Source organism: Vicia villosa, linkage group LG3 (genome assembly GCF_029867415.1).
Source record: "Vicia villosa cultivar HV-30 ecotype Madison, WI linkage group LG3, Vvil1.0, whole genome shotgun sequence".
NCBI classification, from domain to species: domain Eukaryota; kingdom Viridiplantae; phylum Streptophyta; class Magnoliopsida; order Fabales; family Fabaceae; genus Vicia; species Vicia villosa.
The window spans coordinates 142366229-142438317 of record NC_081182.1 but is presented as its reverse complement, the minus strand read 5'-3'; the positions used below and the strand labels follow the sequence as shown (position 1 = coordinate 142438317).

At 36.3% G+C, this 72089-nt stretch overlaps 3 protein-coding genes across 3 annotated transcripts; 1 reads left to right on the top strand and 2 right to left on the bottom strand.

Moving 5' to 3' along the window:
* Positions 1–38499: 38499 nt before the first annotated feature.
* On the bottom strand, positions 38500–39356 carry LOC131659091 (uncharacterized). The gene is made up of 2 exons (XM_058928330.1): positions 39227–39356; positions 38500–39149 (listed from the first exon to the last, which is right to left on the bottom strand). Exons 1-2 carry the CDS (start codon positions 39354–39356, stop codon positions 38500–38502), a joined length of 780 nt encoding a protein of 259 aa, XP_058784313.1.
* Positions 39357–42848: 3492 nt separating this feature from the next.
* LOC131659088 (uncharacterized) lies at positions 42849–46779 on the bottom strand. Its single transcript, XM_058928329.1, has 6 exons — positions 46471–46779; positions 45870–46103; positions 45494–45697; positions 45099–45291; positions 43603–44950; positions 42849–43413 (listed from the first exon to the last, which is right to left on the bottom strand). The coding sequence occupies exons 1-6, from the start codon at positions 46777–46779 to the stop codon at positions 42849–42851; spliced, it is 2853 nt and encodes a 950-aa protein (XP_058784312.1).
* A 2216-nt stretch (positions 46780–48995) lies between these two features.
* On the top strand, positions 48996–50766 carry LOC131656747 (xyloglucan endotransglucosylase protein 1-like). Its single transcript, XM_058926371.1, has 3 exons — positions 48996–49488; positions 49577–49770; positions 50166–50766. Exons 1-3 carry the CDS (start codon positions 49168–49170, stop codon positions 50557–50559), a joined length of 909 nt encoding a protein of 302 aa, XP_058782354.1. The 5' UTR covers positions 48996–49167; the 3' UTR covers positions 50560–50766.
* The last annotated feature ends 21323 nt before the right edge of the window (positions 50767–72089 follow it).

Here is a 72089-nt window from a genome sequence, read left to right as displayed (position 1 = left end):
GGATGTCTTTACCGAGGGGATATCAAAAACTGACTCCACTGGGGAAAAGAGATTGGGAAGGATGTCTCAATCCGTTTTAGGAAGAGAATCCGTTTTGTCTTTTCGGGAAAGCAAGTGTATGCTTCACCGGGGAATGATAGCTTTGTAAGAAAAGCTTACCTATCGACATTACCGACTATCAGCACAGGGATAGACTTGTTTAATAATGCGAAGGTGAGAGGTATGAAACTAGATTACCGACTACCAGCATGGTGATAGACTTGACAAGGTAAAAAGAGTTTCAAAGGTTCGGTTAATATTACCGACTATCAACATGGTGATAGACATGTTTAATAATATAACCAGAACAAAAGGTTACCGACTACCAGCCTTGTGATAGTGGTTTTGAAGACATGATCAATTATCAGCCAAGTGATAAAATGATTCTGGAGACTTTGCTTGGGAAATTACTGGTTGTTCAGCCTTGTGAACAGTAATAAAGCCCTGATTTGTCAAATGATCTTCATGATTGATTTCCTTGAGAGGAAATTTTTGAAAGAAACATAAACTGCTCAGATGACGAGGCGATTGTTTATGGTTCAATTTTTTTCTTGACTCTATTTGGAGAATCGGAATTTGAATCTTTGGTAAAGACAAGGTTCTAACCAAGAATGAATTGGAAAGAGACAGTCAAACAAGACTTTGTACCCATGAGGAATGAACTCGAATGGGTATTTTCTCCTTTGTTTTGAGAGGAGAAACTAAAGCAACCTTCTTCCACGAGGAATGATCTCAGTGGGGAACTGGAGAAAGAAAGGATGTTATTTCTGCTTATGGGTGACAGCCTACTGGAGAGATGACACGCCCATACTTGTTTCTTTTTCTTCTTTTTTTTCTTTTTTTTTTTGAGGATAGATATATCCTAAACAAGTAATTTTAAGCAGACATTTGAAAAATGCAATGATGCATAAATGATGCAAATATGTATGAATGATGAATGTCATGAATGTAGCATGCATGCTGACAATACTGACAGACAAAGAAGTATACTGGAGAGGGACCGACGTCACAATACAACCAGATACTTGGCAAATGTTCTTCAACACGGTGTAGATAACACAGGTGATGAATGATGCTGCGTGCTTTAGACTTCGCTGGGGAAGGTAAGCATCTTTTCTTATTGAGATGGAAGAACCTCCTCACTGGAGATGTAAAATCTTCGTCACTGGGGATAGAAGACCTTCTTCACTGGGGATAGAAGAGCTTCTTCACTGGGGATAGAAGAGCTTCTTTACTGGGGATAGAAGAGCTTCTTTACCTCGAGGGATAATTGCTTCAAGAATTCTTTTCTGGGACAAGAATACCGTTGTCTCAACAATTTTTCAGGGAGAATCCTTTTGTTCATCCTGTGGAGACGACTGCTGATGTTCCTTCCGTTGTTCACAACTCAAAGGAAAATTTCGCTTTTATTTTGAAAAAGAAAAGTGAAGTAAATTCATTTAAAACTTATTTTTTTCTTTTTTTGTTTCAAAAGTGAATAACACAATTAAAGCGTCATTTTGCAAGCTGAAAGAAATTAAAGATTGCAAACAAATGGGCACAAGGCTCAAATTTATTTAATAGGACGGTAATCAGCTAAAGGCATGATTCCACGGAGTATTTACAAAAGTTGGAAATGGTAATTATGCGGAAAAGGCTACATTGAAAGCAATAACCACTATTCCCCCTAACAACTTTGAGTTCCAACTGTGCTTGTTGCTTCAGATTGGCGATGATTTGATCGAAGATCCTTTGATGAAAAAGACTCCTCAGGTGACGAAGTATGGACTGATGCAGTTACTTTGTCATGAATCCCTAATTTTTGCCTAGATTGCCTTTTCAGGTTTTCAATCTACCAGGATGAATTTTTTCTGTTTATTGTCTCTAATTTTTGCCTGGACCGCCCTTTCGGGTTTTCAATCCACCGAGACGCTCATTTTTGCCTAAGTCGCCCTTTGCGGGTTTTCGACTTACCGAGCTGTTCTTTTGTATTTTTTTAGACAAAGTATTTCTTGACTGCGTCAGCCTTCACGGGATGTGGGAGTTCATCACCATCCATGGTTGCAAGAATCATGGCGCCGCCAGAAAATGTTCTTTTGACAACATACGGGCCTTCGTAATTAGGAGACCATTTGCCCCTAGAATCTGGTTGAAAAGACAAGATCTTTTTAAGCACGAGGTCGCCTTCTTGAAATTCACGAGGTCGAACCTTTTTGTTGAAAGCTTGTTTCATCCTTGCTTGGTATAATTGTCCATGGCATAGAGCATTCATACGTTTTTCTTCGATTAAGTTCAACTGATCGTATCTGCTTTGACACCATTCAGCCTCTGATAACTTAGTCTCCATGAGGACTCTCATTGATGGGATTTCAACTTCTACGGGGAGCACAGCTTCCATGCCGTATACTAGAGAAAAGGGAGTTGCCCCTGTTGAAGTACGCACTGAAGTACGGTACCCGTGTAAAGCAAATGGCAGCATCTCATGCCAGTCTTTGTAAGTGACGACCATTCTCTGGACGATCTTCTTAATGTTCTTGTTGGCGGCTTCGACGGCGCCGTTCATTTTTGGTCTGTAAGGAGAAGAGTTATGATGCTCAATCTTGAATTCCTCACATAATTCTTTCATCATCTTGTTGTTCAAGTTTGAACCATTGTCAGTAATGATCTTACTGGGAACACCATATCGGCAAATGATGTTATTCTTGATAAACCTCACAACCACTTGTCTTGTAACATTGGCGTAAGATGCTGCTTCGACCCTTTTGGTGAAGTAATCAATTGCTACCAAGATGAAACGATGACCATTTGAAGCTTTCGGTTCGATCATTCCAATCATATCGATACCCCACATGGAGAAAGGCCATGGAGATGATAGAACGTTGAGTAGAGTCGGTGGCACATGGATCTTATCTGCGTAGATCTGGCACTTGTGACATCTCTTCACATGTTTGTAACAGTCAGATTCCATTGTCAACCAATAGTATCCTGCTCTTAAGATCTTTTTGGACATTGCATGCCCATTTGAATGAGTTCCAAAGGACCCTTCATGCACTTCATGCATTAACATGTCTGCTTCGTGTCTGTCCACGCATCTGAGCAAAACCATGTCGAAGTTTCTTTTGTATAGCACATCTCCGTTCAGGAAGAAACTGCCAGAAAGTCTCCTTAGAGTTTTCTTATCTTTGTTTGATGCCCCAAGTGGGTACTCTTGAGTTTGAAGGAAGCGTTTGATGTCGTGGAACCACGGTTTATCATCGATGACTGCTTCAGTTGCAAACACATAGGCGGGCCTTTCAAGGCGCGTGATTCTGACTTTAGGCACATCATTCCAGTGACTGACTTTGAACATGGAAGATAGAGTAGCCAAGGCGTCTGCCATTCGATTCTGATCTCGAGGTATATGATGCAATTCAACCTTGTTGAAGAAAGTCAACAGACGTCTTGCATAATCTCTGTAGGGAATCAAGCCAGGGTGGTAAGTTTCCCATTTGTCTTTGATGTGGTTGATCACGAGGGCTGAATCTCCATATATGTCGAGGATCTTGATCCTTAAGTCAATGGCTTCTTCGAGACCCATGATACAAGCTTCATATTCTGCGATGTTGTTGGTGCAATCAAATAGCAATCTGGCAGAGAATGGGATATGAGTACCCTTAGGAGTGATGATAATTGCCCCAATTCCATTGCCAAAAGCGTTAACAGCTCCATCAAAAATTAGGCCCCATCTTGATCCAGGATCAGGACCTTCTTCAGGTAATGGTTCGTTACAATCTTTCATCTTCAAGTACAAGACATCTTCATCAGGAAAGTCAAACTTGAGAGATTGATATTCATTAATTGGTTGATGCGCCAAATGATCGGCGAGAATGCTTCCTTTAACCGCTTTTTGAGCACGGTATTCAATGTCATATTCGGATAACAGCATTTGCCATCGGGCAATCCTTCCTGTTAAGGCAGGCTTTTCAAAGACATACTTGATCGGATCCATTTTGGAGATTAACCAAGTAGTATTGTTGATCATGTATTGGCGGAGACGTTTTGAAGCCCAAGCCAAAGCACAACATGCTTTTTCGAGCATGGAGTAACGAGACTCACAATCTGTGAATTTCTTACTCAGGTAATAGATGGCATGCTCCTTCTTACCGGTTTCATCTTGCTGTCCAAGCATACAACCCATGGATTCTTCTAACACAGTAAGGTACATGATTAATGGTCTTCCTTCAACTGGAGGAATCAATATTGGTGGTTCTAACAGGTACTCTTTGATACTGTCAAACGCTTTCTGGCAATCTTCAGTCCATACAACCCCTTGATCTTTGCGGAGAAGCTTGAAAATTGGCCCACAAGTAGCAGTCATTTGAGAGATAAATCTGGAGATATAGTTCAATCGTCCGAGAAATCCTCTTACTTGCTTTTCTGTTTTTGGTGCAGGCATCTCTTGAATAGCTCTGACTTTGTCGGGATCTACTTCGATACCTCTTTGGCTGACAATGAAACCCAAGAGTTTTCCAGATCTAACCCTAAAAGTACATTTGTTAGGATTCAAGCGAAGCTGATATTTCCTTAACCGTTGAAACAACTTCAAAAGGTATTCGATATGTTCTTCTTCTGTGCTGGACTTGGCTATCATGTCGTCCACATAAACTTCAATTTCTTTATGCATCATGTCATGAAAGAGAGTAGTCATTGCCCTTTGGTAAGTTGCGCCTGCATTCTTCAATCCAAACGGCATTACTTTGTAGCAAAAGGTACCCCATGGGGTGATGAAAGATGTCTTCTCCATGTCTTCAGGAGCCATCTTGATCTGATTATAACTGGAGAACCCGTCCATGAAGGAAAAGACGTTGAACTTAGCGGTGTTATCGACCAGCATGTCGATATGTGGTAGTGGAAAGTCATCTTTTGGACTGGCCTTGTTCAAGTCACGGTAGTCAACACACATTCTAACTTTACCATCTTTCTTCGGAACTGGCACTATGTTAGCCAACCATTGAGGATACTCTGAGGTGACTAGAGAACCTGCGTCGAGCTGTTTTTGAACTTCCGCTTTGATCTTGTTAGCCATATCAGGGTGAGTCCTTCGTAATTTCTGCTTAACTGGCGGACATTCTGGCTTCAATGGCAAGTAATGCTGAACAATATTGGTATCCAACCCAGGCATGTCTTGGTAGGACCAGGCAAACACGTCAACATATTCTTTGAGAAGGTCTGTCAACTTACTCTTGATATCAGTATCAAGCAGCGATCCAATGGTCACTTCTTTTTTGTCTTCTTCAGAACCCAAGTTGATCTTTTCTAAAGGCTCTTTGTGAGGCAGAATGGCTCTTTCCTCGTGCTTAAGTAATCGAGAGATCTCGTCCGGGATCTCCTCTTCTTCCTCTTCTTCGGCTTCGAACACAGGAAACTCAAAGTTGGGAGAGGGCATAGGGTTATTGCATTCAATGGGTTTATCAATAGTAAATCTGCACATGTGATTTATATTTATTTCAGAAAATTTATGAATGCAGGAGTGTATGCAGATTTTTTTTGGAAAGTTTTTTTTTTTTTTTTTCTTGGTTTTTTAGGATTACCATTTCCAGAAAAAGCAAAAATAAAACATATAATGTAGGGAATTCAAAATGACACTTTATTTATGATTCATTTTTGAAACAAAGCCCTAAACACAAACTCATTTGCCTTGGGCAGGACAAAGAGGGAAACTTTTAAAACAAAGCCCTATACACAAAGTTATTTGGGCGGAATATTTAAAAGCAAAGCCCTATAAAACATCTCTCTGCTTTGGGCAAGGCAGGAGGTCAAAATAACAACGAGGTGATTACTTTGAGCGGCGAACAACATTCGGAACGTCAACAGCCTTCCAGTAGCAACGAACTCCTCTGTGCATTATGTATTCAGGAAAATTCTCCCCAGAATTATCTTCAGTAATGACATTGACCGCTGGTCGAGCAGGATTTGAAGGTCCTGGTTTGTCAACCTTGTTCTTTGTAGAGTTGAAACGGTCTTCTTCTACTTTTTGAAGAGCATAAGACGAGTCACAATCTTCAAAATTTTCAGGGTGTTCTTCCCAGTCTTCAGGATGAAGAGACTCATTGTCAACGACACTTTCTGAGTCAACTGCGGGGCCATCTTCCCCTTCATCTTCAAAAATGGCATTTATGTGATAATAACCATCTTCAGGATTATAAACCTTGGCAGATGCATTGAAGCTGAAACCTTCAGTAATTTCAAGCTGCTGAGGAAATTGACAGGGCTGATAAGCCTCTTCTGGTTGACTATTATATTCGAAGGAATCTCCCCATCCAGTTGGTTGGATGTCTTCAATCGCAATCTTTGAACTTTCAGGTGCAGTGTATTTCACCATATAATCAAATTTGCCACTTGGTTGTCCCAAGGTGTCCCAGATCTCTGCAGGAATAGGCGGAATTTCTTTAGCACTTGTTTTCTCTGAAGGAGGATAGGGTTCTTCCTGAGATATGTATCCCGAGTCATTGAGATAACATTTCCATTCTTCTTCAGGATCAGGTAGACCTTCTTCGATGCATTCTTCGATAAGGACATTAACCTCTTGAGGAATTGGGTTAAGGAATCCTCCACTAATGAAAGTTTCTTTGATCGGACGAAGGGTTTCATCCTTCTTGGTGCAGTTTGAGAATGTTGGTGAACATCCGAGACCTGCTCTGGTTTCATTCTTGGTAGGGATAACAACTTGCCCCCAGCCAGTGGTAGTTCCATCTTTCACTACTTTCACCGCCTCTTTGTAAGAAGAGATTGATGCTTTCTTTTTGGAAGATTCGTCTTCTAAAGAGAGACCTTGGAACTGAGTTCCTTCCACATCATCAGCACTGATGAAAGAGAAATTGGATAAATGACTCACCATTAAGGCTTGTTCTCCACTTATTGTTACCAATTTTCCATTTGTTACAAATTTTAGCTTTTGATGGAGCGTCGAAGTTACTGCCCCTGCTTCATGGATCCATGGTCGCCCTAACAGACAGCTATAAGCAGCTTGAATGTCCATGACCTGGAAAGTGATTTGAAATGTATGTGGACCAATTGTCATGGGAAGGTTGACTTCGCCGATAACAGATTTTCGCGATCCATCAAATGCTTTGACTACTACACCACTGAATTTCATAGGAATCCCTTGGTAAGACAAGCGAGCAAGAGTCGTCTTTGGCATCACATTCAAGGAAGATCCGGTGTCTACCAACACATTGGACAAAGAGTCTGACTGACAGTTCATAGAAATGTGCAAAGCAAGATTGTGATTTTTACCCTCCTCGGGGAGTTCTTCATCACAGAAGCTTAAATTGTTACAAGCTGTTATGTTGGCTATTATCCCATCAAAGTGATCAACAGTCACATCATGATCTACAAAAGCCTGATCCAAGACCTTCATCAGGGCTTCCCTGTGGGCTTCTGAGTTTAACAGCAATGAAAGTATTGAGATTTTTGAAGGAGTCTGCATAAGCTGATCCACAATCTTATATTCACTTCTTTTGATAAGCTTCAAAATTTCATCAAAATCAGGATTCACATTGGTTCCACTGGATTGACCAACATCAGTGTTTGTATTACTGACAGGAGTTTCCATAGGATTCCCCACTGGTGTATTAACAGGATTTTGCCCAGTTATAGGAGTACTAGGCTGCTTTGAAGGTAGTGGAGTATACATACGTCCACTTCTTGTTACTCGACTCACATCAGCGATGTTTTCGACAGAGGAGAGAGTTGGTAAAGGAACTTCTTGTCCATCCTTTATCATTGTTGCATTGTAGTTGTATGGAACTACCTTGTCAGAGTCATAAGGAACAGGTCCAGGTAGACAAATGATCAAAGGAGCAATTGGAACCTTCGGCTTGTTGTAAGTAACTTCCATGCGCTCAGGCATGTTGAAATGAGGAACGATGACGTTAACTGTAGGCATTTCCGAGTTGATATATGAGACTAAAAGCTCATGCGGATAACATCCTATCATGTTAACTTCATTTTCATCCCTATTTCTGTAGATCTCAATAGTACCATTATCTAGCAAAACTTGGAGATCTCTTCTCACAATTGAACACCCGTGAGGATCCACACAACATATTCTACAGGAACCGTATTGATGCTGGCGAAAATTCTGCCCCCGACAAAGAGTAGCGTGCATTTGTACCAAATCTGCTCTTGAGAAGTTGATATTATAGACTCGGTATTGGCCAGGACATCCATATACCATGTTTACAACATGCCCTCCATGATTGGGCAGCGGATTTGCTTGCACATTAGGGTTCAAATTTCTGAAAGAGAGAAGATTAGATCTAACCAACCTCTGAACTTCATATTTCAAAGCTATGCAATGCTCAAGATCATGGCCAGGTGCTCCTTGATGATAAGGGCATGAGACCTCTGCTTTGTACCACCATGGGAGTCTCTCAGGTACTGGTGGTGGTGCTCTAGTTTGAACGAGACCTTTTTCAATCAAAGCAGGGTACAATTCTGTATAGGTCATTGGAATCGGATCAAACTGTGGAGCTCTTTGCACACGATTCTGATTGTTGTTAAGTTGTTGAGCCTGTTGTCGAGGCTGTTGTTGATACTGCGGGGTAAATCCCGGATTTGGCGCTGTATTAACGACTGGTGTGATAGCAGCAACCTGTCGTTGACGACTGACATTTCCTCTTGGCCTCCCTTGGGATACCATGTCAACACTTTGTTCTTTCTTCTTTGGGAAACCACTTCCGAACTTTTTGGTTCCGCTTGAAGATCCACCTTCTTTAGTTAGACGTCCGGTTCGGACTCCTTCTTCTAGACGCATCCCCATGTTTACCATTTCGGTGAAATCACTTGGAGCACTAGCAATCATGCGTTCATAATAAAACGGACTGAGAGTATTCAAGAAGATCTTTGTCATCTCTTTCTCTTTTAACGGTGGATTAATCTGAGCAGCAGTTTCTCTCCATCGTTGGGCATACTCTTTGAAAGCTTCATGATCTTTCTGAGCCATGGACCGAAGCTGATCTCTGTCTGGAGCCATATCCGAGTTGTATTTGTATTGTCGGACAAAGGCCTCACCTAGATCGTTGAAAGTTCGAATATTGGTGCTATCCAAACCTGTGTACCACTTCAGTGCGGCACCAGTCAAACTGTCTTGAAAGTAATGGATAAGCAACTGATGATTATCTGCATAAGTAGACATCTTTCTGGCATACATCACAAGATGAATTTGTGGACAAGAACTACCTTTGTACTTCTCAAAGTCAGGGACCTTGAACTTAGCCGGTATTTGTACACTGGGAACCAAACATAGCTCCTGGGCATTCTTTCCAAACAAATCTTTCCCACGGATAGCTTTGACTTCCAACTGCATCTTGTTAAACTGCTCTTGGAGATCTCCCACAAGATTACGCTGATTTGTGCTATCACCTTGATTATGATAAATCTCATTGCCATCATAAGGAACAGTGTGAACCGTAGGGGTCGGAACTGTCATAGTGGGTTGAGAAAGTGCCATAGTGATTTGGGAAAAAGTTACCCCTGAATGCTGAATAAACGCCGAACCTTGCGCAGCAGGCGCTTCAGTTGTAGCTGTTTGAACCCCAGAGAAATTATGGCGGAAACCTGTACCAAAGCTGAAAGGCGGGCCCCAACCTTCTGGCATGGAGAAAGATGGAATACCGAATGCAACTGTAGAAACTGGAGTAGTGACTTCAGATGTTACCGTTGCTTGACTGTTGGGTGGCGGCGGCTGATTCTGTGCGGCCATCAAGGAGTCAACCAGAGTAGTGAGATTTTCCAACTTTTCCTGAAGGATGGTCACTGTACCACGAAGCTCAATATTCTCTTGTTCAGAGTGTTCCATTACTCTTCTTCTGCTTGAACGAGTATTGTATCTGTGATCTGATTGCGAGCGCGGTCGAGAAACTTTGAGACGCGACAGCTTGACGATCTAATGGAGAAAGATCCAAAAGATGAGACTCTATACAACAGACTCGATATGCAGAATGATGAATGCAAAGAGAAAATTTATGATTTTTCCAAACATTTTAAAGATTATTTTCTTTGCAAATATTTGAACACAAACAATTCTTTTATTGAAATAATGGGAAATGTTACAACATTGGAGCGTAGCTCCTTACAGAATCAAATGATACATGAAAATCTAAACAAATCCTAAACATCTTCATCAGACGAAGAACCAAATGCATTGTGCAGCTTGAGCTTCATGATTTCTTTCCCATAGTAAGCTTTCAACTCGGCCTTTTCAGCTCTCAGCTTGTCAACCACATTCTTCCAATTGTCAGGAGTTGGAGCGTTGCTTGTTGAGCCTTCAAGCTTTTTCTTGCTTTCTTTGATGTATCTTCTGATTGCGGCATCTTTTCGACGGATCTTCTCATCTTTGTTCATGAGCCATCCATCCTGATAATAGAGAGTTTCTTCATGTTCTTTCACTTGTTTCTTCAACTTTCTGTTTTCCACATCAGTTTTTCGAAATTTTTCTTCCCAAGCGTCTTTTTCTATCCTCATCTTGGTCAGAGTGTCTTGGTATTCCTCCATAGCAGGAATGTTGGGTCGTTGAGGTACCACAGGGAACATGGTTTTTCATAATCATAAGGCATTTGAAACTCCCTTGCTCTTTTCTTCACCCAACAGGTATAGGCGTTCGTAGCAATACAGTTCTTTATCTCACCTTTTTCTTTCCATCGGATGTCGTACCAGGCTTTCACCATTTTTGTCTTCAACCCTTGAGGATCATTTCCTTCCTGATAGAAGTAGCTTTCCACTGTAGGGCCAATGGGTTTAGTTGAATTTGCATATCCGAGTTGTCGTCGGGCTAGGACCGGATTGTAGTTAATTCCTCCTTGTGTACCAATGAGGGGTACGTTGGCGAATTCTCCACAACTTTCAATGGTTTCTGTACCGCAGCGAGCCAAGGTATACCACTGAATATCATTATTAGTAAGAGACATAAGTCTTTGAGACCAACGTAAACCTTCCCGGTTTTCCGTGAAAATGGGAGACTTAGGTAAGTGTGAAACAATCCATTTAAACAACAGAGGTGCACAACATACAATAATTCCACCACCTTGGTGATTCCTATGATGGACAGAGAAATACATGTCACCAAGCAGAGTCGGAACGGGATTTCCATTCAAAAAGACCTTTATGGCATTGATATCAACAAAGTCGTCGATATTGGGAAACAGAACCAACCCATAAATGAGCAAGGCTAGTACAGCTTCAAAAGCTATCATGCTACCAGTCTCGATGAAATCAAAGGCTCTCTTTATTAGAAACTGTGAAGGCAAACCTGGAAGGTTTCCTTTGGTAGTCCAATTACTCTCTATTTCAGATTTCTTCAAGTGGATACCTGTTGCAATGACTGGTGACTTAGGAATGGCTTCCAAACCATTGAAAGGTATTTTGTCAGACACAGGAATACCCAAAAGATTGGCATATTCTTCCAAGGTTGGTACCAACTGATAGTCTGGAAAGGTAAAACACCAGTAGACGGGATCATAAAACTGAACCAGAGTTTTGAGAAGTCCTTCATCAACATGAGTGTTCAAGATAGGCAAAAGCTTTCCATGGCTTTTCCTAAAATCAGAAGGATCTTGTACAAAAGACGCTAACTCTTTCAGTCTTTCCACATTAGGCTCTTTGAAACCGTACCTCTTGGTATGCCTTTTTACCCACTCCATAACCTAATCCTATAATGTTTGCAAAGAAAATTCTCTAATTGTTTGGAAAAAATCATGTTTTTATGGAAAAAGATTTTTTTTTTATTTTTTATGGATGTATGAATGCATGGATGCATGGATGCCACATATTCAAACATGGTAAAGCGAACATGGTAACACAAACATGGTACTGTAAACATGGCAACACAAACATGGTAACATGGTACAGACAGGTTCAAAGGTCCAGCGTCACGAGCATGAGGTCAGAGAACCAAATATGGGATAGTTCTAGTTAATCACCTGCAAAACATGTTCTACTGATACGTCAGAGTCTACATTTTTCTTTCGGATATTACCGACTTTCCACAATTAAACTCATGAGCCAGCAATATTCTCAAGAAAAACTCGTCTGAGTGTGGTTCTCCGCATGACAACTAATCCAAGTCTTCACCTGAATAGTTTCTGCACCACAACCTAATAAGGCCAGGATGGGTTGGGGTTCTACAGCCAACTCAGCTTCTACAGTTCAATGAAAGCAACAATGTCTTCGCAATTAACTCGCTAAACATATATTACAAACAAGGAACCTCCACTGAGCGGAAGGATTCTCACGTGCGCCTGCACATGACTATACCCTCCACCTAATTTCTTATGTGTACTTAATCCGGGTTAGGATTTGTCCATAATGTATCACTTGTAACAGAACCACGCAAGTAACAGAACCAGAACCACACATATAACAAAAAATGAAATGAAAAATAAAGCAAATAGAATTAACCCTTCCTTTGGAAACAATAAAAAGATGGTCCCCAGTGAAGTCGCCATTTTTCTGTCGCGGGCGAAAAATCGTTGTCTTTTCTAAATGAGACACCTGATGCCTTCTTTGGGCTCGAGTGCTCAAAAAAATGATTTTTCTTTTGTACGGACCAAACTTTTTATTGTTTCCAAAAGAGGAAAAGGAAAAAAGTTGCAATAACCTAAAAGTGGGGGGAGAGATCTTTGGGTAAGAGGGTTGGTTATACGAAGGGAAGGTATTAGCACCCAACGTATCTATAGTACTCTATAGGTTTCTTTGTTTTGTTTTTCATTCCATGTTATTGAAAGGTTCTTGTGAGATAGGTGGGACCTAAGGTGTTTGTTTGATTATGCTCGCAAAGATCATCGCGATCCTCTGCATACATATCCCTTAGAGGGAATCAGAGCATCTGTATCTCGGGGTCTACGGGTGCTAAGGTTTGAATGGTTTTTTTTGTTTTGTTTTGCTCGCCAAGGATCGACCTTGTGCCTATGTATTCTCAAAGGGATGTTGAGAAAGTCAGAGCAATCGTAGTTCCCACTTATGCTAGTGGAAGCAAAGGAAAAGAGACAAATGTCATCTAAATGTTCGATGTATCTAATCTATATCATCACATACATCTGTTTGATTTTTGTTTGAAAATCTTTTCATTATAAGCCCGGGGCCATGCCACTTAGGGTGCTTAGAATGATAAAGATGTTTTTGTTGTTTAACCAGCCTTGTGGCAAAAGTTTCAATGAAGTCAGCCTTGTGACAAAAACTTTGATTAATCAGCCAGCCTTGTGGCAAAAGTTTCAATGAAGTCAGCCTTGTGACAAAAACTTTGATTAATCATCCAGTACGGTGGTAAAACAGTTTGATTGATTAGCCAGCCTTGTGGCAAAAAAGTTTGATTGATTGTTTGATTGTTTGTGATGATATAGATGAGATACTCCTATCATAGAGATGAAAAATGTCTAATCTCCTAGGGTATTTGTTTTGGATATTGGGGATGCTTATAAGAAGCCCGTGGGTCCTTGTACGAAGCCCAAGAGGAGGCTGTCCGAGGGTCCTTGCATTGTAAGCCCAAGAGGAGGCTATGGGAGGGACTATCGAGGGTCCTTGCATTGTAAGCCCAAGAGGAGGCTATGGGAGGGTCACTCGTTTGTACAAAGCCCAAGGGGAGGCGTGGTATAGTTGGTTTGAGCTCTTAGAGCGATTTCACCGGGAAACCATACTCTATGTCCTAACCTAAACTAGGGAGATTCTTTGCACGAAGCCCAATAGGAGGCTATGGGGAACCTAGTGTTGTACTAAGTTGAACAAGCACACATATAACACAATCACAAGTATGAACAAATACGAACAAATATGAACAAGTACATGAACAAATATGAACAGTTATACATATATGACAAAGTGTGTGTATATAATGGAGTTTATGAAGGAAATATACCTGTAAGCATGATCCATTTGAATACACGGGGGCTCGGGACTTATACTCGAGGAGAGGTCCTTTGAGTTTATTCAAAGCTATGTAAACAGGTATTTACAAAGGGCTTGGGACTTATACCTACATGGAGGCCCATGGTATTTTTGGGAAGATTTAAAGAAAACCTTCATTTTTGGTTTGTTATTCAAAGTTAAAAACAGATTGATTGAGATATGTACAAAAGGCGTACAATGAAATACCTAATTTCATGTACTGGAATGGGTATGTACAAAAGGGGCTTGGGACTTATACCTACATGGAGGCCCGTGGTATATTTTATGAAACATGGTTAATTATTTGTTAAAAGATGCGTCGTTTGAAAAACTGTTTGAAAGTTTTTGTTTTGAAAGAAGTTTATTGTTTTAAAAAAAAACTGTACAAAAGGAAAAAGGAGTGGGTCTTACACTCTCTAATATTCGAGAGGCCCCACATCGTTTTGAAAATCAATTGATCAATTAAAAAGATTTAATCAGTAGTTTCAAAAAGAAATGGTTTATCGTTTTTTTTTGAAAAGAAACGCGATTGCTCGTTTTAAAACGATTTGAATTTTGAAAGAAGTCAATTTAATCAAGATAAACAAAAGATTATCCTCAATTAACACTTAGATGATTAGGGTTTGCTTCAAAAAATATTTACAAGTGATTAACTTTGAAAATCAAATGAAAAATAATATTTAAAAGTATTAAAATTACTTAAAAACAAGTCATTTTAAAACTATTAAAAAATGTATCAAATAAATATTTTTTGATGATTTTTTTTGATATTCTTAAAATATATGTGTTAAACAAGAAGTGTGTAAAAAATGAATGAAAAATGAATTAATTTCATTGGTTAAATAATTAATTAAAGTTGTTAAAGAAAATGAAGAAAAAATAGTGTAAAAAAAATGGTTTGGCCCCTAGGAGTGTTGAACTCGTGACCTTGAGGTTATTATCCAAAAACTTAGCCAACTGGACCACGCGCGTGGTCTGTTAATACTTGCAACGAATTAAAATATATTTTGAGATGATTTCCAAATTTCAGTTTCAAAAATATGGCGCCAAGAACACAACCCTAATTTGAATTTGAAAATTCTGAAAACTGGATTGTTTTGATCAAGTGAATAGCCTATCTTGCTCGATTTTCCACAAGGAACATGATGGTATCATTTAATTTCATTTATTTTCACTCTAAGATCATTAATTTTCTGATGAACACGAAGAACCCTAATTCCCTAATTCAATCTGAAATCGTGTTTGTGCAAGATAATTGGCAATTGATTGAGGGTTAATGATCCATGCATGTGCAGAAACAAGATAGTATGGCAGTTTTTCATTTATGATGCATGTATGATAGAGTTTGAAGTTCAAGAGAGCTTACCTTAAAAATGTCAAAACTGGAAATCGAATTCTGCAAATGAGGGATTCCAGATGTTGTTTCTTGATCTGAACACCTTCAGTGGACCTTATGGAACATGTTTGAAGTCTTGGAATGAACTGAAAACCTTTTGATCAGTTTGTGGCACCCGATCTGCAGAGCTATGGTGTGAGGATCGAATTTGATGATTTTGATGTTTCAGATCATGGATGATGATTGGGATAGTTCATATATGGTACATGGATGGTGTTTGGATGATTAACTTGGTCAGAAATGAGCTTAAATAAAATTTGGCATGATAAGTCTCATGTTATGCATATTTGGAAAGTGAGGTAGTGATTTTGAGTTTTAGGTGTTTTTGGGGTGTATGGATGGTTCAAACACATCATATGTGATGTTTATGGTTTGTGGGAAGCATCACTTTGGTCAGAACTTGCAAGGGATGGAACTTGCATTTTCTCCTCTTTGAAACTTTATGAAACTTGTAATTCAAGAAAGAAGAGAGAAACCTATCTTTTGTGAGGTTTTGGTGTGAATTTGAATGAGGTAAGGACCTCTATTTATAGGCCAAGGTTTCTGAATACAAAGCTTTGCAAGTTGATCAAGAATTGGTGATTTGGCATTTGAAGATAAAATGGAATCTTTACATTTAATGCACATGGTTAAAAGTGACTAAACCATGGTTAAAACTCTAGCTTCTTATCCTCTTCCATTCTGATCTCAAATCAGAAAAATATCTCCAATTATTGCATCTATGCATCATTACTTGGATCATTTGGCAAAATGGTTCATAACTTTGGCAAAATGACTTGAAATTTCAAGTGAAAAGTTCACTAATGTCAAAATTCAAAACCATGGCTACACTCCATATTTTTTCATGCTCTTTGACATTTTGGAAAGCTCATGTTACACACTTCAAAATCCTAGTTGAAAGTTTCCTCAAGTCTCTTAAGGAAATGGGTGAAAAAGTTCCATGAACTTTGAAGAAAATGAAGTTTTAAGTGCAATTTTCATAAGATACCAACTTTGAAGCTCCATATCTCTTAAATGGTTGATCTTATGGAAAAAAATTATATGTGTCAAAGTTGTTTATTGGATCAAAATCTACAACTTTCATGTTGGAAGTTTTTTTCAGTTTGTAGGTGAAATTTTGAGTTATTCCCCTCCAAAGTTTGGAAAAAACCATGAAAAACACTTAGAAATTTTTCTAAGTATGAAAAGTCAAACTTTTGACTTTTTGATTTTTGATTGATTTTCTTGATTTTTCTTGATCAAATGACTTCATATATCATATATTGATGATTCAAAACTTCAAAAGTCATGGTTGACCAAAATTCCTCAAAAGTCAATGGTGTTCTTGTACAGTTGACTTTTTTAGTCGAATCGCGTTTCTGGAGATTTCAAATGAAACAGGCTACCCTCACCAAATGAATGGTATGAATGAATCATATTGAAGCATTAGAGGATATTGAGCCATGGTTTGAGTTGTGGCACCATGTCCTGATTAAAAAGTCAGTTGTTCAGTGAATTAGGTCAAAAACCCTAATTGTCGACCTGATGAAATTGACGTCTGTGGATCTTGAATTGAGATGCAATTTCCATTGTATATTGTCATAGGGATTATTTGAGGGTGATTGAAACCTTTGATTGACTTCCTGGGGATTTTTAGGGTTTCCCAAATGTGATCCCTGATTTTAGTCCCTGATAGTTCAAAACCCTAATCTGATGATTTGAAATTTCACTGTTGATCAATCCTTGTGTAGGAGATGTTCTAAGCCAATGGATTAGGTCAAAATGATGCACTTGGGGTCTTGAGGTCATGTCCCAAGCCATTAGGTCAAATTCTGAGCAAAAGTTAAGAGTATGCTATCTTCAGTCAAAACCCTAATATGGTTGATTCAAAGCCTTTGAGCTTGTTGAAATGAATCTCTGAGGACCAAATGTTGATTATTGATGAAGATGATTCATTTGAGATGAAGGGAGAACAAAACCCTAGTTGATTGTTGCTTGTACTGATGAGTGATTTCTTGATTAAATCCCTGCTGAGTCACAAGTAGCAAACACAAACTATGCAATTTGTTAGAGATGCAAATGATGCATATGCAATGATATGAGGTGGTATCTTAGGTCAAAAATTGGGGTATGACAACATGGGCTGATCATGTCAAGAAGATCATCAGAAGCTTGCCAAGAAGATGGGGTCCTATGGTGACTGCTTTCAAAATTGCCAAGAATCTGAATGAGGTTTCTCTTGAAGAATTGATCAGTGCTCTGAGGAGTCATGAAATTGAGCTGGATGCTAATGAACCTCAGAAGAAAGGTAAGTCTATTGTATTAAAATCTAATTATAAAAAATGCACTAACGCTTTTCAGGCTGAAGAAGAAGATTCTGAAGAATCAGAATCAGAAGAAGAAGATGAACTATCTATGATCTCCAGAAGGGTAAACCAACTCTGGAAGAGCAAGCAAAGGAACTTCAGAGGCTTCAGAAGTTCAAAGAGATTTGAACGAGGAGAATCCTCTGGTGACAGAAGATCTGACAAGAAGAAGGTTGTCTGCTATGAGTGCAATGAGCCTGGACATTACAAGAACGAGTGTCCAAAACTTCAGAAGGAGAATCCCAAGAAGAAGTTTCATAAGAAGAAAGGTCTTATGGCAACATGGGATGATTCAGATTCAGAATCAGAATCAGACTCTGAAGGCGAGCAGGCAAACATTGCACTGATGGGCATAGTTGATGATGGATAAAAATCTACATCAGAATCAGATTCTGAAGAGGTATTTTCTGAACTATCTAGAGAAGAGTTAGTTTCCAGTTTAACAGAACTTCTGGAACTCAAGGCTCATCTTAGTATCAAATACAAAAAGCTGAAAAAGCTATTTGATTCTGAAACTAAGAAGCTGGAAGTGGAAATTTCTGAATTGAAGGAAAAAGTTTTAAAATTATCCAAAGATATTGGATCTCCTTCTGAATCAGAAAAATCCATTCCTAGTCTCAATCATATTCTGAAAGAATATGACTTGAGCTTCAGAAATTTTTTATCTAGAAGTATTGGCAGAAGTCATCTTGCTTCTATGATATATGGTGTTTCTGGAAACAAAAGGATTGGCGTTGGCTATGAGGGTGATACCCCATACAAATTTGAACCTGTAGATGATATGAAAATCACATACAAGCCATTGTATGATCAGTTCAAATATGGCCATTCACATGATATTAGGCTCACATCACATGCCAAAAGCTTTCATGCTACACACACTAAGAAGAATGTGACACAACCTAGAAAACATCATGCTGCTAAACCCAAAGAATATCATGTTGTACCTCCTGTTGTTTATTATGCTAAACCCAAGTTCAATCAGAACTTGAGGAAAACTAACAAGAAAGGACCCAAGAAGTTGTGGGTACCTAAGGAGAAGATAATTTCTGTTGCAGATATCCTTGGCAGCAAAGAAGACAAAGCACAACATGTCATGGTATCTGGACTCTGGGTGCTCGCGACACATGACGGGAAGAAGGTCTATGTTCCAAGACCTGGTGCTTAAGTCTGGTGGAGAAGTTAAGTTTGGAGGAGATCAGAAGGGAAAGATAATTGGCTCTGGAACCATAAGTATTGGTAACTCTCCTTCCATATCTAATGTACTTCTTGTAGAAGGATTAGCGCATAACTTATTGTCCATAAGTCAATTAAGTGACAATGGTTATGACATAATCTTCAATCAAAAGTCTTGCAAGGCTGTAAGTCAGAAGGATGGCTCAATCCTATTTACAGGAAAGAGAAAGAACAACATTTATAAGATTGATCTTTCTGATCTTGAGAAGCAGAAGGTGACTTGCCTTATGTCTGTTTCCGAAGAGCAATGGGTCTGGCACAGAAGATTAGGACGTGCTAGTTTGAGAAAGATTTCTCAGATTAACAAACTAAATCTGGTCAGAGGACACCCTAATCTGAAATACAAATCAGATGCTCTTTGCGAAGCATGTCAGAAGGGCAAGTTCTCCAAACCTGCATTCAATTCTAAGAATGTTGTTTCTTCCTCTAGGCCGCTAGAACTTTTGCACATTGATCTGTTTGGCCCAGTCAAAACAGCATCTGTCAGAGGGATGAAATATGGATTAGTCATCGTAGATGATTATAGCCGCTGGACATGGGTAAAGTTCTTAAAACACAAGGATGAGTCTCATTCAGTGTTCTTTGAATTCTGCACTCAGATTCAATCTGAGAAGGAGTGTAAAATCATAAAGGTTATAAGTGATCATGGTGGTGAATTTGAGAACAGATTCTTTGAGGAGTTCTTCAAAGAAAATGGTATTGCCTATGATTTCTCTTGTCCTAGAACTCCACAGCAAAATGGAGTTGTAGAACGAAAGAATAGGACTCTACAAGAAATGGCCAGAACCATGATCAATGAAACCAATATGGCTAAGCACTTCTGGGCAGAAGCAATAAATACTGCATGTTATATTCAGAATAGAATCTCTATAAGACCTATTCTAAATAAGACTCCTTATGAATTATGGAAGAACAGAAAGCCCAACATTTCATATTTTCATCCTTTTGGATGTGTTTGTTTCATTCTGAATACTAAAGATCATCTTGGTAAGTTTGATTCTAAGTCACAGAAATGTTTCCTTCTTGGATATTTTGAACGCTCTAAAGGCTACAGAGTATACAATACTGAAACATTGGTTGTAGAAGAATCAATCAATATCAGATTTGATGATAAGCTTGATCTTGAAAAACCAGAGTAGTTTGAGAATTTTGCAAATTTAGATATTGATATATCAGAAGCTGAAGAACCAAGAAGCAAAGTATCAGAAGCTGGAGAACTCAGAAGCAAAGGATTAGAAGATCAAGTTGCTGCATCTTTAGAGAATCTCAGAATTTCTGAAGAGCCAACAGTCAGAAGATCTTCTAGACTCTCCTCTGCTCACTCAGAAGATGTCATTCTTGGAAATAAAGATGATCCTATCAGAACCAGATCTTTTCTAAAGAAAGATAGTCAGAACAATTGATCAGAATCAGAAGATGAGAAGTTCTATCTTTCATCAGAAGCAAATTCTGTAACAGCTGTCATCAAGTGTTTTCTGATGGTGAACACGTGTTCACACGATAGGTAAAAGCGTGCTTAAAACTGATGGGACGCCGCCCTAGGTAACTGTGTAAATCATTTCAAATATCATGTTCTATCACCTAATGTCACTCATCATTTAATGTATTTGATTTCAATTGATTCTGTAATTGTTCATTCTCATAAATTAATTGCATTCTTTTTCAAATCCGCCCCTATATATTCATTTCAAATCATAACGTTTCTCTTTTTCGCTCTCATTCTCTCTCTTCTTGCATGCATTTTTGCAACTTGTTTGCCCTTTTCTCAAACCCTAAACGCAAACCCAGAAAAGTATCCAGCAATCTCAGTAGTGCTTTAATGGCTGCTTCATCATCTCTCAACATTGGTTCCTCTATTCCTCTACATCTTCAAGAAGAAGAACAACAAATTGTTCCAGTTATCTCTTGCTCCATTCCCAGAAATGAGTTAGAAGTAATCTGTGAATTAACGGTGGACTTTGATAGTCTTGAAAAACATGAGTTCCATCTAAAAGAGGATATGTTGTTTCAAGGATGGACTTCTTTGTTCTCTGAGTTCTGTGGACCTGTATACCCAGAACTAGTAAAGGAATTTTGGGTGCATGCTGTGGTTGCCCCTAAATCAATCTTGTCGTTTGTTCATGGAAGGTTTGTTGTTGTTACTGAGAACATCCTAAGAATGATGTTTGATCTAAAAACCCTGAAGGTGTGTATGAATTGGATCAAAGAGCAGATTGGGATGCCGTTCTGAATAAACTATACCCAGATGTAAAGAAAACTAAGCGTGTCAAAGACATGAAGGATCTCTACAAAATCTGGACCAAGATTCTTCTGGGGTGTTTCTATCACAGAAAATCAACCCATTTTGCAGATTTTGTCAACAAAGAGAAGCAATATATTCTGTACTGCATTGCCACCCAGAAGAAGGTCGATATTATCTTCATAATCTTCAATCATATGTGGAATGCTGTAAGGGACTCCAGAAATGCCTTCAGAGCGAAGAAAGGTAATATTATTCCTTTTGGAAGAATAATCACCAATCTTCTGATTCATACCAAGATTGTTGAAGACTTGGAAGCTCAAGGAGTTATCAAGGATCCTGTTACTGATACAGGAAGCTGCTTGAATGCTCACTCCTTGAGAAAGATGAATCTGATTCAAGCTGTTAGAGTCAATCCTCAACCTCTCCTAGGAGCAAGAAGCAAAAGAAATCCTGTTCTTGCTGAGTTTGAATCATTCTTCAGAAGTGAGCTGCCAGGAGTTAGGGCTAAATATCTTAACTCTCTCAAGGAAGATAAAGCCAAAGATGCTCCTGCTAAAGGTGATCGCAAGAAAGTTTCTACTTCCAGGCCTGCAGTTTCAGAAGATGTTTCAGAAGCTGCACCAGAAGCTGTAGTAAAGAAAGAAAGAAGGACAAAACGTAAGTTTGATCGCCCTTCTGTCAGTCAGGAGAAGGAAGTCCAAGAAGAAGCTGCTGCAGTAGTTGATGAGAATGCTGCTGGAAGAGAACAAGAAGGTGCTGAGAAGAAGAAGAAGAAGAAGAGAAAGTTGAAAAATAATAAGAATGTAGAAGATGGAAAGGATGTAGAAAAGAAGAAGAAAAAGAAAAGAAAATTAATAATAGTAGATTCGGAAGAAGAAGAAGAAGAAATTCCAGAAGCTGCGAATCAACAAGAAGTTGAAGATCAAGAAGCTGTGGATGGAGAAAAAGAAAGACTGGAAAATGCCAGAAGAAGAGAAATTTCTCTTGGGAAGGAAAAGATTGTGGAAGAGAAGAAGAACAAGAAGCAGAAAAGACTTGAGGCTGAATTTGAAGCTCTTCAGAAGATGTCCAAAGGTATACATCTTTTTGAACCTGTCTCTGTATCTGTTTTACATTCAGAATCTGTACCAACCGAAGCTCCGGTTAACCCTCAACCAGAAGTTCTACCAGAAACAGCCCCAACAAAAACACCTCAACTCACCCATGTTCTCAAACCTCCTTCTTCTCCCCAAACCAATGTTCTTACCCCACCTTCTTCACCTATCACAAATGTTCTCATTCCTTCCTCTCCGCCCACAACCAATGTTGCTTCTGATCATTCGTTTGAAACCCTCATTCTTAATATTCAACCCCTTCAAACCCTCTTTCCTCCTCACTCAAATATCTCCACTTCTCAACCTCCTCCTCATGCAAACTATGAACCCATTCCTTCTCCCTCACAAAATAATCCCTCCATCTCTAACCTTCCAAATTCTGCATCACATGAGCAATTGCTTCGTGATTGCAACTACACACCCATGCCTCGTCCTGAACCTGAGTTAGTGGTGTTAGAATCTAAGAATGAAGCAGAATCATCTCTTTGTCTCGATAGGGATCCTCAACCTTCTTTCCTTCTAAGACCATATTTCGCCATCACCAGACTCAAATCCCGCCGGGAATTTTCTGTTGGTGTACATTTTGAATTGTTAAATCTGAGATTTTAGACAGATTTAGAGACTTTGAAGGCAGCACATCATGCCAGGATGGATGATGTTGAACTCAGGAATCTCTGGAGGATGTTCAGAACACAGATGAACTATGAGTTCTGGAAGCTTCAGAAGATATGTGAATCAGAAGCCCCTGGTCATCTTGGAATTCTGAGATCCTATGAAGAGTTCTGGCACAGTCCCCTTGGAGGCAGGCATTGTTTTGAAGAGAAAGCTTTTGTTGATGAACTGGGAGAAGCTTCAAAAGCTGAACAAGAAGCACACTCTTGGGAGATCATTGTGTGGAAGCCTAAGTTTCCTGTTCTGACTGAAGATTCCCAATGGCTAATCCACTGGCTTAGAGCAAATTCTTCTGAGCAGGCTCCTACCATGTGTCGCACGCTCGCGAAAAATGAACAGAGTCGCCACCAATATATTTATCCCATAAGGGAAAGGAATACCAGGAAACCTAACAAAGGAAGGAACAGGGTCTTGCGACCAGAGAATCAAGGTACGGGAGTCGGTTACGCAAGGGGAAGGTGTTAGCACCCCTCGCGCCCATCGTACTCGATGGTATCCACCTATGTTTGTTTCTATCTAAAGGGTGTATCTATGTCTAAACCTATATGCGAATGAATGCAAAAGAAATACGGGGAAAAGAAGGAAATATTTACAAATGTGCTCGTTCAAGCCCCGCGACTTGATGCCTACGTATCCTTTTCAGGAATCAGAGCGCCGTAGTTCGGCTCCATAGTTTTGTTTGTTTTTGTGTTTTTTAGTTGGGCGGAGTTAACGCTCGCGCTCTTGCATCAGGGGACAGCCTAGGATGCAATAGCGCGGAGATAACAATGCCCTTAAGAAAGGAGAGAAGAGAGAGAGAGTTTGAGTGTTTCGAGGAAATCCCTAAAGCAACGGAAACTCGAGTTACTCTTTGGTTTGTGTTTTTTAGAATTTGGGAACTTACGCCTGAATGGGACCCTTAAGCAAGGGAGATCCAAGCACTCGAACATTCCCTTAAGCAAGGGACGTTCAAGCTTCCATTCCCTTTTTAAGAATTTTCACTTTGATTATTAGTGTTTTAAGTATTTTCTTTGTATTTTTTATAGGGATTTTATTTGAGTATTTATTAGATGTTTTATGTTGTAAAAGAAAAAGAATGAAAAAGTGGGGGACTAACCTAAGTATTAGCCTAATTGTTATTTACAAGTCTAAATCTAAAGTTATGAGAATATCTACAAAATAGGCCAAAAATATGGCCGAGAGCTAGCAACAAAATCACACAACAATTATACGAAGAAATAGCATGGAAATGATACGAAGGCAATTCAAACATTAGTGCAAAGTTCAACCAAAAATACTACTATTTTCATATGGTTTTTATGAAGGGAATTGAATTCCAATTAACCAAAAAAGAATTAAAAAGATAGCCTAAACTAATATTTTTATTGATCATTTTTTATGTCGAAATTAGTATTAAAGCCTAAAAGAAGATTAGCAATTTTTATTGTGTTTTTATTATCAAGAAAAAATTAATAAGAGAAAACCAAGTTAAAAATCTAAATTCTAATATGAAATGGTGTAAGTCAGGGGGGTGAGAAACTGAAAATGATGGTGCATGAGTAATTATGGGCGCTGGGCCCAATCAATAGCCCAACAGTTTTTCGTTTCAGATTTTCTTAATTTTCTAGTTTTATTCTACTAAATAAAATCAATTAATAACAAATAAAAATAAAAAATAAAATAAATATAAAAGGGGAATATCGGAAGGGGAAATTAGGGTAAAGCAGTGTACCGATTCATCTTCCCCTCACTCTCTCACTCTCGTTCTCTTTCCTTCTTACACGCGGCGGCGGCAAACTGCCCCTTCTTCTCCGATCAAAATATCGCCGGCCACCACAAAGACGAACACAACACAATGACTCTCTCTCGCCCCCCTCTCGTTCTCTGATTCAAACAAACTGACGTGCAGAAGGAGATTGGAGATTTAGAATACTAGAGGCGAAGATCGAGCAGCTCGATGCGGAGGAGGCGCGAAATAAACGCGATTAAGAGAAGAAGATGATTGTTCAGGTAAACTTCTTCTCGAATCTTCCGATTTTCTTCTCTTCTTCTTCTTCTTCTATCTCTTTTTGTTTTTTTTTTCTTCTGCGTGCAATTTCTGTATGATGCGTGTTGTTGAGTTGTTCTTGCGAGTAAGATTGAGTTGCAGAGAGATTGAGCGTTGAGAGGAGTGAGAATGAATCAGTGAAAAGGCGTGGGATGATGAAGTGGTGGCGGAGATGAGTGGTGATGAATGTTGCAGAGAGAAATGAAGTGTGTAAGGTTGAAGATGGTGGTTATGGCGTATGTTATGGTGGAGAGAAGGATGATGAAGATGATTGAAGGGATGCGTGTTTAGTGAAAGTCAGAGAGAGTTGAAGGGAGAAGATGAAGAAGATGGTGATGGAGATGAGGTTATGAAGATGGTGAAGGTGAGAATGGAGAAAGTGGCGTGTGTAATGGTGGAGAATGAGTGTGTGAAAATGGTGTGTGAATGTGGAATCCGAGTGGAAGAGGATGAAGTTCTGTTTATATAGATTGGGAGGGAGAGAATTCAGTTAGAGGTGAGTGGATGAGAGCCCTTGGATTGAGAAAATCTGTTATGAATTGGAGGGTGAGGATTTATTCGGTTATAGTTAGTTTTAATTCTGTTTTGGTGGTTAAATGCTGGTTATGAATCTGTTAGGTTAGTTAGGTTATAACTGTTTGATGAGGTAGTTAGTTGAACTGGCAAATGATTGGTTAAATTGTTTTTCTGTTATGACAGTTATGATAGGTAGTTAGAAGTTGGTTAAAACTCCTATTGAAGTTAGCTAGCAAAAGTGATTAGAGCTTACGTGCGAATACTTAGCTGGTGTGAATAAGAATAGTTAGGGCATAAGGTTCCACTTGAATTCAATAGTGCAGGGTGATGTTAATGTATTTTTCTTCTGCATTTTCAATTTTCTTTGCTTGGAGCCTGAACTTCTGGTCGAACTATTATGCAGGTATGTAGCGGTCTACGGCGAACTCTTGCTGGAGGTGTGTATGCAGGGTAGTGGAAACAACTAGCAGAGTAGGTTTAGCTGACAGTTAGGAAGCTGTTGGAATTTTCATGAAGAGCTCGACTCGGTTACGAATGGACCGTTGTTTGAGATGGTATTGAATGTTTATTTGTTTTTTGGAAATGAATTGACTGGCCATTGGAAATGAAATGAAATGAATTGAGACAGTACTGACAGTTAGTGAATGTTAGGGTTGTATGCTTCAGCTGATGTGAGTATAGTGTTCTTTTTCTCCGAATGCATGGCTTGCGGTTTCTTTATGAATATGTATGTGTATGTGTTATATGGATAAAGTATGAGTCAATTGTTTGTGCAGAGCTGTAGTAGGTCTTATCTATGGAGTTATGGTGTGGATTGAAGACTCATGTGAATGATTGGCTTTGTTTTGGTTGTTGTAAAACTGGCAGTATAATTGGCTCTGTTTTGAATTAGTAGTGCTGTATGTGTAAGGTACATGGCTGAACTGAGATGTTTGCATTGATTTTGAATAATATGGGTATGGATATTGCAGGGAGCTTGGTCTATATGCTGCAGGTTTGGACATGGTATATGTGGACTATTTTGGAGAACTTGTAAGTTTTCTTTAGGTTTTGTAGTGTGCATAGCTGGTATCTTATGATATATGAGAATTGATGTATGGTTTTATGTTGCAGATGTTTGGAAATGCAAAGAAGAAATTGAAGGTGGCATGGAATGGTTTAAGGATCTAGCAAGAGTGATGCTGCTGATGTTGAAATGGGTGGAATGGTATGCTTTGTATGGTGATTGATTCATGGTTTGAATGTTTGATGTACAGGCTGCTGGTATGATTTAAAAATGCTTTTGAATTTTGTAAGAATTGAATCATGTATGCATAATAACTGTGGCTGAATTAGATTGGACTGTTAGTGACTGGATCTGAACTGGTTTTCCTTTTTTGTATTGATGCAGGGCTGCCATTCTTTTTTGTTATGAGCTTTGTTTCTAATTTAATGGCGAGGCTGAATTGGTTTTATGTGCAGGGTTGATTTGAAACTTTATTCTGAATTATGCAGATGCAGCATTTGTCAAGTGCAGGGCGGTTTGGTTTCAGTTGTCTTTATGCAGCTCCGATTATTCGCTAAGTATGCACAGGCTGTTTGATACCGATCCTGATTGATTGCCGCAGGTTGTAAAGTGCAGATTTGAACATGTGGATTCGTCTTGGTAAATGACGGAATGTCTTTGTGCAGGTTCGAATGAAGCACGGCTCGAAGACTTGAATCATGACTATGGTGCACTGATGGAGAGTGTATAGGGATGACTTGAAGAGTAGAACACTTGCAGGAGGGTAGATTCTTAGGGAGTCAGTAGGAGTCTAGGTAGAATTCAAGGACACTGATGAAATTTTTGTAATTTGAATATGAATTTTGTAATGAATTTTGTGATGATATTGTATGAAGTGTATGAATGTTTATGTACATGGACTTCGGATCCTTTGAATGTGTAGGTTTTAAATGAATGAATGGTGAACTTGTATGATGCAAACCATCCTTGACATGCACCTTGAATCATATTCAGATGAAATCTAGATCAGAACTCATACGTGCACTCCTTAAATCCCACCCTTGTGTGCATCTCAATTTTCTATAAGTTGAAACAAACTTGACCTCATATGCCATTACTTGGATCCAGAGTTTGAGTTCACTCGTATTTTGAAACAAAACACCTGATAAGCGCACCTCTTTAACTTTGATGGAGTCAACCCTTTTTCAATTGTATCATGATGTATGCCTTATAACTTACAAGCCAAAATATCAATTTGGTGAGCCATACTCTTCTTGTCCAGCCAAAGTTCCTTTTCAATTGTTGGATATAACCTCAGATGAAAATCAAGTTCAAAATATTGAAGGAAAGATGTTCAGGATAGCCCTAAGACCAAACTCATACATAAGGGATTGAAATCCCAATGCCACCGTTCCATGTTCAAAGAAGAACCAGATGAACCAGTCTATGTACACCTCAAAACCTTATGAAACCTTAACCATTCAAGATCCTTGATCCCAATGCCCATTTTATTGATTAATGAATGTATGATATGTTAGATGACCTAATGGGAGGTATGTACATGAGATGCGAAGCTAAAGCCAGTTAGAAATTAAAGGGTAGGACAAATTTGGGGTATGACACCATGGCTGTTCCTGATGCTGTCTATCATCCAGTCGATGCTGCTCCCATTCCTCCAAAGAATCTGGCTGAGATTCTTCAAGCCCTGGAGAATGGAGTTTCTGATCTTCCTACTCCAGAATATGATGAAGATGCTTCTATGGAAGAAGCTGATGCTGAGAATCAATCTTCTGAGAAAAGTCCTGTTGCTGGTGGTGAAACTTCTGGTGAATCCTCTCGTCTGGAGAAGACTTTGGAGGTTCTTCAACAGAATCAAGATGTCCTTGCTTCTCGCCTGGATAAGCATGATCAAGCACATGAAGAGTTCAGAGACTTCATAAAGAAGCAAAATGAAAGCACTGCTGGGATTCATGACATGCTGGCCAAGATTATGTCTAAGCTAGGCTAGTCGTAATCTTTTGCGTCTTAGTTGTCTCCTTGTTCTTTCATCTGTCTTTCTGCATCTCTTGTTGTATCTTTTGATAATCTTCTGATGAAATCAATGAATTTTCTTCTTTTCTCTCATATTGTTTGCTTTTGATCTGAATCTTTTATGCTTTTTGATGTTATGACAAAAAGGGGGAGAAATGTGATAAATGATCTGATTTATATTATCAGTTGCTAGGAGTAAGTCTCCACATTTCTAACAGAATTTGCAAGTTCTATGTCTTTGAGTTTTTTTGCAGGATTGAAGACATTCTAAAAAGCTCAACATGAGAAGCAAAGACATGGTGAAAAGCAATTCTATAAAGAAACAAGCTCATGGAAATTGAAGCAAGCTGAGTGTTGTGAAGCTTCAAGATTAGAAGCAAGAAGGAAGAATGTTATGATATTCTTGTGATAGAATATGCTCTAAAACATTCTTACTCTTTATATGTTCTGATACATTTTTTTTTCTATGTGCTCTGATACATATTTTATGTTCTGATGCATTTTATGTGTTTTGATACATAGTATATGCTCTGAAACATATTTTATGTTCTGATTCATTCATGCTCTGATTTTTTGTCATTTAGTTTGTTCTGAAACATTTCAGGATGTAGAGATGCTCTGATGATGCTCTGTTACATTCAACAATGTTTTGATACAATCTAGCATGCAATGATTCAAGAAGAAATTCAAAGCTCTGAAGCTGTCCTATGGAAGCAAGAAGCAGAAGCTCTGAATGTTCTGAAGATCTAAGCATATGTGATCGTCTCAACTGAAATGGAAAATACTCAGGGAAGTCCTTTATTTATAAATTTCTTCAAGTAATTATTTCAGGGGGAGATTATTTATCTCAGGGGGAGATTGTTAATCTCAGAGGGAGACATATTCACACACATGTTTATATGCTTATGCTATAACTGTGTAATTGTCTTTAGCCGTCTGATATTCTGATTGCAAATTCATATCATTTATATATGTTTTTGTCATCATCAAAAAGGGGGAGATTGTTAGAACAAGATTTGTTCTGATCAATATTATTAGTTTTGATGATAACAATGTATATGAATTTTGTTTGAGATAATGTGATACTCTAATTCTATGCAATTTCCATTTCAGGAAATATATAAAGAGTATGCACAAAACCAGCGCAAGAAGCACTGACTCAGAAGGTTCAAGTATGCAACATCAGAACATGCTCTCGCAAGACATCAGAAGATGGTCAAGCAGAATCAGAACATGGTCTATTGAAGCATCAGAAGAACTTGTGATCAGAAGCAGAAGCACTTCAAGGTCAGAAGACAAGAAGATGCTCTGCACCAAGCTGTTTGACTCTGATGATATTCAAACGTTGTTTACACAAACATCAGATCAGAAGCAAGTACAAGATAGCAGGCTACGCTGACTGACAAAAGGAACGTTAGAAGCTATTAAAGGCAACGTCAGTTAAAGCAGGAAAAGCAAGGCTCGAGGTAGTTGACAAAAGAGTGAAACATTAAATGCAATGCTGTACGCATCACGCAACGCATTAAATGCTCCCAACGATCATCTTCTCAAACGCCTATAAATAGAAGTTCTGATGAGAAGCTAAAATCAACACTTGGCGCAAACATACAGTAACGCTGTCAAATTCTAAAAGCTCTCAAATTTCATCTTCAACCTCACTTCATTACTGTTGTAATATCTTAGTGAGATTAAGCTTAAACTTAAGAGAAAAATCACAGTTGTGATAATAGCTTATTATGAAGCATTGTAACTCTTATAAGAATTTGTTTACATTCATTTGTAAGAACTAGAGGAGATCAAGTTGTGATAGGATTCTCTAGAAAGTCTTAGAGGGTATCTAAGCATTGTGTTCCTAGAGTGATCAGGTTGTGATCAGAATACTCTAGAAGACTTAGAGGTTATCTAAGTGGAAAACAATTGTAATCTTGTGTGATTAGTGGATTAAATCCTCAGGTGAGGTAAATCACTCCAAGGGGGTGGACTGGAGTAGTTTAGTTAACAACGAACCAGGATAAAAATTATTGTGCAAATTGTTTTTATCTTAAGAGTTTTAAAGTTACACTTATTCAAACCTCTCTTTCTAAGTGTTTTTCTATCCTTCAGACTCTTGGTTCTTAAGTGAGTTGGAAAATTGCATATAAAAACCATAAAATATTCCTATTTTTGGATCAAATCTCTTTCTAATCAATCTTCATATTGTTTCAAACTTTTGAATCAATTTGGATTGATCAAATTTTTGATGAATGAATTATATAATTTTATTTTATTTAATTGTGATTTTATTTGATTTATTTTGAATTTTAATGAATAAAATCAAATATAAATAAAATAAAATCATTAAATAAAATTTATATGACCATTGGGCCTTTCATGAGCTTGGAATCACGTGGACAATTCAAATTTATGGGCCCAATACTTAAAAGTATGAATTTCATCAATTAGGGTTTCACACTTTTCTTGACTTTTGGCCAACTTCTAACAATCATAACTCTCTCGATTTTTATCCTATGGAGATGATCTAATACTTTTTGAAAAGCTTAAGATGTCCTCTACAACCCACTTTGGAACATTTTTTGTATTTGGAGATTTTATCTTGATGATATTGGTCCTGACAAAAAACAACTTTTAAGAGGACCTGTAATGTTTTGGCTCATATCTCTCCAAATATGCATTTCTTGGTCTTGGGCCCAGCATCAAAGTTGTAGAGAATTGAATTTCCTTGAGAATGAGATTTGGTTGGACAATTTTTGATGAACCATTTGAGAGTTATGGCTGGTCAAAGTTTAGTTGACTTTCTCCTTCAAAACCCTAATTTGGAAAGTTTGACTTTTGTTGATTTCTGAGCTTTACTTGATGAATCATGATCAACCCTTTATCAAATGATGAATATAACCTCAAAATGTTGATGTTGACAAAAAATCAGGAGTTTTGACTGTAAGTTGAACATAGTTGATTTTCAGGTCAAACTAGTCGACTGTTGGTCATTTGAGATTTTGACTGGGCATTCTTGTGAATCAAAGGTTGATACTTGGTATGAGGATTCCTGGAAGCATAAGAATCCCTATGAAATCCACTTGTGGCCTTAGGACCGGATTCTGCCTTGAGGGAAGCAAAAACCCTAGTTGGGGGTTGATTGCTTAGGAGAAGGATAAATATGCTTGCTTCTTGTACCAATTTGAACAATTGGAGATCTTAATTCCTAAACCAAATTATTTTGAAATATGGTGGGCAAATTATAGGGTATGACAGCAGCACCGTATCAATCTTAGAAGGATCCACGACAATACCACCGCTAGAAATCACGTGGCTAAGGAATCTCACTTCCTTTAACTAAAATTCACACTTCGACAGTTTAGCAAAAAGCTTTTTCTCCCTCATCACCTGTAATACAATCTTCAAATGTCTAACATTCTCTTTGTCAAACTTAAAATATATCAGAATGTCATCTATGAATACTACCACAAACTCATCTAGATATTAATGAAAGATTTCATATATTCCATGAAGACACCTGGAATATTAGACACGCCAAAAGGCATCACAGTATACTCGTAGTGCTCATACCTTGTCCTGAAATCCGTCTTCGAGATATCATCTGGTTTAACTTAAATCTGATGATAACCTAAACTCAAATCAATCTTACTGAACACACTAGAACCTACTAACTGATCTATCAAATCATCAATTCTTGAAAGTGGGTACTTATTCTTAATAGTCACTTTATTTAACTGCTTGTAGTCAATACATAACCTCATACTTCCATCTTTCTTCTTGACTAGCAGCACTCAAGCACCCCACGGGGAAACACTTGGCCAAACAAATTCCTTTGCTATCAATTCCTCTAATTTTTTCTTTAGTTCGCCCAACTCTAAAGCCGACATCTTATAAGGAGCCATGGACACCAGACCTATACCTGGAACTAAATCAATAGCAAATTCTATTTCACGTTTTGGAGCTAATCACTACGCTGCCTCAAGCATTCATTTCTAATCATCCACCCCTTCGATTTCAAAACTTGCATTTTCATCACATTAAAGTTACTTCCCAAAGGGTACAACGCCATCTACGAATATACACTTAGCACAAAGGCGATCATTTCTGATAAAGACTCTTGAATGGGGAAACCACGTCCAGAGGGTTTTCTTAAATAGGGGCATACAAACAAACATCCTATTAACTAGGGGCATTCTTCCTAAGGTTCAATTGACTTGGGTCATATCTCGAAGCAGTCTCAATCATCATGTCAAGCATGGGATAAAGTCAAAATGGATAGAAAACCATGGATAACCCCCATATCTGGGAAGTCAGGGGCACACCCTTCAATCTAAACGTCAAAGCATATGACAAGGTTATTTCCTGGGGCACTTCCCTCATAAGCATCTTTTTCCACAAAAATACTGGGGCAATGGATATCAAATCCGTAAGACGTACAACAAAAGGAAAATGCGTCTTCATACTTTGCAACCCCGAATCAATCTTTCTCCTAACTACGATCTGCAAAAAAAAAAGGTATTGGAAAATCGTGCTAGCATCCAACAACCTTACAACATTAGCAAACTATATCCGCTTTGGTTATCAACAACCTATCATTGAAGCATCATGCAAATACATATAAGTCATGCATTGCATACATTGGCAGATACATTACATCACACCTTTTATAGGTAGTCTTCTTTAAGACAAATCCTACGATCCTTTTTAGGAACCTTTTCAGGTAGTCTTTTCTAAGACATTCATCATCCTTTCTAGGAACCACTTCAGGCAGTCTTCTTTAAGACATTCCATTTCCAAGAACCTTTTTAGGTAGTCTTCTTTAAGACATTCTACAAACCTTTTTAGGTAGTCTTCTTTAAGACATTCCATTTCCAAGAACCTTTTTAGGTAGTCTTCTTTAAGACATTCTACAAACCTTTTTAGGTAGTCTTCTTTAAGACATTCCATTTCCAAGAACCTTTTTAGGTAGTCTTCTTTAAGACATCCTACAAACCTTTTTAGGTAGTTTTCTTTAAGACATTCTTTTCTAAGAACTTTCCTAGGTAGTCTTTTCTAAGACATTCGTTTGCCCTTTCCAAAAACCTTTTTAGGTAGTCCTTTTGGACATCTTTCAACCTTTCCAGACGGTCTTCTTCAAGACATCCCTTATCCTTCGCTAAAAAAAAAAAAAACCTTTTCAGGTAGTCTTCTTTAAGACAAAATTTTATCCTTTCTAAAAACCTCTTCAGGTAGTCTTCTTTAAGACAAATTCTCATATCCACTCCAGAAGCCTTTTTCAAGTAGTCTTATAGATGACATTATTTCGTTCCCACTCATTACATCAATCAACATATGCATGAGCATACGCATTATCCCATACATCTAAACATCCAATTCAAAACTCTGGTGCTAAGCTACATTGTCCAGCTGTTTTCCGGTAGCCTTACCGATGCCGGTAACCTTACTGAGATTTATTTTCCAATCACCCGATTGATGTTTTCCGGTAACCTTACCGATGCCAGTAACCTTATTGAGGTATTCTCTCCAATCACCTGATTGATGCTTCCCGGTAACCTTACCGATGATAACAATCTTGTTGTTCATTTCATGCATCAGCATACATACATACGCACTAGCATATGCATATCATCTAGCGCATCCAAATCCTTACAAAGTCCAGTTCTCGTCCTGGCAAATCGTTACAAATCCAGTTCCCATCTGGTAGTCAGTTCCCGTCTGACTGTTATATCGAAATCCAGTTCCCGTCTGGTAGTCAGTTCCCGTCTGACTGTTACATCGAAACCCAGTTCCCGTCTGGTAGTCAGTTCCCGTCTGACTGTTACGTCAAAATCCAGTTCCCATCTCGTAGTCAGTTACCGTCTGACTGTTACACCAGCCCAGTTTCCAACCCTCATGTTGTGATAAATGTATTTTCTCCGACCCTTGAGTCGTGAGTTTCCAAACAAGTGAATCTTTTTCATACAGGCAAACAGTCTTCTATACAGGTAAATTTGTCCAAACCGGGGCAAGTGGATCCCATGGGTGCAGGTGAGCTTGCTAGATCTATATCAAGTGATCCTTTTGGGGATTAATCAAAACTACGATAGCAAGTAGGTATGGCTAACTGTGACGACTTACTAGAGCTGGTAAGTGGGCCACACCATCTGCGATAAACTTGCTGAAACTACGATAGTGAGTAGGTACGGTCAACCGCGACGACTTACTGAATAGTAAGTGGACCTTACCATCTACGATAAACTCGCTCCAACTACGATAGTAAGCAGGTATGGCTAACTGCGACGACTTACTAGAACTATAGTAAGTGGGTCATACCATCTACGATAAGCTTACTCAAACTACGATAGCAAGGGGGTATGGCTAACTGCGACGACTTACTAGAGCTATAGTAAGTGGGCCACACCATCTACGATAAACTTGCTGAAACTACGATAGTAAGCAGGTACGGCCGACCGCGACGACTTACTAGAACTATAGTAAGTGGGCCCTACCATCTACGATAAGCTTACTCCAACTACGATAGTAAGTAGGTATGACTGACCGCGACGACTTACCAGAGCTATGGTAAGTGGGCCACACCATCTGCGACAGACTTACTCGAACTACGATAGGGAGTGGGTATACCAACTGCGACGACTTACTAGAACTATAGTAAGTGGGTTACCTACGAACTGCAAACCCTTCAGCACTACAACAAGTTAATTATCTTCTACGTATCATTCATCACGTTAGTCCCTTGGCAGTGATCTCCTTCAGATCATCTCGCTGATTAATATCACGTTAGTCCCCTGGCAGTGATATAAAGCTACGTCTCTTTGCAAATAGGGATTTATTTTCCCTGATCACAAGGTTTCTCAAACAGTTCTTCAATTGGGTTTATCACGTTAGTCCCTCGGCAGTGATCTTCTTCAATAACAAACAAGGTTCTATTTTTCTTTTCCAAAAGTTACTAACTTCAACTAACATACTGACAATCATGCATCATTTAATTAACATACCTCATTCATACATAATGCATATACATACATTACTCTCATTTATTTTTGAGAAGCTTACTGCATCATACATTACATGCATCATAACATTGCATAAAATTAAGATTGCCTTTTCAGACCATGCTTCAACCATAACACGTGGTTCCTTCCAAAAAAAGCATCTGCGTCACATTCTAGAAAAGAGAGGGGTATTCACCTTGGATGGCATCTTTAAGCCCATCTCCCACGGAACTTTTTCTCAGCAAATGCAAATTTCAGGGCATTTCAGTGTTCAATCATCTTCTACCTTTAGATCACGATAGGCAGACGTGCCTATCTGACTCTTCAGGCTTAAGAAGATTGAACAGGGGCAGCTGTCATACCCCAAAATTTGCCTTCATATAATCAGAAATGTCATTTATTTCGATTAGATGACGTGGCACATTTGGTAAGAATGTAAGGTTTGCAAGTACAGGGTCTCAGGTTCAAGTCTCACTTCTAACTTTTCTCCCTTAATTTGTTTTTTAATTCTAGTTGTAATTTTATTTTTATTTTTATATTTAAAAATCATAAAAAATATTTTTTTAATCATTTAATTTTTAATTTCGTATTATTTAATTAAACATTTACAAAAAATATTTATTTTTCACTTTTCTCCATTTTTATGCTTTTATAGTCACAAAAAAAAATATAATAATAATAGTTTTTCCTTAACTTTTGGTCCAAGTCCATTAGCATTAAAACTTATTTGATTTGATTCTCTTTATTTTTAGATAAAATCAAAACAAATAATTTGGTTATGTTAATAGTCTTAATGTTAATTTATTTTTTCTATTTTTAATTTAACCTAATGCACTAATATAAATAGGACTATTTTATACATATTTGAGGGAGGCCAATTGACACTGTACAGAACCTTATTTCCTCCTCTCTCTCTCTCACGAAAAACCTACTTTACACATAAAAACCCACAACTAAACCTCTTGTTCTATTTTTTCCAGCATTGCTCATACACAGATGTGCCATTCACGTTTTTTCCAGTAAAAAAAAAATCACAACACTAACCTACATAGCCTTCAACCTACATTCCTTTTTTTTCAAGACCAATAGCATCACCAAGTTATCACCTTTTCATAAGATCTGCAGCTTTCTTATGCACTAACACCATAAATTCATAAACTCCAAATTTCCACACCATTCTAAGTTCTAACCATAATACAAATCTCTCAAACCAAATTCCAATTGAAATCTAATAAACATTAGTATAATTGGTACAAGGTGTGTTTTTTTGCAGGAAAAAGAGAAAGGAAGAAGCAATGAGGTTCCGACCACACACCATCCCAAGTCCGCTCCACCGGTGAACCGCACATCAACCGTACACCACTGCGAAGATCCAACCATGGAGATCGTCCCCGACGACGCTTCGAACATTGAATCTTCACCATCTCATCAACGGTGAAACTACGAGATCGGAATTCGGAAGTAGGAGAGAAAAAGAAGAGAAGCAAATCCGGTGAATACCAGAACAACCGCGCCGTCGCTGTGTAGTACACAAACCATCACGAAACCGAGATCGATAGCGCAAGAAGTCCGATATTTCCGATCAGCAGAAGCTTCGAACAGGTACGCGATAATGTTGTTCTATCGATATTGAGGTATTTGGGTTTTCGTTCATTTGCTTGAAAGAGAAAAGAATCGCATATTGATTTATGTTTTCTTTGATTTTTTTGCAATATATTCTATTTGTTTTTTATATTTTACTTTGATAAAAAAAGGGGCAAACAGGGCGGTGATGTTACTGTTTTTATGTGTTCTTGTTTTTTTATTATTCTATTATTCAAAATTAGAGTTAGGATTATACTAATACTAATTATTAAGTTTATACCATCTCCTGCAACTCCATTATTTGTTATAATTAATTTTGTGATGTTTTAGTTCTATTATTTAATTTAATTAACCATTTTGTCTAACTAGTTAGAATAATTAATCTATATAATTTTATTTAGTTAATTTTTCTTATTGAAAAAATATGCGTGACATTAAAAAGTACAAAAATATAAAAAATTTCGCTAATACTAAGAACAATAAGAATACAAAAAATTAGTTAATTTCTTAATTAGCCTTATTAGATTAATTAAGTTTTATTAGGCTAGTTTCTCTAAATTAACTTAGTTTACGCCATTATATTAAATTAATTCAGGTCTATTTGTATCATTAAAAAAAATTCAATTAAAATAACAGTTTATTTTGCTAAATGGTTTTAACCAAATCTATTGGTTACGATGATTAGCATTTCTCCTTATCAATTCGTTATTATTTGTAATCGAATCTATCGATTATGAGGGGTAACGATAAACTAATAAATTAATTAGTTAAAATACCTCAATTTGCTAAAAGTGATAATCGAATCAATCGATTAGAATTGCCAGCAATTCTCTACTAATCTATTAATTATGGTGATCAAATCTATTGATCATTGCGATTAATAGTGCAAATTAAAATTAGGGTTGTACGCCCAAAGCCTAAAACACTTCCCAAATCTAAAACATTCAAAACACTTCAAATCAAACTACGGATTTTCATCCTTATTCAAAACTACGATAGGCCATTCAAAAAGCCTCAAAACCATCTCAAATCAAATTTCAACTCTAAGGGCGTACAACCCTTCCCCGAACTACGCTGACTCTGATTCTCCTTAAGGAGATACGTAGGCACTTGGCAACAAGGCGAGTCCCCTTCCTCCAAATCTTAATCATGTCTTTAACCCTATTAATTGTTTGTTACCTTTCTTTATGTTTTGCCATAACCCTTATCTTTGCAATGTTAACCTTTAGGAAAGGGTTGAGGGTGCCTAACACCTTCCCTCGACCTGAATATAGTATCTTACCCTGATCTCTATACTGCGTAGGGTTTCCTATTCGCCCTTCACAATAGGTGGCGACTCTCTTAGTCTTAATTTTTCGGCAGGTTGCTACAGAATCCTCCGTTCCGCTTAAAGCAAACACTCGGCCATTAGTCTTGGCGGCGGCAGCATCCTTCTTTGGCTTCTGGAACTAGGTACTGATATGACCATGTTCTCCATAATTAAAACAAGTCGGGCCATCGTTTTTACATTCAGAAGCACGATGATTCGGATGACCATATTTATAACATCGGACAGAAGCGGGAGCTCCTCCCCCACTTGGCTTCTTCCCATCAAAAGCTTTTTGCTTCCCTTTGTTAGCAGGAGCACTATAAGGCTTAGCACGGTCTTTGTTCCTTCCCTTCTTTTCATTGTGACTCTTATAATATACTGAATGAGCCATGTTGTCCTCTTCATAGATCCTACAGCTATTCACCAACTCAAGAAATCGCCGTATCTGCTGATACCCTATGGCTTGCTTGATTCCAAGACGCAGCCCATTCTCAAACTTGATACACTTAGAAAACCCAGCAGTCTCTACACTATAGTGTAGATAGAACTTCATAAGTTCCACGAACTTAGCAGCATACTTCACAACAGTTGAAATCCCTTGTTTTAGTTCATGGAATTCCATCTCTTTCTTGCCCCGAACATCCTCTGGAAGATACTTTCTCAAGAATCCTCTACTGAATACAGCACGAGTAATCACCTCACCTACAACCTCCAATCTCTGACAAGTGTCAAGCCACCAGTCATCAGCCTCTCCAGCCAGCATATGAGTACCATATTGTACCTTATGCACTGCAGAGCAATCCATTACCGAAAAATCCTTTCGATCTCCTTGAGCCAATCTTGCGCTCCATCGGGATCGTACTTACCCTTGAAAGTAGGCAGGTTCTCCCTTTGAAACATGCTCAAGCTATGAGATTCGTCATTCACACTAGTGTTAGGCTGATTCTGCACAGCCTCTAAGGCAGGAGCAATTGCAACATCGTTTCTTCCAGCCATACTCTGTTCTTCTCACGACCAATAACAAAGTTAGAATAAACACTGACAGTATTCCGCTATCATACTAATAGACTTAATAATATGGCCGAACGGATCGACCTGCTCTGATACCACCAATGTAACACCCTTCTACCCAACATATAATTTGTGAGTAATTTAAATTAATATACTAAAATACAAGCAATCACAACGGCGTCACATTGTCATAAAACATTATATATATATATATATATATATATATATATATATATATATATATATATATATATATATATATATATATATATATATATATATATATATATATATATATATCATCCTGCTCCATAACACGGGTTCTCAACATAGTGAAAATTAAACTTCCTTTGAAACTTCGATATAAAATTCAAATATTAAGCAGCGGAATCTTAGTATTAATATAAAATAACAATTATCCATCATGTTTCATCATTCGTGATTTAAATCTCAAAATCGACTTCAAAACATTAACGGTAACTCATAGATCATGTTCTCAAATAATTAAAGTATTCCAATCATATGATCCCAACCTGATGTTACATATCAGAGCAAGAACCTTTATTCAACAAAAAAACTAAATGACTCCGGAGCTATACTTACTCCTTAATAAACTAGTCCTAATCACCTGCACATTACCCACATGGAGGTAACATTCAAACACAAAAGGTGAGTAATCACAAACATTACAAAAGATATATATAATAGGCATAGCATTTATTAACGGTAATACCATCACCACATCATGTACACACAACATCACTAAGACATCAATTCACATCACAATATCATCAAAACATCTTTTACACCAATCATCATGCAAGTACGCAAACTATGGAATATAACATCACTTATTCATGCATGTAGTACCAAAATATCATTGATGAAATTAAGTCATCTACCTTTAAAGATCCCCACCAATAGGATCAATTCTCACTTGGAACTAGAGCGCATCTTATAACGCACACAATCCGCACAATGGGATTGATTCCACCACTAGACCGAAGTCCTACAAATCACCACTGGACCGAAGTCCTAACATTTTCCATTAATGCATGATACACACTAATCAAATAATATGACCTCGGCTGGTCCAAGTGCATCATCATTCATATATTCATCACAATATCACATTTGCAATCAACATCTTTGAAATCACACCAATATTACAGTCATCATCAAGGTACACATATGTATATAAATATAACCAAACATGTTTCACATAAATATCATGCCTCAACATACATCACATCCTCACAACAGCTTCACAATACATCATATTCATCAAAAGTTTAAGGGGCGTCACTAAGTATCACCCATACTAACTATTCTCACATTTTTCAAAAAAATGTCAAAACTCAAAACGAACGGAAACACACACACACCAATGTGTCGAAGAGTTGGAATCCTGACGTGAAAATAACTTTAAATTAAAGTACATTAAACCACCTTTCCAACGGTTCGAACGACGCGTCAAACAAACACCCGAGTAAAAAGTTATGAATTTTACAAGTTTAAAAAAAATCTGTTAGCGTCAGTGGTACCCGGGTAAATCCAGGAGGGTACCCGATTACCACCTAACAGTTTTGCCCCCTGACCCTAAAAATGCACTTGGTATCTTTTTACAAAACCCAAACCTCCAATTTTGAAAATAAAACAATATCTTTTTGTTCTACCAATTATGCACAAACATTGCCCATCAATCCAACTCAAATATATATGATAGTTTCAGGAATTAGCATAAAACAAGCACAAATTATCATTTTTCATCAAAATTCATCATGTTCATCAAATCCCACACAAACCACATTAAACCTACATATCTATAATCCCCATATCAATTATAATGTAAGGATCACCCCCTTACCTTAGATTTTTCCTTAGCTTTGATCCTATCTTCGAGTTTCTACCGAATCCCCTTGTTCCTCAGTGCCCTAACTCTTCTCCACAACATATTCTCCAATTTCACGATTGTAAGAATGACTCTCTTTCTCCTCTCCATTCTTTTTGTCATTCTTACCCCTTACACCCTTATTATGATCTTCCCTAATTATCCTCACTTACTGTACACACTTTTACCGCCATACCCTTAATTTCTCTATACTTTCACTCTTTTTAAATTATTTAAATAATTCTAATAGTAATTATTAATTCTAAAATAATTCTCAATACCCTGCACTTAGCTCCATTAATCATTATAATTCACCAAAACAACCATCAAGACTTACAATTAAACACTAATATTAAATTAAATCAAGAATTAAGAATTTTGGGGTATTACATCTGACTCCGTGAAATTGCTAATAACTCTTTTTCCCCTTAGTGAAAATATGTTTGAAAAAGCTAGTAAGAAAAATCCTTAGATCTCTTTCAAAGAGATTTGATATGAAAATCACGGCCACTAAAGAATCCCAATGTGTAGCAAATATGAAAGTTGATTGGATATCTTCTAAATTTTGAAATGGTCATTGATGACAAATCAGATAAATAGAGTAAAAGTGTGGCTTTCAAAGTAGATGCTAAAGAAGGTGATGACCAATTTGATGGTGATGTTGATGAAAAGTTAACTTAATTCATCTCCCTTTTAGCTAAAAGTTTTAACAAGGTCATAAGAAGACTTAACAAAATATCGAGGAACAATGTCAAAGACAAGCAACATCATAACTCCAAAAGTTCCAACTTTTAACATAAGGAAAAAGATGGAGAAAAACAAAACAAGGGAAATGGAATCTAGTGCCATGAATGCAAAGGCTTTTGACATATTCACACTTAATGTAGTATCTTTAAAAGCACAAAAAGGGGTACAACACCATTTTATGAAGATGATTCAATTTTGGAAAATGAATCTTACCAAGCCGACAATGTGGTTGCATTCATAACTTGCATAAGGTCATGTTCAAATAATCATAATGATGGTGAGATAAGTGATGATGAATTTTCTCATGAAGCTCTTGTTGAAGTCTACAAGAATTTGTATCTCAAATGGAATCATGAATGCAAAACTTGTGAAAAGAAAAAAAGAAAAAAAATTGAAGTTCTATTTCAAGACCAAGTATGTCTCATGGCTACTATCTCAAAATTAAAGGAAGAAATTAACCATCTTAATTCCAAACTTGAAGGTATGAATAATTCAAGAAGTCAGAACTAATATCTAACTAATTTGATTGTTTCTAAATACAATAAAATAAATCTACGATACTTATTTATTTTATAATATTTTAAATACATACAATAAATTAGCCACATATCATATTAAGAGTATACACAATATGAGAAATGAAAGAACTACCACTTAATGGATCACAATATGCAATTCTCAGTTATGTGGGCTAGAAGTTCATTCGTAATAATGATTGTTTTAATTTATTTTTTTTTAAAGCAAGAGATATATTATTAAATAACCATCCAAGAACAAAGATACAAGGCAAAAAGGCCAAACAAAGAAAAATACAAAGAAAATTACACACCGATTGAAACCTAGCTTAAGTAAAATAATGGGTTATTGCTAAACTCATAGAAGTTACAATTGGGATGAGTAATTTTCCCGATATACGACCGCCTCCAAATAAGAGCCTTATAACTCCAAACCACGTCCCTCGAATTCCAAGTAGCATTGTTAAAGACTATATCATTCCTACGCGACCAAAGACTCCAAATGATCGCTAACCAAACGGTTCCCTCCTTTCCTCTTTTGACTTTCTTGGCTCGGCAATAAGAGCTCCAATACCAAAAATCCTCCTTAAAATCTAAAATGCTTCTAAAAGTCTTTCCTATCCAATCGGACATCTCTCTCCAAACAATACCGGCATTCCAACAAGATAAAAAAGAATGGTATAATGACTCATGAAATTCATCATAGAAAGTACATTCTAAATTCGAGGAAGAATTAAGAATACCTTTACTCAAAAGCGAGTCCTTCGTCGGAACTTTATTGAGGAAGCATCTCCAACCAAACGCCTTCACTTTTAAATGTGCTTCCACCTTCCATATAGCCATAAAAGCCATATCAAAGCGATTTTCCGGGCCAAGAGGGATATGCTGCCTACAAAAAGATTTATAGCAAGAAGCAACAGTGTAATCCCCTTCAAACCCTTGCTGCCAAGAGACGGTATCAGATAGATTGGTGGAAAGAGAGACCGTTGCGGCCAGCAGCTGGAAAAGGCTGGTAATACGAGCATTCAGATCAAGAAGATAAGCTGCAGGAATCCCAAAATCTCCCCAAGTCTAACACCCATCAATCCAACCTCCCATGGCTCCAATTGAAGCTTCTTGCAAGAGAGAAAAATTATAAAGATTCAAAAAAATATTCTTTAAGATTCCTTCATCCAACCAATGAGCATGCCAGAAGGATATACACCACACCGAGGAAGACCTATCCTTCTCTAAATTCTTTATACCACAACTTGTCCTAAGTTTCACATCCGTATACCGCGCCTTCAACATCCTAAACCACAACGCATTAGAAGCGCCAAAAATTCTCCAATTCCACTTCAAGAGAAGCGCTTTGTTGAACTCATCCAACCTTCTAAAACCGAGACCACCTTTCTCAACCGGAATACACAAGTCGTTCCAACTCACCCAATGCACTTTCCTCTTCTCCTCCGATCCTCCCCGTAAAAAATTACTTTTCAATTTATTTAGTTCTGCGATAACCTTCTTGGGAGCTTTGTAGAACGATAGTGTGAAAATCGCCAAACTACTCAAAACCGATTTTAGAAGAGTGATCCTCCCTCCAAAATTAAGCCACCGACCTTTCCAAGAATTCAATCTCCTCCTAACATTATCCAAGAGAGGCTTCCATGAAGAAATTCTAGTAGGATTTGTGCCAATAAAAATAACGAGAAATTTGAACTCCTTATCCTCCGTCCTACAAGTAAGAAAATTAGTAGCAACTCCCATAAAGTGCGGATTGATAATAATGCCAATCAACTTACTCTTATGATAGTTAATACCCAAACCCGACACCATTTCAAAGCCCCTCAACGCTGCTTTAATGGCCCAAAGATGCTTCCAACTCCCATCACCTATTAATAAAGTGTCGTTTGTAAATTGAAGCATATCTATGAAGCATCTACCATTCATATTAATTCCTACAAAATCTCCATTTTCCACCGTTCTTCCTACCAAAGCCTTTAAACCTTCTGCTACCACTACAAAGAGAAAAGGAGAGATAGGATCTCCTTGACGAAGACCCCTCTCCACAATGAATTTCTTAGTCGGACTACCGTTAACTAGAACCGACATTTTACTCGAAAAAACCATCGCCTCCATCCAAGACATCCACACTTTCCCGAACCCCATCCTCCTCAACATATACCTAAGAAAGTTCCAACTCACTTTGTCATAAGCTTTTTCAAAATCTACCTTAAAAAGAAGGCACTCCTTTCCTTCCCTACTAGGATAGTCCACCACTTCATTAGCAATAAGCACCCCGTCAATCATTTGTCTTCCCAGAACGAAAGCACTTTGACAATTGGATATGATCAAAGAGAGAACCTTTTTGATCCTACAAGCCAAGAGTTTCGAAATCATCTTGTAAATACTTCCCACAAGACATATTGGACGATAACCATCAAGACCTAAAGGGTTGTCATTCTTTGGAATTAGAGAAAGAAACGAAGAAGTGATACATTTGGATAAAACCGCACCCGTATAAAAAACATTGAAACAAGCTAGGATATCTTCTTTTAAAAAACCAACACTTCTTGATAAAAAGAAGAGATATACCATCCGGACCCATACTTTTAGAACCATCACAACTCCACATAGCATCTTTAATCTCCTCAAGCGAAAAGGGAACCTCAAGAGATAAACTATCTACCTCACTCAAGGATTTAAAAGCAATTCCAACCAATAAAGGTCTTTCAAGACACTCCTCCTTGAATTTGTCTTCAAAATGGATTCTCACCGCTTCCTTCACCTCTTTGACCAAGTTAACAACCCCTTCACTAGTATTTAAAGAGCTTTATGATTTCTTCTCCTCCTCTCCTTCATAACTCTATGAAAATATCTACTATTATAATCCCCATCATTTAACCACTTTAATCTAGCTTTTTGAATTAGCATGTTCTCCTTTAGCTTAAGATTAAACTATATGCTCTTTGAAGCTTGTTAAGGTGAACCTCCTCCTCCCAAAACTCCATATCATCCAAAGCATTCAAATCTCTAACACCCTCCTCAACTTCCAAATCAACCTTACCAAAGACATTTTTATCCCACCACTTCAACCTCTCTTTAATTAAACGAAACTTCTCTTTCAAAACAAAATCCCCTCTCCCTTGCACTATTATCCCCTTCCACTCCTCCTCCATAAAACAAAAGAACCTCTTATGAAGAAACCATTCATTATTAAATTTGAACGGTTTTGGACCCCAATCTTCTTTATCAACCATCAACCAAACCGACAATGATCAGAGACATCCCTCAAACCAATCCATTGACCAACAACTCCCTACGACGAAATTATGTTATCAGAAACAAGAAATCTATCAATCCTACTCTTTGATTTTCCATCCCCACTAAACCAACAAACTTCTTTCCTTTACACGGACCATCAACTAAACCACAATCATCAATGAAATCCGAAAATTCTCTCCATTCCACATTACTAATTCTTAAAGATTGGCCAATTCTCTCACTCCGCTTCTTCACCGCATTAAAATCCCCTCCTATTATCCACTCTCCATCTTGGTATCTATTTTTCAACTCCAATAGGCGAGACCATAATTGACGCTTTAAAGGCAAAGAGCAAGAAGAATAGACATTAACGATATAATAAATACCTCATTTCCAAACCACTTTCGATCCAAGGTAACCCGGGCCACAAAAACTAGCAAAAACAGTAACCGATTGCGATTTCCAAATAGACAGTAATCCCCTACCATACCCTCCGAGCAAGAGAAATAATACTCCAAATCATCCATCCCCCACATACTCCTAGCTATAGATACTGAAAATTCTATCACTTTAGTTTCTTGAATGAGAAAAAAATCCGCTCTCCCTTGCACAATTAAATTCCTGATCCTTTTTCGTTTTACAACACTACCCCCTCCCCTTATATTGAAACTACCAATAATCATTTAAAACAATTCAAATGCACCTTCTTCCCTTCCATTCCAATTGCATCCATTGTTTGCGTTTCTGAAAATTTCTTCTGGATTTCCCTTCTATTATGACCGGGTACCACTCCAAGCTTAGAGATAGCATCACACAATTTTTCATCACAAGCATTGCCAGAATTAGATAGAGTTCTAATATTGCACCGCACTATATCCGATTCATCATGATGATTTTCGTTAGAACAGGACCCAAAGTTGGCTCTGTTGCTGGATGTTGATAACGAAACATCAGGGAAAGACTTAAGAGGAAAAATCTGAGTTGGGCCATACATATCTTCCGCACCGCCCATCACTAAAGTTTTTGGATTTTTTTTGTTTTCCTACTAGGCCTATAATTAAATCCACTCTTGGGCCCACCCACGACTGCAATTGATTTAAAAAACAAAGTTTTCTTTTTTCTAACTTTTCTCATCGTTACCCCTACCCCAAATTTCAGAGATAAAGAAGATTCAGAAAAATCTACGGCCCCACCTTGAACAGATTTTGGCAAAACGTGGGTCTTTGGAACCTGTACCCTTGAAAGAGTATGTTCAAAATAAGTTTTAGGAACTTGAATCACTTTGTTTAGATCCTTCTTTTTTATCTCAAGGATAGACTGAATTGCTTTATCAAAGGAAGCACCCGCCTCCCTATTTCTTGACCCTACCCCCATAAAGTTTTCTCGTTCCTGAAAAGACCATACGCCTTCACGTGTGTTGCCGTGCAAAACTTGATAATTCCCTTCGTACCTTTTCTTCCTTACCTCCCCGATACTCCTGTCTCGGTTCTCCGCGTCTTTGTCCGATGGTAAGAAACTTCATCAAGATTTTCATCTTCCTTCTCTCCACAATCTTGGTTATCTGTCTTAGAGACATTATCATAGTTTGAAGAAGAATTATAATGCAAGCTCGAAGTTGTCTTCTTCTTCGCCACAATTCTAACCGGCCCATAGGAGTCTTCACGAAAGATCAAAGTAAAAAAATCCCCATCGATTGAAACCTCCAGAAAATCTTTTAAGACAAAGTTAAAAGGGACCTTAATCATGACTCTTGCGATATCCATATTAGATCCAGACAAGGTATTATCATCCACACAGATATATGATCCAAATTGATTGGCCAATTTTTCAAAGAAATCTATATTCCAAGCATGGCAAGGGACCATAAATTCTCACCCAAACCACCCGTTCAGTGTCTACATCAATCGTTTTCCAAGGCCTGGTCGATTTAAACCACTGTTTCCACCACCAGCTTCCTTCTTCAATGAGTTCTTGAATAATCCCTTCCTCCAATTCCTCTAACAAACACAAGTTCGCCCCTAAAGGATGAACTTTGATAGAAAAAAAGCCTACAATCTCCAGATACGTTTGTATATTATACGTCTCTCCTGAAAATATCTCCTCCCCAATAAATTCCTTTCTCCACCGCTCCATATTATTTGAAGAAGCCGAGTAGCTGAATGTAGGATTTGGATCTAGTGCAGCTTTCTTCTTCATTCCCCCCTGAACTATATCCGAAAAAGATTTGGACCTCTCTACTCATCTATTGTATTTCGCCGGAAACGTTTCCCTTCGATCTCCTTCTCGTTTCTGCACCTTATCTGATCCCTCTTTCCCTCCATTCCTGATGAACCTAGGTTGGTTAGCATGTATTTTTTACCGTCTATTTGAATATTATCAAGTTTCACTACCGTCAATCTCTCATCCATCACCTCCTTAAACCTGGAAAAGCCAAAACGTTTCCCAAATTTGTTGCGTCTAGGAGGAATCACCACCTCCACTACCTCCCCCACACAGCCAAACAAATTGTATATATTCACCTCCCTACTTCTGTCAGGTATATCGGAAAAATAAAAAGATGAAATCTTCTCTCCCACTTTTACCTGCATCCCCCTGTATGGGAATGCATCCCATCTTGGTGTTACGTTCCTGAAGCTTTTCTTGTGTGCTTGCTGCCACTCCATTGTTGTTAAATGAGGAGGAAAGATAAAATCTAGAGAGAAGGGAAAGAAAAAATCACTTTCTCTCTCATCCTCAGCTATATGATTGTTTTAATATAGTACGCTTTAACATATTAATCCTTTATTTTTCTTAAAATAGTAATTTACACTTAATTAATAAATTTAAGGTAATATAAACTTATTGAATAGTAAATACTAAGTATCATCTAATAATAATAAAATAAACACATGAATGTTTCTATATTTGAAATTTTAGTTGTATATGGGTACCCAACTTTTTATATTGTGTAGATAGTTTGTAAATTTAAAAAAATGTGACTCATGCAAAAACATGATATTTATTTCTCACACATCATCCTTCTATATCCATGTTTAGCACTTTCTATCTTGAGGAATCACCCATTTTAAACTTTGACCTTTTGTCCAACGTCAAATTTGAAGAGACAACCATGCAAAGATCTATGAACATTCATTGCATGCAAAAAAAAAAAACAACCCTAATTCTATCTCTCTTTCTCTCTCTTGTTTCTTTCTCTGTCTCTATTTAGAAAAACACATTATCAAACTAAATATTTCGGATTGCAGCTTGCATGCAACTGCAATTGCGACAATAATTTTACGGTGAAGCAGTCATCACATAATCTGTGTTTGACAGCTACATCTATCATATTGTAACTGTCGCAACCATATTAGTTTTTTTTTTTTTTGAATGAAACCATTTTTATCATTTAAATAAACCAATGGTATTTTTAAAAACATATGAACGAAAACAAATTAGAATGGTTTCTTCATCATGTTATGGTTTCCATTTTCTTTTGAGTTTATCTATATTTTTAGGATTTAGCACAATAGTATTGGGTGGAAATTTCAACACCGATTTTGATAATCTTTTTGGAGATGAAAGGGTTAATATAATGAATTATGGCAATAGCATGACCCTTACATTGGATGAATATTGTGGCTCAGGCATTGTGTCCAAAAATGAGTATTTATATGGAAGATTTGATATGGATATCAAGCTTGTTCCTGGAAATTCTGCAGGAACTGTCACAGCCTATTATGTATGTCAAATCAGATATATTATATTAAGGAGTTTGTAGAGATTTTTCTTAAACTATTGCAAATATTTATAGATGTTTTGATGTGCAGCTAAGTTCGGTAGGAGCACAACATGATGAGATTGATATAGAGTTCTTAGGAAATTTGACTGGTGAACCCTATCTTCTCTCTACAAATGTATATGCTGATGGTGTTGGGGGTCGCGAAGTTCAATTCTATCTTTGGTTTGATCCAACAGAAGACTATCACACTTATTCGATTGATTGGAATCCTGAACGTATAATGTAAGTAACAATGTGTATATATATTATTATTTTAAATTTCGGTCGCATTATGGTTATGTTAAGCTCTCCTCTTTGGAGGTCGACGAGGAAGTTAGGTCGGCCCAAATAATTTGAGGGTTGGCACGAGTCTCGAAGAGTTTGGGTCCTTATAAAAAGTATTAGTTTTTTCTTGACAGTTTTTACATGATGGATTGTTGACTAGGCAGAATCTATTCAGGCGTCTAATTATGTTTGACGATGTTGGTGTGGGGTATGTCGGTTGTCTAGGTTATGTAAAGACTGTATATCAGTTGTTTGTTTATTCTAAAACGTGGTTGCGGTCGTGGATGTGATATATATATATATATATAATGAGATATCATATTTTTATTGATATATGTTTATTGTTTTTGTAGAATTCTTGTGGATGACAATCCTATAAGAGTGATGCTCAATAGGCAAAGCATTGGTGTTCCATTCCCTACAAAACGACCGATGAGAATTTACTCAACTCTTTGGAATGGAGACTCTTGGGCAACAAGATGGGGTGAGGTAAAGATTGATCTTTCAAATGCGCCATTTATAGCTGGTTTCAAAAACTTCAAGGCCAATGCATGTATTGCAAAGCAAGGTAAAAACTGCCTGGGTTTCAATGCTGGAAAAAATAGAGGACTTGGTATTGAAAGCAAGACAAAAATGAAAAAAATTCTTTCGAAATGGGTAGTTTATGATTATTGTAGTGATTTGAGACGTTATGCTCATGGTCTTCCATATGAATGTCGTAAGGAGAATATATTACAACTTGATTAGAGGTTATTGAAAATGGATGATATCATAAACTAAATATTGGATTGTCTATGTCTTATGTAAGATGTAGTCATATATTTTAATATGTTTGAGTTTCCATGGAAAGGCTATCATTGTAATTTTTAAGTGAATGAAATTCTCTAGGCTTAACACTTTTGATAGATGTAATTGAGAGACCATATAAGTAATGGATGGTTTTGTTCTTACAAAGTTTTCTAAAATCGATTTCTTTAAACATTTATTAGAGGTTCAAGACTTTTGTACTGTTAAGAAGAGAAATTCAAATTACTTGAATGGTTAAGATCTAAATATAAATAACACTCAATGATTGATGAAAATCAATTCCTCCATTTAAAAGAAAAAAACACTCAAACAATTTAACATGTTTAATAGTTAATATTTTATCTCAATTTAAAAATTGTTTTTGCCACCATAAATTAGAGCTTTAAGATGATAAATGTGTCAATCAATTTATAAATGATATTAAATTGATTGATTGGGGGTTATGCGGGGAGGGGGGGTTTACTAGAACTTATGCAATTGATTGGGGGTTATGCGGGGAGAGAGAGAGGGGTTACTAGAACTTATGCGAAGGTGTGGGGGGCAGTTCCTGTGTTCGCTCTGAATCTCGACCTAATCTCTGTTATTCTTCTAAAGATGAAGACAGAAGCAGATTGTTGAAGGCTTATGTTGGTGTTGTATCTATTCCAGGGTCCACATATAACATTCAGTCTCACTTTGAAATGGAGGGGTATTTTCAGGTCAAAGTGACTCCCATGGGGGGAAATTTATGTTTGATGGAAGAGTCAGAGGAGGGAGTTATTGAGGATCTTATTGGGGTTGGAGAGACTTGGTGGAAGCAGTGGTTTCAAGTGATAAGGAGGTGGAATGAGTTAGACATAGATGATGGCAGAGTTAGTTGGATCAGTATATATGGGGTGCCTATCCACGCGTGGAATGCTGAGTTTTTCATGGCAGTGGCAAATTCACTGGGTTCTTTCATCTGTATCGACGAGTCAACGGCGGAAGGATCTGTTTTTGATACGGCAAGGTTGATGCTGAGGGTAAATTTGAGTTTTGAATTACCAACTTCCATGGAGGTTCTTATCGACGAGAGGAAATTTGTGTTGCGCCTAAAGGAAGATGCTGTCGATGCGATGCGAAATGTATCAGGTACGCGTAAAGCTTGTTCTTCAGTCAGTTCTGAAAACGCTTCCTTAGAATCTGTGGATAATATTCCTGTGCATATGTCTGAGGAGGAGTTAGATCGTGATTCCAATGACGCTATTTTATTATCTAATCCGGCTAGGCAGGTTGTGTCGTATTCTGAAAATGTGTCTGTCCCTTTGTCTGTTACTCTATTGAAACATGGTGGTCCGAACTTCATTCAGAAGTCAAAAACAGAGGTTGTTTCAGTGGGGCATAGGTTAGAGGGTGTTAAGGTAGCGGAGAGAGGTACGGTTTCCAGTGGCTGCAATGGAGGTGGTGCGGCCAGTGGTGATTCTACCAAGTTCTCCTTTGATGAAACGTTACAAGAGATTAGAAATTCGATGTCGTCTTTGCCGGGGCAGTCGGGTAAAACAAAAAGGGAGGGTGTTTTTGACGAGGCTGTTATGCTTAGTCAGGATGGGGGGGCTGCTTCAAAGGGAGATAGGGGGTTGGTTGGCGCTGCAGTGCCCTCAGCTGGAATTGGGCATCAGTGTGTGGCTGTTGCTGGGGCAGTATCCAAGAATTTGAGGTTTAAGAAGATTAGCAAATTGGGAAAACAGAAGGGAGTATGGGGTGTTATCAGTTTGAAGGGTAGGCGGACAGGTTTGAAGTCGAAGGGGAAATATGCCACGGTTGCTTCGTTGTACGCTTCTAATTCGGACTCAATATGCTCTTTTGGTAGGGGGGAATCGAATCGGTATGGGAATCATGGAGAGGAGTCGGACATACAACGTAGTAATAGTAGACAGTGGGGCTTTCTCTATGGGGAAGGTGGAAAGAAGCTTGGAGCGAGCATCGCCGCTTTAGGTGTGGGGGTGCAGGGGGATTCAATTCACGTGTTAGACAAAGTGGAACATTTGAGGAATGGCGGGGAGGATGGTAAGAAGGGTGGGAAGGAGTTTCTAGATTGTTTTAAATGATTATTGGAACCATGAACATTAGAGGAGGAGGCAGCTCTTTGAAAAGAAGAAGAGTGAGATCTATAATCTTGAAAGGCAAAGCGGACATTTTTATGATCCAAGAAACTAAATTTAAAGAGTTTAAGGATCATTATGTTTCAAACTTTTGGGGAGGGTCGGATATTGGTTTTTCTTATACAAATTCGATTGGTGCTTCGGGAGGGTTACTTATCTTATGGAGGGGAGATAAAATGGAGGTGGTGTATAGTTTTTATGGTGATGGTTATCTTGGCATTAAAGTGTGTTGGGAGAGTCATTGGTATTATGTCGTGAATGTGTATTCTTCTTGCACTTTGGATAAGAAAAAGGGGTTGTGGGCTAACTTGTTGAGATTGATAGAGAATCACAAGGATGGCGAGTGGATTATTGGGGGGGACTTTAATGCGGTTAAACAAGTGAATGAAAGAAGAGGGAGAGGGATAGGGGAGAATGTTTACAATAATGAAATGAGACTTTTTGAGGAATTTATTCACAATACTTCTTTGGTGGATTTGCCGTGCAAAGGGAAGAAATTCACTTGGTATAGCGGGGATGGGAAATCAATGAGTAGGATTGATCGATTTCTTATTTCGGAGGAGTTGATGGATAGATGGGGTGTGGTTGGTCAATTGGTTGGTGATAGAGATATTTCGGACCATTTTCCGATATGGTTGATGGCGAATAAAGATGATTGGGGTCCTAAACCGTTCAAATTCAACAACGAATGGTTTTCTTTTGATTCTTTTTATGCTTTTGTGGAGAAGGAGTGGAAGAATTTGGAGGTGGTGGGGAGAGGGGATTATGTCTTGAAAGAGAAGTTAAAATTGCTTAAAATTAAACTTAAGGAGTGGAATGAAGAGGTTTTTGGTAGGTATGATCTAAACGTGGAGGAAGGGAAGAGGTGTATTAATCTTTGTGACGAGGTGTTGGAATCGAGTAATGTGGATTCTATAGAAGAGGTGGTTAATAAGAGGAGGGATGTGTCTAGTAGATTTTGGAGGGATTTGCAAATCAAGGAGAATATGTTACTTCAAAAATCGAGGTTGAAATGGTTGAAGGAGGGAGATTCTAATAGTGGTTTTTTCCACAAGGTCATCAAGGAAAGAAGGAGGCTTAATCATATTGGTCCTATTCTTTCTTCGAGGGGTAATCTTGAAACGGTTAGGGAGATCAAGGAGGAAGTTCATAGGCACTTTAAGGATAAATTCAAGGAGGATGTGTTGGAAAGACCGATGTTGGAGGGGATTCTTTTCAATACTTTAAGTGGGGAAGATTCGAGTTTACTTGAGAGACCGTTTTCGGAAGAGGAGATTAAGGAGGCTATTTGGAGTTGTGGGGGGGCGAAGAGTCCGGGTCCGGACGGGTACTCTCTCCTTTTCTTCAAAAGGTGTTGGTCTTTTTTGAAGAATGATATTGTTTGTTTTTTTAAAAGCTTTTACGAAGGAGGATCTCTTTCTAAATCGGTAACTTCTACCTTCATATCTTTGATTCCTAAGTCTCATAATCCTTTATCCTTAGATGATTATAGACCTATTTGTCTGGTGGGGAGTATGTATAAAGTGGTTTCGAAATTATTGGCGGGTAGATTAAAGAGAGTCCTTGGTTCCGTTGTTTCGTCATGCCAAACCGCTTTTGTTCCGGGTAGGCAAATGTTGGAAGGGGTGGTGGTGGCTAATGAAGTTGTGGATTATGCGAGGAAAGAGGGTAAAGATTGTATCCTTTTCAAGGTAGACTTTGAGAAGGCATACGATAAAGTGAATTGGAATTTCTTGAGGTATTTGTTTGGGAGGATGGGGTTCGGAGAAAAGTGGAGAGGATGGATGGAAAAGTTGGTTTTTAAGAGTTATATGTCCATTCTTGTGAATGGAAGTCCGACGGATGATTTTGAGGTGGGGAAGGGGTTGAGACAAGGTGACCCCCTATCACCTTTTCTCTTTGTTTTGGTAGCGGAAGCTTTAAAGGGTTTGGTTAGGAAATCTATCGAGATTGGGGAATTTGATTGTTTTTCTATCAATCGAAATTGTCCTATCGATGTTCTTCAATTTGCGGATGATACTTTGTTGGTAGGGAAAGGAAATTGGAAACATATTTGGGCTATTAAGGCGGTGCTTAAGGCTTTTGAGTTGGTGTCGGGTTTAGGCATAAATTATCGTAAAAGCAAGCTTATTGGAATCAATCTTAATGGGAGTTTTTTGGAAGCGGCATCGAATGTTTTATCTTGTAAGATTGAAGATAGTAATTTCTTTTTTCTAGGAATCCCGGTGGGGTATAATCCTAGAAAATATGAGACTTGGGAACCTCTTTTATCCAAGATGAGAAACCGGTTGGCGGGATGGAAAAATAGATTTTTAACTCTAGGAGGGAGGATTACCTTGTTGAAGTCCGTTTTGAGTTCTCTAACCGTGTTTGTTATGTCCTTTTTCAAGATGCAGACCAAAGTGGCGAGGGAGTTCACGCGTCTTCAAAGCGGTTTATTATGGGGTGGAGGTGAGGATAAGTGATGCATTCATTGGATTAGTTGGAGAGAGGTGACTAAACCTTTTGAGATGGGGGGGTTGGGCATAAAAAATATTGAGGATTTTAACTTGGCTCTTTTGAGTAAATGGAGATTGAAGATCATTCAAGGGGCGGATTCTCTTTGGTTCAAGGTTCTTAAGGAGAGATATGGTGATTTGGTTTTAAAGGTGATGGGAGGGGCCGGTGATCCCGTGGAGAGGAGGAAGGAGTCGATGTGGTGGAAGGATTTAGTGAAATTGGGGAGTAACTCTTTTTTTGACCCGTTTGTTTCTTCTTGTAGGTTTCTCTTGCGGAATGGTCATAATATTCCTTTTTGGGACGTTATGTGGATGAATGGGTTGATTTTGAAAGAGGTGTTTCCGAATCTATATGAGGCATCTTGTTTGAAAATGGTGTCGGTGGCGGCTATGGGAGGATGGGTGGATAACAAGTGGATGTGGGGTAATTGTGGTATCTCCGAGAATAGACTTCTAGAGCATGGTGTGGCGGCGGAATGGGGCATTTTTAGAGGCTTTTTGGAAGAGAAGGGGTTGACGGGTGCGGAAAGAGACGGGGCGGAGTGGATCACCCCAAGGGGTGAAGATTTCTCGGTGGCGTCTTGTTATGAGAAGTATGCTTTTTACCGTATTCCGTTTGGCCCGTTTGGTAGACATTATGAAGCTAAGACTTTGGTTTGTAAAGCGGACGTTCCTTTCAAAATTAAGGCTTTTAGATGGAGGCTCCTTGCCAATAGGCTTCCTTCTAAAGATCTTCTTGTGATTAGAGGTATTCCGCTATCTTTTGAAGCTTCTTTGTGCTCTTTTTGTAAGATTGATTTGGAGAATCGGGATCATTCTTTCTTTTCTTGTTCTTTTGTAAAGAATATTTGAAGGGACATAGCGATGTGGATAGGTAAAGAAGGGCTAGGCGAGGAAGAGAGCCATTCAAGTTTTATGGAATGGCATTCCTTTTGTATATCTAAGAAAGTGTTAGATAAGAAGGTAGATATTGTTTGGTTAGCAATTACGTGGGCTATATGGTTAAGTAGGAATGGGGTTTGTTTTAGGGAAGAGATTTGGAGCTTTGATAATGTTGTTTGGAACATCAAAGCTTTGGTTTGGAGGTGGTCTTTTTGTGGTGAAAATACCCATCCCAATTATTCTTATTATGATTTTGTTAAAGATCCGATCCGGTTCTTATCATAATAGCAATTGGTTTGTATTTTTTCCTTGTTCTGGCTAGTGCCCCCTTTTGTAAACAGGTTGGTGAACCCTCAGTTCACCGTTTTATGTTATCTTGTTTACTAAAAAAAAATGATATTAAAAAAATTTAATTGGTGTTCATTTTAATTATTTAATCTTCTATTATTTTATCATTCTATTAATATAGAGTATGATACAAAATACATCAAAAGTTAAATTTTTTTTTTTATAATATATACTTTTTAAAGTGACGTCTAAAGTGAAGAAGCAATTAAATCTTTCACGAGTGTACCACTAATAATATAACATAACATTAAATTTATTACAATTTTTTAACTATTTAAATTTTTCAAAAAATAAAAATGCATCGCTTACGTCTTTCACCTTTGCTTTGTAAAATAGTTCATTAGTGTGTTCTTGTTGTAAGGGTTGCACCCCCAGTGCGATATCTTATATACAAATTGCTTATTAAAAAAAAAAAAGAGCATGATTTTGTTTAGTAGTAGTTTTTATGTTGTTTATGTTTTTGCTTTTATGTATTGGTGTATTATTTCAAACTCTAAGCAAGCATCAACAACAAATCAACAACGGAAGTAAAAAATAAATACCAATCCAAATTTATCGGAGTGAAGATCTACAAAGTGAGTTAATCGCTTTTCCTCTATTTAGTTTCTTCTTATTTCTCCTTCTACTCCCCTTCTTCTACTTCTGTGGTGCTTCTGTGTGATGTTATTGAGTCAACGTAGGGGTCTAGCTCGCTAATTTAGAGATTCAATGTGATGCTCTGAGCAACTTTATATAGGAGCTTTAATGTGTGTAGGGTTAGGGAATGAATTGTGCAGAGCTTCCGTGTTTTTGTTATTGTCCATTAGGGTGACATGAGTAGTGTATTTATAGGATGTAAATTGAAAGTGAGGTGAGAGTTTGGTGAGATTAAACTCATGTGAGATCTTCATATATATTTCTTCATTTGTTAGCAAACGTGTGAGGAGGTTAGGGGAAAGCATGAGTGAAAAAAAGGAGGGAAAAGTGAGTGAAAAAATCGGAATGAGAGTGTGAGGTTAGGATTGAGCTACTGACTGATCTATGTGCTCTTTGTGAGGAATAGATGGTTAAGATTGAAAGGACTTGTGTTGGATGCTAATTAATTTGAGTTAATTGAATTTGACATTGAATTGGAGTCTGTTGTAGGTGTGACTCGGGTGACTAGTGGTCTCAATATCATGTATGTGATGTTTATGGATCTATGATCAAGATATTTAATTCTGCTTGATACTTAACTAAATTACTTTCATCTTTCAAGTTAATGTATGGAGTGATAAGGATGGCGCATGATGGTGGAATGAAGGCAAGGTTATGGACATGGAGCATGCTATGTTCATGGATGATGATAATGTAAGCTTGAATGAATGTAGCAAGAAGATGATGATGTGAAGCAGTTTTTATGTATCTTCTACTATCTACTATCTATTCATTAATAATAGATTGACCAAATTGCCTAAATTACCCTTTCACCAAAATTTATTTGCACTAATAAAAGGTCATTTTTGTAACTAACAAATTAAGTATTCACTCTTTCAACTTTATTGAATGGATGCACCAAGTGTTAGCTTTTCATTGGTCCGAATTAAATAACATTTTCCCTACAACTTTATTGCATGAATGATGACATCACATGTAAGCCATGGATGATGGAAGTCATATTTAAATTTCTTTTACATTTCATTTTTCCACACTTTCTTACTTTCATTTAATTTTTCTTAATTTATTTATTATCACAAAAAATATTAATAATCTATTTTTAAATTTTAATCTTACTAAAAATTTCAAATTTCTTTCGCATTTCATTTTTCCATACTTTCATTTTAATTTTTCAACATTTATCTATTATCGCAAAAAATATTAATAATCGATCATTTAATTATTATTCCCAAAAATATTTAATTATTTCACGGGCCACTATCAACTCAATATTTAATTTTTTTTAATCGATCATTACACATTTTCTCTATCTTAATTAAAATTTCAAATTTCTCTCACATTTTTTCACACTTTCTTACTTTCATTTTAATTTTTTTCTCTATTTATTTATTTATTATCTCACGGGTCACTATCAACATAATGTCTATTTTATTTTAATCAATCATTGTCTTTATTTGAGAGATAATATCTTTATTTTTATTTTTTCTCCATCTCACGATTTTTTATCATTATTTAATACAATTAATCTACTATCTATTCATTAATAATAGATTGACCAAATTGCCTAAATTACCCTTTCACCAAAATTTATTTGCACTAAATTCTCCATCTCACGATTTTTTATCATTATTTAATACAATTAAATTTCCATGATTATTTTTTATTTTACATTTGTTTTTAAATATATTTTATATCGCATCAAATTATTTTTTATTTCACGGGTCATTATCAACATAGTAGCTATTTTATTTTAATCAACAATTACTATTAATTGAGAGATAATTTTTATTTTTAAATGTTAATATTTCATTTTTATTATCTCCATCTTATTGTATTTTTTATATGATTATTTAATATAATTGAATTTATATGATCATTTTTCATTTATAATTAAACCATAGTGATCTATATCATTTTCTTTTAATTGTTGTTGGACCGTTAATTATTAAATTACCTGACTCAATTTTGCTATTGTGTTCTTAACCTATCTTAAACATTTTTTTGTGGATCATTGTTTTCTATATAATTATTGTTAAATTTACAATTAAGTAAATTATTTCATATTTTTCATTTATATTTAAAATTTTACATTTGTATTTGTTAAAATTTTATTTTTTTCTCCAACTCACATGTTCTTTTTTATATGGTTCTTTATTACACACAAAATTAGCACATGAATACGATAATAATGTTTAATCTTAAGGGCCACTTTCAATACAATGTCTATTTTATTTTAAACAATAATGACTTTTATTTGAAAACTAAAGTATTTATTTTCAAATTTCAAAACGATTCCTATGGATACTCGGTTTTCAAAGAATTGAGAGTATAACAGAGCAATCAATAAAACTCAAACTCTATTCAAGTAAAACAATTCCTTTTAATTATGCATATTACTTATAATTCCTTTTATTTATATTATTCATATCATTACAAAAATACTACACCAGAAAAAAAAATCACCCGTGCAGAAGCATGGGTCTCTGACTAGTTTGTATGTTGTAATGTAAACTCACGTGGGATTATTTGTAAAGTGCAATGAAAAACAATTTTATTTTATTCATAATTTGTCTCCTTCAAAATATGACCTTTCATGCAAAATAAAATTTATTTAATTATGCAATGTGTATGGTAACTAGTCCATTGGGACATTCAAACAAACCTTGCAAATTTCACTCATAACCAAAATAAAAACTTGATAATTCAAATTGAACATTTATGCCTTCAGTCACAAGTGAATTCAATTATAATTTGGAAATTATGTTTAAAATATCTTGCAAGTGAAACTATCTCACAATGCATATGATAAATAAAAATGGTAATGCAATGTGGCCAAAATGTCAAACTCTTGACTTTTGTCCTCTTATTTTTCTCTTTCTTGTTAATTAAACTAAAGACCAAGGGCTGCCAATGGAATGCCAAACTCTTAAATTTTGATTTTTTCTTTATCCACCTTCCTATGGGGTCACCCCAGCGAAAACCTCACTTTACCCCTGCTTCGGAAATGCATTTCCGAAATATTTTTTTTTCTAAATTTTTCCAGACTTCGGAAGTGCATTTCCGAAAAAATCTCAAAGATTGAGATTTTGATTAATTCGGAAATGCATCTCCGAAAAAACAAAAAAAAATCTAAAAATCCCAAAAATTAATTTTAGGATATTAATTAATTCATATATCATAAATTTGATATAATTTCTGAGTAATAAATAATAATAATTATATATTTTGATATAATTTATGAGTTATGAATAATAATTATTATATATTTTTATTTTAATTTATATTTTAAAATTTAAAATAATTTTAATTAAAAAAACTTAAATAATTTCATTTACAAAATGAGTTATAATTTTTTATTTATATATTTAAAATAATTATTATGTATATAAAAAAAATTAAAAAAATGAGTGTTTTAGTTTATATTTTTATATAATAATTATAATAATTTTTATATATTTGTAAAAATTATTATATATTTTTATATATTTATATAAAAATTATTATATATTAATTATAAATATATTTATATATTTATATAATAATTATAAAAATTAATAAATGAGTGTTTTAATTTATAATAATTATTATATATTTATATATTTATATATTAATTATTATATATTTATATATTATATATTTATATATTTCACTTACAAAATTAATAATTATTATTATATATTTATATATTTTTATTCTGATTCATAATTAAAAATTAGTTATAATTTTTTATTTAGTTTAAAAAAATTAAAAAAAGATTTTGTCTTGATTTTATTTAATGAACGAATTTTATATTTAATTCTATATAATTCAAAATTTACTTATGGAATTAAAATGTTTTTTATTTATATAAGTTAGTAAAATAATTTTTAACTTTAAAATTGTTTAGGAAATTTTGATTCACCTTGATTTTATTGATTCACCTTCATTTTATACCTATTAATTGTATTGATTCACCTTGATTTTAAATTTTTAATAATTATTGAATTCTTTCGGAAGTGTATATCCGAAACATTCCAAGACTAATTTGGTCTTGAAATATTTCGGATATGCATCTCCGAAGACACCCCCTCCCAAAAAAAAGTGTTTTCGGAAATGCATATCCGAAAACCCAAAAAATGGGGTGTTTTCGGAAATGCATCTTCGAAAACACCTTTTTTTCGTGTTTTCGGAAGTGCATTTCCGAAATAAGACAAATTTTGAAAAAAAAAGCGTTTCGGAAATGCATTTCCGAAGTGAGGGTATTTTGGGTTTTTCGCCAGAGGTGACCAAGAAGATAGGGAGGTGGGTAAAGAAATTTTCTAAATTTTTCTTTTAAGCCCATGTGCATGAATTTGAATTTTGAATTTTGACTGATGAATGCATATGAGTGAAAAATAATGACCAAATGAAATGGCCATGATATGCATATGAATTTAAATGAAGCTTGAAAAAATAAAAATTTGTGGGGAAAATTTGGGGTATGACATGTTTCAAAAGAGGTAAAAGGAACCTGAACCCCCGAGTCATAGGCAGCGGGAAGATGTAAGTAGAAGTAGAGAGCGGGTAGATCCCCCGAGGTGTCCCCATATGCTCTCTCATCCTTCGAAAAATGCTCCATGAGCACGTTCCTCTCTCACCCCGTGCTGGAAAAACTAGCTAATGCCATGGCGAAATTTGTTGATCATGTATGCAGTAGAATGTGGGGAAGCCATGTCTCGCACGTGGATGAAGGAAAGTAAGGGTTTGAAAAAGTAAGAAGCCAAAACACAAAAAGTTTTTGAAAAGAAGAGGGAACAAGTGAGCATTACTTCTAAAAATATATAGGAAAGCCAAGGGAGCGAACTCACATATTCATCCAATAGACTAGCTCCAAAAACAGGAAAGTCTCGATGCCTGAGTGCCACGTGTAAACACGAGAAACTAATTTGTCTTCCGAGAAATATCATCAAGAAGAGCATTAAATGCTACCCATACCTCTCATCCTCAAACACTTAATCTGGTGATGTTGACCTATCAAAAGTAAATATTTGTTTTATCGTATCCACAGGGACTGGTGCGATATCAATTCCATTTCGCAGTTATTATCCTTTTAAGCGGGAGTTTGCAAGATGTTTGATTATGGAAAGTTACAGAATGTAAAACGGATGAATGATAAATAAAATTTCAAAGATATGAGAGCTTTCCAGGATTGGATTTCATCCTCCGGTAGACTATGTAATTTACCAATCAGTTTTACACAATCTAAACATTCATCAATATCATCGAGTATCGCTCACAATAGAGTTTATGTCTAAGCTTCTGATAAAGTTTCAACCTTATTTTTTTAATCTACGATCTCTCATCCTATTAAACGATACGGTAGCATTAAGAATCGATACTTTATATGAATATTAAACTAAATCTATATATAGAATTTAGAATTTAATAGATGTTCATCTGAGATCAATATTTGGAACGTATTTCTCAATATCAATTCAAATGTATAAAGTTAAACAGTGAAACAAAGATAAACATCAATATCAATTAGTAAATAGATTGCATGTAACACCAATGATCAATAAAAATATATACTATTATAGTGAACTACAACCAATCCCAACAAGAAAGGGATTTAGCTACTCATGGTAGCTTTATAAAAGCTAAGAATGAAGATGAACATGCATCAATCGTGATTTCCCAATGATCGAAGTGAACCCAGCTTTTGATCTTCAAGAAGCACCCTCTCATATTGTTTTCTAAGTCTCCCTCTCTCTCTCTCCCCCCCTTTCTCTCTGCGAAACATAATAATATTTTCTAAAAATCTAAAGTGAAAATGTATTTATACAAGTTGTAAAAGCAGATCGCGCGCTAAGTGCACTTAGCAAACAAAAGACTTATACCGCCATAAATGGGGATAAGCCCCAAATTTGGCATCAAGCACGGATGTCCCTGACTTGTTGTGCTACAATGGCACTCAGTCCCATCTACAGGATTGCTTTTTCTCCAAAATTGCATGTTCAAGCCATTTCTTTAGCTTTTGATAACCAAAGCTCCTCAAATGCAAATATACCTACAAAATGAGTTTCAAATGATCAGCTACACAATATTTACATGATAATCTACTAAAACAACATTTCACACAAAAGTTGAGGTTTTGACATGAATATCCACTGAATAGAGTTAAAAGGCGCCACTAATTAATACTAAATATAAACACAATTTGGCCCTTATCATCTGGCCAAACTGATTGACGTTTGGGTGTCTCAGAAATATCTCCTTGTAACAGACATGTTTCCTCAAATCTACTAAAGGTCCATGCCACGTGGCCTTCTGCGAACTTGAAAACTTTCGGCTAAGGGACTCACCTACTATACCACTCGACCCTCACTAAGGAACTCGCCTATGAGGAAAGCACCACCCAGCGAAACCATTCTCAGTCGTAGGCCATCGAATAGGCGAGGGGCGTGGGTAAAGAAGTAAGGTGTTTTAAACACTTTGTCATTTTAAGGAAAATTCCTCGTGTTTAAGGGACCGTGTAGCGTTATATTTGGAAAAGACCAAACTTGTGCGCCCCCGCCCAGCAGTTGGGCCATTCAAGAGAGTTATCCAAAGAGCTTCCTCTAATGTGGGAGTTAAACTAGAAAGGGTTCCCGATGACCCCGTGAAGATAGATGGTCAAGTAACTTCCCCTAATAAGAGGGGAGCAGTTAAGACCACGTCAAAGGAGAAAAAGCCCTAGGCCTCGGGAAACTCCTCTAAATATAATATCCTACGAGGGAATACACACTCTCAAGTAATACACACGCAATACACTCACTACTACTCAGAGAGCACTCCGCTCCTTGTAGCCATAACACCGTTAATCTAACCGCCCGTCTGCAACCTAGCAGCGCTGGCCACCAACAGGGTCTCTCACCTCACATGAGTTGGTCCCTTAAGCAACCTCAAAAATAACCATACAAGGCTACTCGCTACCGTGATCTAATTCTCACCCTCAAACGTGTAATATATTGACTATGGCCTCTGAGTCTCTCATCCCTTATAGGGGAAACACTCACACACCTATATCTTTTAGACAGTACAATAATCAATTTAAAATTTGCATTCTATAATTTTAAGTGTCATTTCAAAAATGTTAAATTTAAGAGAAATGCTATCATGACACTCCATTTGACATTTACACCGTATTATACTGTATAATTAATTTTTACTTTTAATTTATTATTTTCATGTGCATAGGAATTTGTTCCACATTCAAAATGAAGCTTACAGCTACGGTGTTACAATTTTGTTACAATTTCAATGTAAGTAGGGGTGGAAATAGGTCAGGTCGATAACAGAGGCCTACAGGGTAGTCTATATAGGCTTAGGTCAGACCATTTTTTTTTTTAAATAGAGAAAGCCTAGGATTTTTTATAAGCCTATATATTTAAAAAGGTTAGGCCCCAGACTCTAAACAAAGTCTTTTAAACCTACCAGGTCGGCCTATTTAAATAAATATGAATTATCTTTTATTATCATTATGTTATGTTTTGTACTTTGAATTAAAATACATAAATAAAACTTTATTATCTTGAGGACCTTGTGAAAATAAGATGAAATCACGTGATGAACATTTTTTTCATAAGTTCTCTTAAATTAATAATCTCACAAAATTAATGTTAATATGTAAGTTAAAATAAATTAATGCAAATAATTTTTAGTCTCTTGGTTTTTTAGTTAGTTAATCTATTTAAACATTATTTTAAATGCTTATTTACATATGTCTAAAACAAATAGGCTTTTATGTAGGCTAACAGGTTAACCAGACCTTCGAAAAAATCAGACTCAGGCCTAAAATTAAGCCTACGACAGGTTACAGGCCAGACTTATACTTCAGTTTTTTGACAGGTCAGACTCAGACTTGGCAAAGCCTAACTCGGCTCAGCCTATTTCCACCCTTAAACGTAAGTATAACATTCTGTAAATATAATTTTGATAAAATAATTTATAAATTTATATTATTTAACAAATTATTTCTATCTTTTAATCAAACAATATATCTCGGGAATTAATACACACTAAGTTTGATGGCACAAATCTAACACTACATTGTTATAGTTAGATGAAAATTTTAATATTGTTAAATAAGCGGAAGAAAAGGCATCTAACATTAACGTGCGTTTCAAATCATCAATAAGATCGTATCATTGGTGAGCTCAATTCTAGATTAATTAATACTCTCCTTATAAATAAATTAAATTTTACTTTTAATTTATTTAGTTTATCTTATTTACAAAATTAATGAAAATTTATTTAATAACTAATTGAAAAAGAAAATTACAAAACACACTCATATTTTAAAAAAATTAATCCAATAATCATGTTTAGGTGTATTTTACATGTATACGCGATTCCTCATAGCATTTTTTTTTTTAATTTTGCACGGACTTTTACCTGCGGATTTACATGCAGATTAAATATTAAAATATTACACAGGTAAATTTGCAAATAGATTTGCATGTAATTGAAAAAAATTACCGAAATGACGCTTACGTATAAACACCCCAAACATAATTATTGGGGTGATTTTTTTTGAAATAAGGGTTTGTTTTATTTTTTTTTAAAAGTTAGTTATTAAAAAAAATCTTCAAAATTAATCTATTTTTAAAAAAAAACTAAAATTATTAAAATTTAAGATAAGTGAATTATTCTGTAAATCGATAAAATAAAGAAATTCAAAATGGTTAGATAAAAAATACCACATATTAATAATTAGTTAGAAAATAAATTTTATATAAATTAATTAATATTTGATTTAAAAATAAAGCACCATACTAAAAAACTTTTATTGTTGGTATTTAGCATAAATATTTAAATATTTATTATTTGATTTATAATTAAATTTTTAATATTTAATTTTTCCATATTATTAATGAAAATCAATTTTATAAAATAACTCATTAGGTCTATATTAAAAGTTAATCATATTTTTTTAATATATATTAAAGTGATTAAATGATATTTAATAAAAGAATGTCACACAATTTGTGCTCTAAAAATTAAGAATATTGAAAATGAAAACATTAAGTTAAATTAATCAGTTTATATAGTCTTAAATTACATAGCATTAATCTTAATAAAAAAATAAAGAGTACTTAATTTTAAATAGAAGAATTATACTCCTTTCGTTCTAAATTATATGACTTTTAATTATTTCATATGATTAAAAAATTATAACAAATATTGTATTAGAAAGAAAATTATATAATTTTGTGAAGTTACTCTTTAATAATATTATATAAAGAACTACAAGAATTAGAAGATAAAAACATAATAGATAATAAAGTATAAAATAAAAAATTATTAATATTATTTTGATAATAAAAATAACTTATAATTTAAGGTAATTTTTTGCACAATAATTAGTCATTTAAGACAAAAAAATATATATTTTAATCCCTTTAATAATAGGTCGTTGATAAAAATAATGAGACTGTGTACTTTGTACGAAAGAGTTTGTCAATGAGCTGAGCTGTAGCATCTGAGGCAAGACAATGTTGTGTTGTGTATGACAGCTCAGCCATAGAAAGCTAGTACTCCCCCTTATCCTATTTATATTACTTTTAAAATTTATTCAATAACTAATATATCTGATTTAATAATAAATCAAATATATTAATTATTTATTAAATTTAAAAATTAAATTGTTTCTTATAAATAGAAATAGAAAAAATAATATTTTTTAAAAAATTATCTTAATAAATATAAAATAAAATAGTATATTTAAAATTAGTATTTACTGATATAATTGGAAAAAAATAAAGTTAATACTCCCTCCGTTCCTTTTTAAGTGTCGTTTTAGCAAAAAGCTCTTCAACCAAGATAGTGGATTATTAGAGTTACTTTTCCTATTATACCCTTATTTATTTTTCTCTTTCCAAATAAATTCAATCATTCACTCTCTTTTTCAAATAACTAATTGAAAAATTTGAGGTGGAGTTATTGAGAAAACAAGGGTATAAATGACAAATTATAACATTAAATTATAAAACGACACTTAAATAGGAACAAATTTTTTTTTCTAAAACGACACTTAAAAATGAACGGAGGGAGTATTATTTTAAAAACAATTTAAAAAAATCTTTTAAATAAAATGATATTAACTCCGTTTTTATTACTCGTATTAAAAATATATTTTATTGTATGAAAATAAAAATCTATAAAATACTCCTATGTTATAAAGTTGTCTTTTATTATGATACTAGAAAAAAAATATGATAAATGACCGATATTGTAAAATATAAATAATTTATATTTAATTTAAATTATTTTTAAATTAAAAAATTAAGAAAATAATTTTTTATTTTGAAATGTAACGGTTAAAGTGGTTATAGCTTCTTCTAATCAGAATTGCGGAAGATTAAACCGTGCGATTAAAAAAAATCTAGTCGTAGTCTCTCTTATTTAGTCCAGCGTCAATTGGAACAACTAACAATTTGCAATAAGAGGCATTTAGTAAAAGCTCAAGTAAATGCAATTTAAAAGTTTGAGTTGTGTTCCAATAACACCACCAACCACTATTCATTCAACTTCAACATCTCCATGAAACAACCTTACCTACTTTTCTGTTAAAATCATTTATTTCGGAATAACTCACAAACTTGTACTATCATTTGTTTTAGCAGTTGGGCCCTCCGATTCTTCTACTGTTTTGCTAAATCTTTCGTTTTCGAATGATGTTACATTACATACAAACACATTCTTATGCAACTCCACCTCGTTTGAAAAAACAATTGACTCAATTTTCTCATTAAGGTTTGCAAGAGTAGACAACTCAAATATTCAATGCTTGTCATCAAGAAAATATCACACTCAAATATTCAACACTCAGCCCTTAAGATCGTTTTTAAGAGTGCGTAAAACATCACACTTTCTTTATGATTAAACTATAACAAAGTTCATGCATGTATTTCACGGGTTAATATACAGTAAAATAATGTATCTTAAATTATTTTTATGATTCGATTGAAGTTAACTTTTACTTTTTACGAAGAATTTTTCAAAATTTTGAGACGGCTCTGTTTGTCATAGATATTCATTTTATTTTTTTTAAAAAAATATAGAAAATAGAAAAAATAACTTATGCATGGCAGTTCAAATTAATAATAACATTGAATCAACGACAGGTGAGGTGAGCAAGAAATGTAATCTCTGGGTCTAAATGATGGGCATGTGCATAGGTCACTGGACTCTACTTTACAGAATGGCAACCTGTGCCCTTGATATTTGTGGACCACATAAATGTTTTCTCCTCTTGTTGAAGATTTTAGAAAGTAATCAAAATGTGAGTAAGATCATATATAGAAAGAAGAAAAGAAAATGACTTAGAAAATGCAAATCAGTAAATCAGATTGATTTTAATGTCTTACAGAACAGATACGTTCAATCTTTCATTTCTTGAAATTTTCTGCTACATGTTATATACATGATAGGATCAACTATGACTTTAAATGAATCTCATATGTTGTCGGATTTTGACACAAAAAAACAAAAAACATTTTTTCCAATATTTTTAATTAAAGATAGTTTTTTTAATTTATTGAATAATTTATATCCATTATTTAATAATTTCAAGAAAATAAACTATTTATTATATAAAGGACTAGAGACATATTTGAAAATTTGAATAATAATATGATGATATTTAGTTTCACAAAAACTCGTTGTGAATTTCAATCATAATAACAAAATCAAACTTTATTCTATTAAGTAGTGTCTGTTGGATAAATTTAAATGCAGTCTTGGAAAACCAAAAGACAGATTCTCTAGGGCAGACAAACTTTCATAAGAAATAGTTAATCATTAAATGTTATGTCTATTTATGTTTCCCTGGTCTCTATATAAAGACTCTCTCTTTGTAACCTAATTTTTTACTTTTGCAACAAATCCTTTGCAAGTCAATATATATCAGAAGAGAGTAGTTTGATCTGTTACCTTCAAATTGGTATCAGAGCGCATGGCAAACATGATGAACCAGATGCCATTGCCGCAACTGTCAAAATCAAACTATGAGAACTGGAGCATCCAGATGAAGGCGCTGCTTGGATCGTTAGATGTGTGGGAGGTTGTAGAAGAAGGGTTTGAAGAACCAGAAACCACGACGGGAAATACAGCAGCCCAGAACAAGGCGTTGAAAGAGACGCGGTCGAAAGACAAAACGGCATTATACATGTTGTTTAGAGCAGTAGACGAATCTGGTTTTGAGAAGATTGCTGGTTCAACTACTTCGAAGCAAGCGTGGGATTGTTAGCTGAAGATTTCGTTTTATATTGTTTGTCCTTCGAAGGAGTTGAGAATCGAAGGAAAGATGGTTACTGATGGCCATCCCTTAAAAAGTAAAAGAATGGCTACTGATGGTCATGCTTCGGAAAATAAAGACTTCTAAGTTCGATGAAGATAAGTGAACGCTGAAAGATTAATGAAAGCATATGTCTTCGGGACTTAGACAAAATTCATAGAATATGTATTTAAGTATTACTACTTAGCGTGTTTTCGTAATGTTTTTAATACAGTGCCACGCGTCGAAAACGGACTCAGGCGGGAAGATTTGAAATTCGAAGACGGTTTCGTAACCGTTCAATAACAGATGGCTTCGCTGGAAGTTCTGATGAGAAACGTGGCAGCAGATTAGTATAGGACCGTTAAGGTCGAAACTAGTATAAATAGGAGTCTTAATGTTAGGATTCTGTGTGTTCATTTTGTACAAATCACTCACATATTTACTCAAGTATCAAGCGTTAAGAGAAAGAGTTCGCTGAGAAAATGTACGTATGACACCACCATTTTAATACATGTGTATTATCTTTTGTTTTTATCTTCCAGAATTACTGCATTTCGTTTACTTCTTGCCATTTACATTTCTGTATCTTTATTTTAACGTCATTTATTTTCGAATTACTTTCATGCTATTTACTTTCAAAGTCTTTTACATTTCTGCAGTTTAAGATTCTTTATGTTTCAATAGTCTTTTTAATTTTCTATGTTATGTTACTTATCTTTCCATTGAAGTCACATTTATATATAACAAAGTGATTGTCAAGACTATTTGTTCTTTAATCGAACAACGCTTATTGAAGAAGACAAATAATGAATATGGTTCGAACAAACATTGATAACAATCTTCTTGACTATGTGTCCTAGGATCAATCTAGTCGATCTTGCAAGTAACCAAATCGTATTTATTATAGTTTGGAAGACTAGCGGTTGTTTACCGGAAATCACCGTAAACAAATTGGCACGCCCAGTGGGACAGTGTCAAGCAGATTGTTTTAATCAATTGCTTTATTTTTGTCTAGACAATATCAAGATCTTGTATGAACCTTAGGAACGGTAAATTAAAGAACAGTGCACAACCGATTCCCAAACGAAGGTACAACAGGAAAATGGTCGTTACGGCCAGTGCAGGGGGTAATCAAGATCCCCCACAAGGTTCAGGATCAGGAGCGGAAAATTCGACTTCTACTCAAGAAACACGAGATGCAACGGGTCCAAATGGATCGAGACCTGCAGATAATTCCCAGACTATGCCTGAAAATAATACAGGACCCTCAGGGACTATTCCAGTTTCAGCGTCGACAACCGCACCCTCATCCACAAGCGCAGAGGACGTATTGTTTGCCTCGACAAATGCTGCAAACAATTTGTTTGGTCAAGGCGCGAATTCTGCTTTCGAATGGAGACCAAATAATCCATACGGAATGCCATACCAATATGGAACAGGCGTACGAGGGGCAGGACCTATATATGCCCAACTAACAATGCGACATTTTCACCAAATGTTAGTTCAGTGGGTCGAAGTGCACATAACACTGGTTTCTCTACCCAGATGCCTCACTTTACCACAAATAACCAAGCAGCATTTCGACAAGAAATGGATGCAAGCAACCATGATATGGTAGGGGTTTTGGCCAGAGAATTGACTTCAGTTTTAAGCCCACTAATGGCAAATGTTACTACTACAAATAGAGAAAACATGGAGACTTTCCAAAAGATATCATCTCAAATGAATCGAATGGCAGAATTCATGGGAATAACGCCACCTAAAAGGAAAGACAAACAGCCTTCGAATCAAGAAGAGAGGCCCATTTTAGAACGTGTACAAGACATAGTTCCATCATCTAGGACGGCTACTAGGGATGTAGGCCCCTCACGAAGAACAGAGATGTTCGAAGGAACTCCAATAATTAACTTAGAAGCCTCAAATCAAAGAACCGTCCCCGTTCGACAAGAAACGGAGGAGGAGCAACCCAGATTAAGGATTGTGGGTAGGAACGAACACCCAGATGAGATTGTTCAAAGAGTCAGAAGAGAAAATCTGGCTACAGAAAATAACTTAACTGCCATGATAGAAAGGGTTATGGCTAATAATGGCCTTAGTACTGGACTTAGACGTCCAAACTATACATCCCCAATATCAGATTATATCATGCAGACAGAATTGCCTAGGGGCACTAAGGTACCCAAATTTACAAAATTTTCAGGCGAAACGAACGAGTCAACGGTGGAACATATTGCTAGATATTTGACAGAAGCAGGAGACTTAGCGGGAAACGAGGATTTGAGGATCAAATATTTCCCTAGTTCGCTGACAAAAAATGCCTTCATTTGGTTTACTACTTTGCCACCAAATTCGATAGATGTATGGGCATACTTGGAAAGACTTTTCCATGAGCAATTCTACATGGGTCAAACTAAGATAAGTTTGAAAGAATTGGCCAGTGTTAAAAGAAAATTCACAGAAACAATTGATGATTATTTAAATAGGTTCCGTCTGTTGAAATCAAGGTGTTTTACAACAGTCCTAGAGCATGAACTTGTTGAAATGGCTGCAGGTGGTCTAGATTATTCAATAAGAAAGAAACTAGATACCCAATACCTTAGGGACATGGCCCAATTAGCAGATAGGGTTCGACAAGTCGAACGCCTGAAGGCAGAAAAAGCTAGGGCAAATAAAAGTTATAAGAAAGAAAGAGTGGCATACGTCGAA

Excerpts from the sequence above, each read along its gene's own strand:
- LOC131659091 (XM_058928330.1), bottom strand. The coding sequence starts at position 39,356 with ATGGCTGGAAGAAACGATGTTGCAATTGCTCCTGCCTTAGAGGCTGTG. Across the intron at positions 39,150-39,226 it reads GAACCTGCCTACTTTCAAGG|TGCATAAGGTACAATATGGT; the intron begins GTAAGTACGATC and ends ATTGCTCTGCAG.
- LOC131659088 (XM_058928329.1), bottom strand. The coding sequence starts at position 46,779 with ATGGGCGGTGCGGAAGATATGTATGGCCCAACTCAGATTTTTCCTCTT. Across the intron at positions 46,104-46,470 it reads TTGGAATGGAAGGGAAGAAG|CGTCAATTATGGTCTCGCCT; the intron begins GTGCATTTGAAT and ends TTGCCTTTAAAG. Across the intron at positions 45,292-45,493 it reads TGGAGTTTTGGGAGGAGGAG|GTGAAGGAAGCGGTGAGAAT; the intron begins GTTCACCTTAAC and ends TTGGTCAAAGAG.
- LOC131656747 (XM_058926371.1), top strand. The coding sequence starts at position 49,168 with ATGGTATTTTTAAAAACATATGAACGAAAACAAATTAGAATGGTTTCT. Across the intron at positions 49,489-49,576 it reads GAACTGTCACAGCCTATTAT|CTAAGTTCGGTAGGAGCACA; the intron begins GTATGTCAAATC and ends TTTGATGTGCAG. Across the intron at positions 49,771-50,165 it reads TGGAATCCTGAACGTATAAT|AATTCTTGTGGATGACAATC; the intron begins GTAAGTAACAAT and ends TTGTTTTTGTAG.